A 72,089-nucleotide genomic window follows, 5' to 3' on the forward strand; every position below is an offset into this window, starting at 1 on the left:
ATTTCTGTGCACTTTAACCACAGAAAGCAGAGTTAATGATGTTTTGATTACTGTGCATTCAGAGAGAAATTTTTCTCCCATTTCGTAGGCAAACCAATAATTACACATCCCAAGAGAATAATGAGTTGTTTGCATATAGATGTATACAAACAAAATAGTAAGTAACGGATAGAGAGAACTTAAGAAGATCAATAATTTCTGTGTGTAATGTTAGCTGAGCAGATGGCTCCGGTGAGCCTATAATGTAAAAATTTCCTCCCATTTTCTCTGGATCCTTTGGTGATTTTTCTTCATACTTTACATAATTGCCAAATACTATGCATAGATCTTCTAGAACTTTCAGGACAAGTATAAGGAGAAGGTATTTGGCTAAAAACAAATATGTCTGCACAAGTAAGGATATCTGGAATGATAACAAAAGACTACAAAATACTGTAGTCTTGTTGTCTGTGAATCCTACACAACGATGATTTAGGCGTTTGACAGTGGGATCTAACACACACTACCTGGGTGAAGCTAAGCTGAAAGATGTCTGCAAATGTATACTAGGACATGGTAAAAGGGCTCAGGGCATCCTGAACCCCTGCCCAAAGGCTTTACTTGTTGCATGCTTCAGGAAAGTATCTGCAAGCATGTCAGATCTGCAGTCTAGATATATCTGCTGAGGGTAAGCACTTTCAGCTGTTCTTTGGTAGATTTTGGATCATTGCATTCTAATCTAGTTTAAAAAGAAAGAAAAAGGAAGAGAAAAATCCATAATACCAGTTAGCATAACATTCTGTAAGAGACTCTTTTCTCAGCACTATGGGAAGTGCCTTAAATCTAGAGGAAAAGATACAGCGGAAAATGGTATAGAAGCCGTGCTTCAACAGTACCTAAAGCTGGGACTTCAAGATGCAGTGTGCCAGGAATAACGTGCCATAACATTATGCAGAGACATCTGAAAGGAAGGAGTATTGTTCTTTGCCCTCAGCAGTGTCTCTGCAGATTACATTATGGGTTTATGATCCTGTCTGACAAACCTGATTTCATTCCATGACAACGTGACCTGCTTAGTGGATGAGGGTAAAGCTGTTGGTGTGGTCTATCTGGACTTCAGTAAGGCCTGTGACACTGTCCCCAACATCCTCATGGAGAAGCTGGCTGCCCATGGTTTGGATGGCCATACGCTCTGCTGGGTGAAACACTGGGTGGATGGGCAGGCAAAAAGAGTTGTGGTCAATGGGGTAAAATTCAGTTGGCTGCCAGTCATGAATGGAGTCCGCCAGGGCTCGGTACGGGGACTGCTTCTATTTAACATCTTCATTAATGATCTTGATGAGGGGACTGAGTGCACCCTCAGTAAGTTTGCAGATGACACCAATCTGGGAGGGAGCATCGAGCTGCCTGAGGGGAGAAGGACGCTACAGAGGGACCTGGATAGACTGGGTCAATGGGCCAAAGCAAACTGCATGAGTTTCAATAGGGCCAAGTGTTGGGTCCTGCATTTTGGTCACAGCAACCCCAGGCAACCCTACAGGCTTGGGAAAGAGTGGCTGGAAAGCTGCCTGATGGAAAGGGACCTTGGTGTGCTGATGGACAGTTGGCTGAATATGAGCCAGCAGTGTGCCCAGGTGGCCAAGAAGGCCAATGGCATCCTGGCTTGTATCAGGAATGGAGTGGTGAGCAGGACTATGGAAGTCATCCTGCCCCTGTACTTGGCATTGGTGAGGCCTCACCTTGAGTTCTGAATTCAATTTTGGGCACCTCAGTACAGAAAGGACATGGAGGTGCTGGAGCAGGTCCAAAGAAGGGCAACAAGGCTCATGATGGACTTGGAGAATATGGCCTATGAGGAGAGACTGAAGGAACTGGGGATGGTCAGTCTGGGGAAAAGGAGGCTGAGGGGAGACCTTATTGCTCTCTTTCAATATCTGAAAGGTGCTTACAGAGAGAGTGGGGCTGGTCTTTTCTCACTGGTGACAGGTGACAGGACAAGGGGAAATGGCCTCAAGTTGCACCAGGGTAAGTTTAGGTTGGATTTTAGGAAAAACTTCTTTACAAAAGGGGTTGTTAAGCACTGGAATATGCTCCCCAGGGAGGTAGTTGAGTCACCATCCTCGGATATGTTTAAAATCTGTTTGGATGTGGTGCTCAGGGACATGATTTAATGGAGGGTTGTTAGTTAGGGTAGTATGGTTAAGTCATGGTTGGACTCAGTGGTCTTTGAGGTCTTTTCCAACCTGAGTGATTCCATGATTCTATGATTATACAGCCAGCAGATGAAACATCAAAGCAATTGTTAAGGTTGCAATTCTCCTAGCTTAGTTCCCTGACCACTATGTTACTCCTTCATTGTTTTTCCTGGTTTTGTGAATCATGACTTACCTTTTGCACTGGAACATGCTTCTCTAGAAAGGCACCCAGTCCTCCTTCCAGATCCAGAACAGTCTCAGTGGATGGAAACATTGTTAAGCTTCATTAAAGTTGCTAAAACCTGTATGATGCATCTTTGTGTCAGCTGCAGCTGAAATATTTCCTTTTCAGTGCTTCAGGACGAAATAGACATTTCATTGTATCATCCTCATAGTGCCCTGTTCTGCCCAATGAAATATGTTAGCTGTAGCATTGAAACTTAGTTTGGAAAAAAGTTAAGAGTAGCTGTTGTAGAGTGCATTGAAAGAGAATCCATTTTATTCTCATGGGAATGAGTGGGCTTGTTTGTAGTCACTAATAGGAATAAGCAGCTGTTGGTATACCAATAGTTTCATACCATAGCTCTTGTGTTGTGCAATTTTATGCTAATTTGTATCAGGTGAAAGTCAAGCATAGTGACTGAGAGCAGGGAGAACATTTGTTCAATATAAAGTTGCTATTTTTACATTTTCAGAGTAGAGCTGCACTTCATAATATTAATGTCCCCTCTTCTCTTCCTGTTGCACTTGGAAAGATAATAGAAAACTGCATTTCCAAAGACTAAGGCATGTAAAATGCTCTGGAGTTTTAGTCTCATTCAGTGAGATTGATTTTACCATAACTCTTTTCAAAAATAAGAAGCACTTTCATGATAGCTGAGCACATTGAAGCCTAATGGATTTAATTTATGTGCAGCTGGGCTGTAACAATACTCTGTGAGCCATTACAGCTGTGCCTCTCAACTGAATGGCTTGTACAAGCCTCTAGTTAGTGATTAAGCTCCAAACAGCAGCTTAACCTGGAGAAATTCTCAGTGTTTTATGAACAACTTCTGTGCTAAACAGTTGTAACTTCTCTTTGGGGGTAAATCTATTTGCCCACAAAATGGGTTCATGAGCAGGTTGGTTATTAGTCAGAAAAAAAAAAAACATGCATGATGGACTGTATTTTCATCTGATAGACTGCCATGGTGTTGCAATTGTCATTTCACTAAATTATGGATGTTCTACTTGTCGAATGAATTTTAGCTGTACTAAAAATTTGGCTGATATGGGTTTGTCCCATAGAGTTTGATGGCAGTGCCCAGACCCAAGTAATTTTTCCTTTGAAGGACAACACTACAACAGGTGTGTAGTGGAAATGCTGTCACAGCCTGAAGCAGTGATTGAGCACCTGGTGGGAAGGCAGGGCCAACACAAGGAAGCTCAGATGCATGCAATGCAGCTGAATGACTGGAAGGGGTGAAGCCAGAATCCACCCCTTCCCAGACCTCATTTAAGGGTTGGCAATGGAATTGAGGAGAAGATCTCTGCTTGTCTGAGGCCTTCTGGAGGTGAGCAGCTCTTTTTCCTTTATTTCTTTATCTGTGGCTGCTGTATTTGGGCTTGTTCTCGTTTGCTGTAGCCAAAGACTTTGGAACCCTGCTGTTGTCATCCTATTATAGCATTATATGGTGAAAGATTGAGAAATACATGAAGGTGATATCGGTGGTCTCATTGGTGGTCTCATTTGTTTTGGTAGTCACAGAGGATTCCTGTATTAAAAATAAAGACATTCAAGCTGGATTTATTCTTCAGAAGTCAGGTGGCCTTGCAAGGATATCATATTTTAGGCTACTGTGTGTCTTTCTCAACTGTAATCCTTGTCAGATATCAGATATATGTATTTTTTTCTTCTCTGTTTTAACAATCAGTGTGGTTGTTGCCTGTATGTTTGCTGAAGCTGTGGCTGGAGATGAATTAAGCTCTGCATATGATCACGACTCTTCCAAAGAAAGAAAATATCCCATAATTTAAACATATTTTAAAGCAACATAAGGAATCCATCATGCACTTATTACTGTTATGCCATGTGGACTTTCTAATTTTAAAATTTAATTGGGAAGTTAAGAAGAATGAGGCATAATTTGTTAAAATGCTATCTGAAGTACATACTAGGTGCTGCCCAAACTAATTCTCACTTCTTTCTGTTATTCTGCTTTGTTGTGCTGAAGTGTGCAGTTTATTGCTTCTTCTGTCTGATGCTAGGGAGATATCAGATGATCCTCTAGGGTGTAGCCTAATGACCATGCTAAGGAAAAAATGGGTCTGATGGTGCTGTCTGTCTTAAAAAGGACAGAATAAATCAGTTTTGATTGCCTTTTGTTATTTCCAACTCCTAGTTTTCCAACTTCAACATTCATTCAGCGTAAATAAGCCTTTTTTCCTTGTATCAGAGATGCCCAAAGCAGAGCTTCTTTTTCTTTCCTGTTTTCTTGCCAAGGCAGCATAACACAGTCATGTCCCAAGAAGGTTATGGCACTTTACATGCTTGCCAGACTTAAGCTTGAGGAAATGAAGCACTGCAGGGTAGAGAATCCATGGATCTTGAGCCATGTGTGTTTTGCATGCAGTTCAGTGTGCCTCTCCTGCTAAAAAGATGTGTGATGTGAAGATCAGCAGTGCTCTGGCTCTAGCAGGGATGGATGAGTCCATTCTGCTGTAGCAGCAGAGCCTAGTAGCCTTCATAGCACAGATCTTTTGGGGTAAAAATATTGGTGTCTGTCTGTGCAACACCTTCATACTTGCTCTCTCTAAGGCTTTATTGAACACTTGTCTTGGGACTTCTGGCACTCTGAGCGTTTTGGCCTCAACAAGGCACGGGCTGACATGATGTGATTGGAAATCTTTTCTTCCTGATCTGTTACATTGTTTAGAGAAAGCTGTTTTTTCAGTACTAAAATCTTCTTTTTCTTTTTTGGAGAATTTAAAGAAAGCTTTTTACCTTGTAAACAGATCATATATATAACAGCATATATAAAAAATGTATAGAGATTACAAATACCTGGTAGGTGACCCCAGTATAGGATAAAAGGCTATCTGATGTTGTAGATAATTATAGAATTGTGCTGAGGCCCTTAAGTAGTGATCAGAGATCTCAGTCTTGCTAGAATTAGAATCTAATAAAAAGAATTGTTAGTCTCTGAGAGCTATGTAGTTAAAGGCTTTAGTGTAGTGAAGTGCTATTTTTTTCTGAAACCCACCAGCATCACATAGAAACTGTAAAACGTGGATAAAGATGCTTCAATTTACTCTGCATAAGTCACACGTGACTCAAAATCTGGCGGACTTGTGCTGTTCATTGGTTAAAGAAATTCATTTCCAACTGAACTTTACAAAATCCAGAAGTGTTTCACAAGTTTCTGTGGGTTTCCTCCAAAAAAACTATAGTGAAAGTTTGAAAATGTAGTTGTCTGCCACTTGTAGGCTCAAAAATGGTAAATTGGTATTAGTATATCACAAGTAGGTAAAATGCTATTTATGGCAATATGAGCAAAAAGTCTGTAAATCCGTTTTATAATGCTTATAAATTTTAGAAGCATTGTCCTCTTAAGAGAAAATTGCAGCCTTCCTCCCAATCAAAATGGAACTCTTCAAATAGATTTGCCTTCCCTGCAGTGGGACCAGAGTGGACTCACAGTGTACTTACGTAGTTCTCACAATCCCATCTGACCACGGGAAGATCTTGGAATGTGACTTTCCTGTCTTTGCTGACTGAACTGGGAGATGTTTCATCTAACCACAAGCTGCATCCATTGCTATTGTCTTAATCTGAGAATACACATTTAAGGAAACAAAAGGAAATGGTTCTCCATTGGGACCTAATGTTTTAAATTGTCCCTAAGTGTTTTTAGTACGTCTCTTCGTGGCTTGTTCTCTGTTTCAAGCTATACAAAAGCATCGCTAAAATTCTTAAGAAGAAAAAGGAAGGAGGAAGGAGTGAATACCTGTTTTCACACTTTATACCACTTCAAATAAAAGAAAAATCAGTCATCAATTTCATGATTCACCCTTAGTTGCAAGAGATGAGATTTCCAAACATGAGCTAAAATGTCCTTGAAGATATTCTCCAGAACTAAGTTACATACTTTGTGTGGGAACTGCTGAATAAAGGCCTGAACCTCTGACTGAGCACTGAGTCAGCCATGGGAGCACAGGTGAAGGCAATTCTCCTGTGCTGCTGGAAGGGCTGGAGCCTGGCTGCACTGCTCCTCGACTCACTTAAGAGCCGACCACCAGTGGGGGAGGATCTCTTCTAGAGATCCCTCCTCTGGAGTTTTGCAGCGAGCCCAGGACGCTTTCTATCTATTTTCTTTTTGTTATTATAATCTGCTCTGCCAAACTCTCTTGTTTATTTCATAATTATCACATCTTTATATTCATTTGCTTTGTTACTGAGCTTAAAACTATCGATGGCAGTGAAATTCTATCACTACTTCATTGTTCTAATACTTTCTCTTTTTATCTAACTGGCAAAGTAAAAAACAACTCTATAAGAGCAGTACTATTTTCAAAGCGTGCAGAAACAACCAAGGGCTCAGCATTTTTGTCTTTAAGCTGGCTTTTGGTCCTCCAGCGGTCAGTGCTCTTTTCTGCTCTGTTCTCAGTGCTGTTTATGAGGGATTTGGAGGAATTTATGAGTGTTGTTTTTATAAATCAGATCTTCTGGTAGCCTGTGTATTTTTCAGGACGTTTTACTGATGTGCTGAAACATGGACTGTGAGCTCTCATCATTGCTGCTGTTTTCAAACTTCTGAAATAGAACATGGTAAAGTCTAGAGGAATTCACAACTGTTGATAATAAGGGAATCATGGCAAGTAAGCAACTGCAGAGTGTCAAGAACATCCTAGGAGTTATAACTCTAAACTTAACCGCCGTGTTTTATTTTAAAATGGATGCTGTGAGGAGGGAACTTGGTTGGATTCCAGCTCCATAGTAATAGGTGCAACTGCTTAAATTGTTGCGAAATTACTTTAATCTTTGACATTGTTTTCCATTTCTAAAGTGCTAATGTACAGTGAAGTACAGCAACAACCAGAATTTTGCAGGCAAAATCAGCAGCAGCTAGTGCTCTGGAGAGGTACAAACAGCGCTGTACAACTGCATTGCGCACTTCCACTCTCAGGTATCCAAACATGCGGCTAGCACACGTGTGCGCACAAACGTTTCCCTTGCCCTCCCCCATATTTATACATTCTTTCTATATACATGTGTGTTTGGCTGTTCTACAGCACTACCATGATAGCTGAATAATTGGCTGTGTACTTCCCTGGGTTTATCCAGCTACTTTTCTGCATTCTGTATTTGTTTCAGTAGCATCATTAGGAACATAGCTAGCCTCTAGATTTTGCCATTCTTGTGATGATAATCTGCCTGTTCCTCACTGGCTTCCTTCTGGTACCATACTGAGAACTGTGCAGTGGTCCATGTCTTCCCCTGGGATAAATATCAGAGGTTGGTGTATGAAGAGTGCAGAATCTGTGCAGACTGATTAGAATCCATTCATTCCAGCACGATGCTTGTACTACAGTCAGTTCTACCATTCATTGTGTCACAGATGTCCTCGTGGTCCCCATTGCTGGAGGCTTGGCTGCTAGCAGCAATGTGTCCATTGCGCTCTGTTAGGAGATTGAAGGTGAAGAATTGGCATGGGTCCTTTTGACTGCTGCCTTCTTGTAAGGGGCTCAGGAAAGAGCTGGGGTTTTTCCATTCCTGGAATGTACACATTTCCATATGCGGGTGAGTGATTTTGCTCAGGTAGCCAGGGCTGGGAGATGCTGAAGATAATGTCCTCTGACTGCCACTTAAGAAACTCCCACTGTCTTCCAGAGAGTCCTTCCGAGGGTGTTCAAAGGAGCACCGATTCCAGTTCCTGTAACTGTAGGCCCACCACCCCAACTGCTTTCGACGGTGGCACTGGCATTTTAGAATCTGTATGAAAGCTCTCTTGAACTCTTTGCTTGAGCAAGGGTAGATGATTGGATTCAAGCAGCTGTTAAAGTAGCCAAGCCAAAAAATAACCTTGAAGACTATTTCAGGGGGTTTCAGAGCTGAGAACAGGGATCCTGTTCAGAAGAAACAAGCAGACATTATTTGAGATAATTGATTTACCTGGTAAAAGTACATATCCTGTCAGATCAGTGTTAGAATCTGGTTGCTGAAAATCCTTAACACATGCTGCTTTCAGTGTTGGTCTTCTGACAATAAGGTGTTGTTTATATTATTTTTAAAGCTAATGAGGAACTGCTTTATCCACCACACAAAAGATATGGAAGCACATATTTAGTGTAGAATTAATATGAAGTTGCTATATGTATGTGTGTTGAACAAACTTGCTGTATACCAGTGAAAGATCAAACACCCATTATCAAAACTACTACAAACATGGAATAAGGTCATGCCTTCTTCAAAGAGCTATTAAATGTCACCTGCAGAAAAGGATCTAAATATTTCCGGGCTTTTCAGAAGGAGAGTACTCTGACATGCTTTATTGCTTATATTATATTCTTTTTCAGCCTATAAATATTACTCAGTTTAGCTAGATTATTTTTAGGCTACAAACCTCTTGAAACCAGAAGTAAATTTGGCAGGTGACGTATTCCAGTCATAACAAATGGTGTAAACCAAAGAAAGATTCTTTTATGAATACTTCCTGTTTTGTTCACAACTAAATAATGTCACTTGAGAGGACGCCCAAATGAAAAAATTGTACTGGGAAATAAATTTTGTGTATTTTGTATCATTAAAAAGATGGAATTATCAATTAAATTTAGCAAACTAATCTCCATTTTAAAAAAAAAAAAAAAAAAAAAAAGCATTCTTTTAAAGCAGACATTCAACAGTTTTCCAGCTGGGAAAACACCTTTGTGTCTGGCTAAAGTAATCAAAGAACAGAGGTTCACAGGGCATCCTGATTTCAAGAACTAGAATTAGATTTTTAGTTCTTTCTGTGGGAGATGACACTCAAACTGGAGTGACACATCCCTGAGAAGAGGACCTTTTACACTGAAATGATTTAGATTCCCTGGGCTGTGAAAGCAGCTGAGTCAGTTGTGGCTGTCAGGATGCCTTGGTGGGGAGGGCTGTGATTCTCAGCGTGTTTCCCATCTCATGGCAATGCAGAGGCCATGGCTTGGGCCTCTAAACTATGAAAAGCATTTCTCAGTGACTTGGTTAAAAAGCTCTTATCTGTCACAGCAGATACTGTTTATGTAGAAGACAATTCTGGTGTAGCTGACTGTATGGATTTGGGTCTCCTCAGCTCACAAGGAAGTCAGAAGGAGTTACGTACACATTGTTTATCAGGTGGCTGCTGTCCTCCTCTGTCACTGTGTCCATTGGTACCTGATCTGGCTCAGAAGAGAAAATCAGGTACTAAAATGGCATCAGCTCTCTTTATCCCCTCACCTGGCTAACAGAAACCAGGAGAGATCCTACGAATTCAGAATAACAGTTCTTCATTTTCCCCTTTGCTGTGTACTTGTATGCTGCTCGTTAAAATTAGCTCTGTTTTCTGGAGCTTCCTTAAAAAATGAATTACTTTTTTTTTTTTTTTTTTTAAAGCCCAGTAAATCTCATGAAGTGTCTGAAGAGCTTCCATTTTTCTTCCATGTGTAAATCTTTATTGGACAGTGGTGAGTTTTTCCAGACCAGTTTGCTTGTTGTTATCTTATACTGTAATAACTAAAAATCTGTAGGAAATTGCTCCACCAGATTTTAATAATTTTAGACATAGTAAATGCTGTGGTTTGGCTTTCAAAGTTATAAAATATTATTAAGAAAGTTTGCTGACGAATTCTGTGAAATTCCCTAAGGACGAATAAAATAAGCTACAGAGATGAAAACTCTGAACCAATGCAGATAAATGAGTTGTGATTGTTTAATCTTACACATGAACCAAATAAAACCACGTACTGTAAAGACTAAGAGACCAAGCTGGGGGGGGGGGGGGGGGGACGGAAGGAGTAAAAAGCTGAGTGCTGAAAAATGGCTGATCTTTAAATTGCTGAGAGGAATATGTGTTCCTTAAAGAAAAAAGAAAAGGTAAGGAGCTTACAACTATCTTCTACAACAACCTGTTTTTCAAATGTCATTTGAAAAAAAAAAAAAAAAAATGACAGCAGATTATTTTCAGCAGCTGCAGCAAGCATTTCCAAAGGTCTTTTGTATTAAAGGGCAGCAACACAAAAGAGCAGAGAATTCCTCCATAATAACCCTGACTGACAGAGGCACCTTGTATTCAAGATTCTAGAAAAATTGCTGAGCCCCGATTGATCATTTAGAAGTGATCATGACCCAGGCTGAGTCATTAGCAGATAAAATTTGGGGATACATCAGTTTGGAAAGCTGTGTGGTGGTGTTCTTAAATAAGTATCAGCATTTAGTTAAAATAGTAGGAAAGTTCTGGAGTTAAGAAACTTGGGAACAAATTTCATGAAGCTAACGATCATGAAACACTACTAAATTCTCCACTTTTTCCTAGTTCTGCAAACAGCACAGTGGAAATTTGTTCACTTAAGTCACAAAGAAACCATTAAGTTTTGATAAGCAGGTGAGGAAGAAGTGTGCTCTTCTGAACAAGGGGTATTTGATTAAAAAAAAAAAAACCAAAAACATTGACTTATAGACTGTTTTGTTAATTTATCTTATTTCAATCTGGCGTGTTAAAACTGGTTAGAGTTCTTAACTCTTCTACGCTTCCTTGTGTATGTGTACAAATACAGGTATATGCACTGCTCTGAAGGCAGATGAATTTCACCTATGAATTTTGCCTGTGGTACAATTCACTACTATGTCCTAGTGTTTGGTGGGGATTTTTATCACCAAAATCAGGTAGACAGTGATTTCAGGAAGGCCCAGCAGTAAGAGGTGACTGCAGACCATGTGGGTGTAAGTTCCTGGATGGGAGCATGTTCTACTTGCTGTCGGATGGCACTTCTCATCTGTCAGTCATCCTGACTACAGCATCCTCTTGATTTTACCAATGAACAATCTCAGCTGGAGGAAAGTAAAAGCAGTCAGCTGGTGGATGTGGGCTCAGTAGTTTTCTCTTTGGAAAAATTGTTTGTTCTACCAGGAGTGGAACTGGAACATGCCAGTGAGATCTGCCATGACTCAACCTGTAGAACACACAGTGAATTCAAAAAGTGTTTTTGGTGGGTTCTACTGCCTTTCTACCTTCCCAAAGAAAAATCAGAATTCAAGAATATTTTCTGAGATTAACAGAAATTAATTGATCCATATGATAAAATGCATTACTGGCACTGTGTGGGTTATATTCAATGGCTACATGAACTCAGCGGAACCCCACTCATGAAGTGATCTATGGCTAATGAAGAGGGCCACCAGTGGAACATATAGAGTCATTTGAAGACAATAGTTTTGTAGTACATCATGGAGAACAAAAAGAGCTGAAAGGACGCCCAGCAGTTAGTCTTCAATATTAAAATAATCTGAAAGAGGAAGTAAATGAAATTGGAAGCTTTCCATGTCCACCGTGGCTAATATAGGAAGCACAGTGATTTGAACTGCAGCAAGATAAACTGGGAGGTGCTTTCAGACTATCAATGCAGGAAGATGCTGGAACATCCCACTTGAGAAAGGTATAGAATTTCAATGCTGAAGACTCTTAAAAATGGAGTAGATGTACATCTAGGTATAGCTGATCCAGCCTTTGGGTTGGAGGATTCCCTGTGTGACTTTTTCAGTTACCTTCTAGTCCTACTTTCTCTGATTGACTCTGCAGACTATAACTTTGCTCATCAGGAAAACCTAATGGCTTAAATTTTTGGCAAGCCAGCAAAGTTTTGCATTTGCTGTACTGGAGTCTCACTGACACTGTAATCTATATTCTCAGTAAATATATCCGCTATTTAGGTTGAGGATTAACTGTCAGAAAAATGGAATGTCTGGCTGATATTTCTTTGGGCACTTATTCTCTTCAGGTTTTTAGAAAGTTTCTGAGTTTTTGAATTCAGTTCCTTCTTGCTGGGTTTCCTTTCCTACATAGAGAGAGGATGCACTAAGTCATCCAGAAGGTGGTATAGTTGGAAGTGGCTGTATATGCCATGTACTTGTAAGTAGTTCAGTTTGGTTACTATTATACAAAGCTCCTCTGCCTTTTAATATAATATAATGTAATATAAAGAGATGAAAAATATTTTGATTAACTTGTGTATTTTTAAGATTACTCTTCCTTACATTGTTCTTGTGATTAACAACATCTTTTATTTAACTGCACACATGCTTTTACCTTGTAATTAACCTGTCAGAAGCAAAAAACTGTGGACTATTTTGGTACCTTGATAAAGTGGGAAAGCTAAGTAGACACATTCTATAAACATCAAATTCATATTTCCTCCTCTAATCTCCAACTATTTTCCCATCACAGTCTGATAAACAGATTAAGTATTTCCCTGTACTGTTTTAGATTGCTTTTCAAAATGGTTGGAAAATATTGCGCATGATTATCTCCTCAGTGATGTATTTGTGATGGCAGTAGCCAGAGTGACTCTTCTCTAAGTTACCTCCTTCCTGATGTTTTGTGTTTAACAGCTTCACTCAAAAGGAATGTAAGTTTTCTATCCTCCTGTGCTAAGCACTGTGATTTATTAAACATAGCACCACAATCTTACCTCTGATTGCACCTCTTACACTAATAAAGTTTTTGCAACGCTTTTGCCAGACAGAAATACAGAACAGAAAATATTTTAACTCAATCAATCTGACCAGATTTTATTGTATTTTGGTCATTAATTTAACCAGCTGTGCTCAGCAGACTTGACAGAGCTATTCCGTTTGGGAATATACTGAGCGAAAGCAAACAGCATGGAAAGAAATTAAGTAGTATTTTGTTTAATAAAAGCTAAATTCATTTAGGGACTGACTGGGTCTTTATAATGAATGCTTTACTATGCTGAAAGTAAGTAAAGCACCCTCAATGAGATTAGGGAACATCATGAGAAACAATTTGGTGTATTAGTTGTCTTCACACATTCTGCAGAGCATCGCTGTGCTATTGAAATTCAGACCACTGGAGTCAGTGGGAGTACTTGAAAGTCTTTGTAAGGGTTCATAGAGGATTTAGTGTAGCTTGGAACCGTCTCTAAATTAACAGATTGAAGAGCAGGAAAATCTTCTAGACTGGTTTACTCACAATAGCCTTAATAAAGAAATGCCTTTCACTTAAGCAAGATTTGAAGTAGCCCTGTACAGAGCTGAAACACATACACACATGTAAATACACATACACACTGCTTTCTCATATTCTTTCCTGCTCTGTTATTTTTCTTCCATCTAAGTATCTGCTCTGTTGCTACCTCTCTCCACTGATCTCTATATGTGTACAGAAAGGAGTGTGGGAAAGTTAGGACCTTCTATTTAAGGATCCTTAATGTAACATTTGGCAAGGTTATGTTGCAAGTGTAGTACACAGGACATGTTTTAGTTTCCACATTCATGTTATGGGAGAAAAATTAAACCAGGCAATGCAACCAACCAACCATTCATCCCCTCAAACTACACCCAGGAGAAAGGAGAAAATCTGCTACTCCAGTTGTCAGGTGATCAAGTACTGTAGTAATTATCTAGAGTTTAAGTCTTAAAAAGATTATGTAAGGTAATGTTCATGAGTTAATGAAAACTTTTGAAATTGCCTTTGATCTCTCTGTGCCACTGCACCCTGTGTGCCATTTCCAGCCACCTACAGGAAGTAAACAACTGTGGGTAATGATCAACAGTTGTTTGTGATGCCAGACAGCCATTTGTGAAATATCTGTTGGTTCTATTGTGCAGTTACGTTTGCTCTGTTCATCACTCATGCAAGAAATGTATATACATATATTTATACTTGGGGCCAAAAGCCAAGAAGTTGCTAGAATTACAGAATTATTGCAGTGGGGAGGGATTTCATGTGGTCTCGTTTCCAGTCTTGGTCTCAAAGGAGGTTCAACACTGCATTAGCTTCCCCTGAAACCATCCCTTCTCCAGGCTGGAAAAACCCTATTCCCTCAGGTTCCCCTCACCTAGCCTGCTCAACCCTGTGATATCCTTGGTCACCTCCGCTGGACTCCAGTTTATCACTGCCTTCCCTCTAAGACAGCTTCCTACGTGGTTGCACTGTTCCAGGCGTGGTTTAATGAGTGTTTAATAAAAAGACATTATCACTTCCCTCTATCTACTGGCTCTGTTCCTGTGATACACTCAATATGCTCCCACCTTGCATCTGATAGGGCTGTCTGAATATTTTTACATCCTGCATTAACATCTGAGTGAGTCATCTTTGTGGGGTAGAATATTCTGTGTCTGTTTTCAAGAATGTCGTGCACTTATTTGTACCTAGCGGGAGCAAACTATTTAAGTATTTATATTAGACCAAAATTAATGACATTCTCTACCTATCCACCTTCTCTTTAATATCTCTCATGTTTTCTCTTTCCACTGTGGCATGTTTTCTTTCCTGACATTTCCTTTCTTCTTCATTTTTAAATACTTAATTTTCCTCTCATGTCTCATTTAATTTTAAATTCTAGATGCTACTCTCTTTTCTAATTACTTTTTGTTGTGAAAATTGACTTTCTATTAATTAAGCATTCATTGTTAATTTATCATTATAGATTAAGTCTATGAATTACTCAGAATTATCAACTATGTCCAGAATGAAGTATTTGATACTTAGATTAGATGATGGTTGAACATTTGGTGAAGAGCACTGTGAGGTTTTTAGAGTTAAGGAGAGAAAGTCTCTCTGAATAAGTTTTGGGTTATCAGGTGCTGTGTTTTCTATCAGTTAACAGAAACTCGTATTTCAAGAACTTCTCAATCTGGTTCCACTTAGGGTGGGGGCCAACCTGGGGTGAGTGCATGATCTTGTTTACTGGAATAAATACTGCATTTGTTTTTATTGAAACAGAATGATCTGGAGTTGTTTAGGTCCTGTGTGTCTATTAGTATTCTGTAACAGCAGATGAACTGCAGTAAAATACGTTGTGGAGCAATAATGCAGCAGGAAGAGAGCGTCACTGATCATTATTTTAATCTTACAGAAAAGCCATAAAGTTTGAAACTTCGAAAGTTTTGTTACAGAATTGGTTGAGGGGACCTTGGAAGACAAATGCATCCTTCCTTATTGAGAGGAGAGAACAGCGCGCAGTCGTGTGGCTGGATTTAAATCTGAGTTTTTCAGTGTTTTCTGGAATGCAGAAAATTCCAGTGTCTTAAAAAGCACAGTGGTGGTGTAAAACATTGCAAAATGCAAATGATAACATGAATTCTGAAAATTGAGAAGCGGGAATTGGCTTAGGATATCATACCCTGTCCTTGAGAAGATGACTTTTGCAAAAATGATTATCGCTTCACTGTAAATTTGTTTTATGTTGAAAATCAGCCTTCCTATGAAAACCACCTTTTCCTGATGCAGTAGATGGCTGCAGTAGCCTGGCTGCGAACCACCACTGTTGCCCTGCAGTTCCTGCTGTGATTCCTGCTATGCCAGACCTGCTACTAGCTGTTAGAGGTTGAATTACTGCCACTTCTTAATGAACAGGGAAAGCTGAAGTGCTGCATGTGGATAGCTAGTAAAATTCTCCTCATAAAAACAATAAGCTGTGTTTGACCACAGTTGTTATGAGCTTACAGAATGTGGGAAGGATTTTAGTCTTGTATTTAAGCTTTTTGTGGTCCTTTTTACCACTTGCTTAGCCAAGTCAACATGCCAAGGTTTTAAAGCTAATTGGGTTTCTCAAGCTCCTGATTTCTTTCCTGCCAGCATTCAGTTTGTTTACATTCCCTTGGATTTATTTAATATAGAAAAAAGAACCCCTGTTTACAAACAGCAGAGTACAAAACAGAGAGATATAAAATTAAGAGCTGGTTAAGCTGGGAGAGCCTGCAGGCCTTCTAGGAGAAAGGATTAGGATAACAGCAGGGGGAATAAAAGATCCTGAGAAATAGGAATAGCATCCAAAAACAACAGAATAAAATTTATTAAAGAAAATGAAAGAGAAGAGATTTAAATTACTACCACAAGCCGGTGATGATGGTGAGCATTTGTGTTCATTGAGGACATTGGTGTCTCTTTGAATTGCCTCAGGATGCGTATCAACCAAGTTCCTGAAGTCTTGCCCATCCAAGTCCTGATCCTAAGCAAACAAGTTCTTAAGCAGGTAAATTAAAGTAGCGAACATACGTGACTGCCAAATCTAATTTTAAAAAGTACCTTCCTCTAAGGAAATATGAACAAGAGAAAAGCCTCAGGAAAATATTTTTTTTTGCTATCCTATAGACTGGGAAAGGCTACAGTTTCTATTTTCTTTTCCTGATTCAAATCTGCAATTTCTCACCATCCGCACTGTCCATCTCTGATAAAGGATGGCTCACGTTTCAGGTGAACAAAACATTCCTACAAGACTTGCATTCACAGTGGCTCAAATCTGACATACTGTTAAAGGCTCCAAAAATAGAGTTTTATCTAGAGTGACCAAAATAAAATCAGATCTTTACTTCCCTTGAAGCTTTGTTGGTGGAAATTGTAGTACGTTAGGTAACGTAATCTTACAGTAGGTAAGAATCAGATCTTCTTACTAAAACTCAGAGTTGTTGCATCTTCTTGTTTTACAAGCAACTGCAAAGGGAAGTAACTGTATTTGCATTTTTAAAAGAGCAGTGCGAATGTATTTAAGCACACATTACTAACACTGGCACTCCTGGCATGCCAAGATTGTCACCAGGCATGCAGATTTTATAAAATCATGCCTATGGATCCTGCTCTGGTCTGAAGTCCCCAGCTGCCCTTTGGACAGCCTCTTACAAAAGATGCTGTTGTTGCTCAAATCATGGAGAGCTGAAAAGTATTTTTAAAAACAGACTATTGGCAAGTTGATATTTGTTGAAGGTGTAGAAGAGTGAAGTAGGAACTTTCTCCAATCTAGAAAGAAAAAGGTAAAGGAAATCTGTAGTTTAAAAAAGAATAAATAAATGAACTGGCAGAGTGAAGGTTCTTCGAGCCTTATCTACAGCTGTCCTATTGGCAAAAATTCTGAGTGTCTTAAATAACAGAATATAGGTATTTAAGATATAGAAAATATACAAGATTTGGGGAAAAAAAGCCATAGAGCACACAGGATTTTGACAGAAATTCTGTTTGTGCTTGTTTATAGATCTATTCCTTCTCAATTCACACTACTTGTGATGGCTTACACTGCGGAGAAAATTAACTTTTAAAAATTTAATTAAATTTAACTTCTTTTTACACTGTGTTGCTCATGCATAAACACTGTAAAACCAAGGCCTGATTTAGGAAGAAACTCTTTCAGTACTCTAAAATTGATGGTAAGGACAGAAATAATATATTCTTGTTATTAAAAATTTGTCCAAAACAGATACAGACTTTTGCAGCTGCTAACTAGAAAGAATATGAGCCAAGCTTATGTTTGTTTTGCGATGATTTAGCTGATCAGAGAAGTCTAGAAAAGCCACCCTGCGTCTGCTGACATTTCATATGTTATACTTAACTATGTTCAATTACTGGGCATACTTTAGTGTCTTTTTCTCCCCTTCTCACTTTTCACCTATAACTGAGGCAATCTGTCTTGGGCATCACTAGATAACAAGAGGATTCTAGCAGGGTATTGAATACAGCTACGAAGTTACCGTGTGAACTTCCGTTGTATTTTCTCCTTTGTTATTTAGACGCTGATCGTTACTGCTTTTCAGTTTCTAGATGTCACTTGAAAGTCCATGAAAATAGCTCTAAATCTTGCTATGGGCTGTGGAGCAGAACTTCAGTGAGGATATGAAAGAAACATAAACATGCATTTTTATTCCTGATTACATTTCACAGATAGGTGCACTGAAGGACATACAGCTGGTGTCCTGAGAACTGTGCGCAGAAGCATAGCTTTATTCAGTGCTTTCATAATGACTGCCAACCTGAACAATGGCACGTTTGGGGATTCCTAAGGCATGAGGTCCTTGTGTCTCCTGCTTTGTTGCATGCTGAAAGCTATGTTCCCTCTGGAACTACCAATTCTCTCCTGTTTTGGTTTCAATAATTTTGAGATTTCCTATTGCTGCCCACTGACTCATTCCTGACTTTTTTTTTCTCCTTGGAACTTTCTGATTCAGTGAAGGACTTTCATTGGAAGTAGTTTGTACACCTGGAAACCAGAGTATCTTTTTTCTGCTGCTTCCATAGTGAGTCATTGTTGTTGTAACCACAGCATTTTTTTTCAAGGGGCAGACGTGGTTTTATGGCAAAAGCATCAGGATGTGGTCCATGCTCCTACATCACGGGTTATGATGTAACCTTGTATTTGAGAAGCCTTTCTTTTACACTTGAGGTGGGAGGATGCTGCCGTCCTGAAGCTCAATGGGCTCCATGTGTTTCGGAGTTTTTTCTGCATATGCCTTGCCTGTTTACTTTCCTAAGGCTGTACTTTAAAATTTCTTTGTTTGACCTGCAAATCAAATCTGCAAAAGAAGTGCCCAATCCTTCAGAATTCGTAATTTTGGTTGCATTGATAAAACAGAATTTTTTTCTAAAATGCAGAGTACTTGGCAGTTCTAGATTAATTGTTGAAATTGATGATCTCTGAGCTCATTTCCAACCTAAAGGATTCTATGATTAAATAACTGCTAATTGGGATTCTTTGGATGCAATTTACTTTTGCACAGAAGATTCAAATCAGGGCTTAAGGGAGGATATTCTAGTAGTAAAAAGAATCTAAATTAGTTCTCCATGTGTGGCAAAACATGCTGTAGCTGTACTGGCCAAGAAATGCTCATATTATATATTTAGTCTTACAGAACTTGCCTAAAAAGTAGGAGGAGCAGTTTTCTGCTGTCACCATTATAACTGAATATGTTCCAAAGTTAGAGCTGCAAAGTGGGCAGAGGGACAGATTGCAACATGTACCATTAATTTCTCCTTGTTCTTTATGGCCATAACTCTACAGAGTAAGACTATTTAGAAAGCAGAAGGCATGGCAAGACCAAAATGAGATGGAAGACAAACCAGGCTTGAAGCCTTGCAGAAAGCAGAACCCAGTAGTGGCAGTGGTGGACCTAATGACTTGGAGTGTTTCCCATGGGAAACTTAGAGACCTAATTTGGTATTCTAGTGCAGAGATACAGAGGTTGGCCTGACGTAACATAAATTTATGTACTTTACATGAACAACATTTTATTTTAGGAATCATTTTGTATTGGCTGGCCAATTAGCATGAAGAAGACTTTTATGTTCTTTTTTACTATAGGGAGGTTTAAAGAACTTAATATACAAAGTAGTCAAAACAGCTGTGTCTTTGTTCTGAGGCTCTTGGGATCTTGTACCACTGCCAGCTAAGTTACAAGAAGTTTGCTTCTGAATTTAGTGGCTGGTATCACAGGTTTTGTAGGAGCAGAGGGGTGGGCTCTGAACTTGGGAGTGAAAAATGCTTTGCTGATCACTACTGGAGTCAAGCAATAGGCTGGGGAAGTTGGCATGCTTTGGAACAGTAGTGGAGATGGTAGGTTTGTGTGCAAACATGTGTTGTGTGAGCTCTACAGCTGAGAGAAGACTGGCAAGCCCAGTCTGATGTCTCACTTAACAGAGATGAGACTAAAGTTTTATCTGGTTGCCAAGGGAAAACATGATCTGTCATTTTGGATGCATTTTTAAAATGAAATTATTGGCATAAAATTAGATCTTCCTTTATTTAAAGGAGGAAGTTTTAATGCATATAGCTGCAGGGCTCTGGTCTTTAGATTAATCACTTTTAGTTAACATCGTTCAACAATGCATTTTTAGTGTATCCCTGATCAAGAAAGGATTTATGTGAGGGGGAAGAAAAGAAAGATTTATTCTAAAAGCACAAGATATTTACTCTTCATAGCTGAGTCACTGAATTTATAGTATGAGAAGTTGTCTCAAAGACACATCTTCATTTTATTTTTTATGCGTTACCAGAAATAATTCTGAGTGGCAAGGTGAAAGTTTACAAAGCTGTGAAGCATGTATAAATAAAGACCATAGGGATATTCTGTTGCTCTGTTGCTATCTGGAAGAAATTTCTGGAATAAAAACCAGTTTTATCACATTATTCTCTATGAGAAGTTTTGCTGCATCATCAAGTGCTTCTTTGTGCTAATAGTTTTACAGTACTCAACACCTCATGGTGTCTGTGCTCTAATTTCCCTTTGGGGCTGTATACAGAGCTCTGTCAGAGCTTTCTTTGCAAAGCCTTGTGATTCTTGCTTGAAAATCACCCTTTGTTGTGGAATATTTATTCAAGCAATATCCTTGCTTTCAACACCACATCAGTTCCCAGCATTTATCTGCCATCTGATGCAATAATCCTTTGTCTGGGATATAAAAATGAATAGCTGTATATATTAATGTGCCACAACCCAACAATTATAATTTTGGCCGGGCAACTAGTAGAACATCTGAGAATACTTTTGACATGAGAACTCCTACATATAAGCAGATTTACTAACTCCTAGTTTTGGAGTGTTGCAGAAACAAGGATTACTGACTTTTCAAATGTGTTGCAGCTGAATCATCAGAAGTCCAGAGCTACTCTGCTAACACCACAGTGCAGTTATTGCATTACTGAGTGAAACAAGGCACACGTTTTAAAGATGCAGATGTGAACATATGATTTAGATTGGTGTTTGTAGATATAAGGGCATGAAAAATACAGGCTGAGGAAGAAGCCTTTCACTACAGTGAAGGCAAATATCTAGTCTGGAATCAGAAGTAGAAGAGGAGTTGTAGTTTGCAGTTCTGCAACAGTGGGTGAGTAGATTGTGACTGGAGCAGTGCAGGCACCTGTTGAGTTTTGTAAATCATTGATACAGCTTGGATTTTACATTTGCCTATCACTAAAATGGATTCTGTATCACTGTGTGCTTTTCATAAGGGTTCTTAACTTTTCCTTTATGTTTGTAACTTCAAGACAAAAATGAAAAGATTTCTGTTATGAAAAATGTAGCACATAGCAAAGCTCCTTAGGAAGTTCTCCATTGCTGTACCCAGTATTCCCATTGGGAACGACTGAATTATGCAGATTGGGAAAAGGTCTTTTCCCCACTTGCTTTTGTGAACAATGCTTAGTCATCCCTAGCAGCATTAATATACAGACACAAAGTACATTAATGCACTGCTACAGATGTGAAAAGTACAAGACTCTGGAGTGTCCTGAGTAAATAAAAAAAAGGAGTGGGGCAAGGAATGAGAACTGCACTATTCTTTGTCAGTAAAACAAAGGAAGTACCACCACCAAATGTTTAAATACATTTGGATATTTTGTTGGATACTATGCATATCTTTTTTTACCCTCCTGCAATAGCAGCTCTTTTCCACTGCACTAGCATTGCTGACACGCTTATTTTTTTCACTGTTCTAGTATTAACTGTAACAACAGCAGCTCTGCCTGACCCACAGCTCTGTGAGGCACCAGGAGCTCACAGCTCTGAAGTGAGCGTGCTGAGATTCACTGGCACCCAAGCTGTGCTGGGTCAGAGCCCACAGCAGCAGGTCGCCTTTCAGCCTGCCAGGCACTGCTACCAATAGAGCTTGCTGGAGTGGCTGTCTTCTTCACTGATGGCTTGGGCACAAGTGAGATGAGAGATAAATGAGAAATAAAATAATACTGTGACAAGCTGTGAATTCTCCACTCATTTGTCATAATCAGTCACTCATTAAACCTCCCGGTAAAGACCAGGAATTTTGCAGTAACTTCCCAATGGGAAAACTGACTCCCTTCCAGAAAACTTAGTTGTTTGTCATATTAGTTATCCCCTGTTACCAAAATGGTTTTAATGGACTAGTTTGCATCTGTTTGCTGAGTAGCACCAGTAGCAGTGCTAGTACTGGCTTCTGCTAGCTAAGCATGTGTTCTGTTGCATTCATGCTTGCTTTTTATTTCCAAAGTTCCTCCAATAATTCAGAATCAGAGGAGACATGACCTAGTAGATACGTATCCGGTGCTACTGCTGGTAATATATGGGGAAAATAAATTTCTATCCACTTAAGTATGTACTTCAGCAATGGTTGGAAACTTGTTCTATGTTGTGAACTTTCTTTCTTAAGAGATAGCATAGGACTTAAATTTTAGTAGCCACGGAGAACTTTGCTCTCAATTTTTCTTCTGTTTGGAATTTGTAATAAGCTCAGCATTAGCTTTATGTAGATCATGAATTATGAAGACTTTTCAGTTTTAGACACACTAAGTTAGAGGCAACGGTGACTCTTCAATAGCTGCAGCAGATGTGCTCTGGTTGACATTCAGTGAAGACGCAATGTCACTTAGACTAGAAATTACAATCTCAAAACACTTCACCACCACCAATGCTGTTAAACACAGTTTAATTTTTTACTCTAAAAGTATTCACCACTCAATTAGAAATGTTTTGGTAGGGTCAGTAAGTAAATGTGAACACAGAATGTTGATAAAGGCTTTTCCTCCCTTTTTTTCTCCACCTCTCTGTATTTAGTCTGACAGTTTGTGTCTCAGAAGTGAATGCTGAATAGATATTTTTCAAAGCATAGTAATTCAATATTAACAGGTTTTGAAATGTTCCTCTTTAGAGCTGATGCTGATATTAAAGACAGTGTAAGCAGATTTCATAAGGATTTGAAATGCAGTGCACTGTTAAGGCCGAGTTGAATAATTTAATAATATTTTGAAGTTTAAGGTTGCTGTCACAAATGCACAGGACGATCTCCTGGAATGCCTGAATGGAGACCTACTGAAACCAAAGGGAAGAGTTTGGCAGAGAGAAGTGGGCTTCGAGGATTTATTTTTTGGGATTGGATCAATGAAATTTGAACTGAGAACCAGGACTCTTTCAGCTTCCTAAAGATCAGAAGGGTTTTGCACCTCATCATTTGGTTGGGCCCATTTTCACTTAAGACACTTTGTAATGTTTGAAGACTCTGTTTTATGGTCTGAACCTGCAGCAGTAACTGGAACAGAGAAAGTTTCAATGCTGAAACTAATTTTGTTTCTGTCTACAAAGGTTTTGTTAAAGCTTCCTATACAAGCTAATTCAGTCTAAACAAAACCCATGAGAGAGGATTTTATATGTAAACTGACAGCATTATCCCTTGATTTGACATCACTGAGGAGGGCTCAGATGGGCAGACTTAATGCAGGCTGCACAGTTTGCAAGGCTGCCTCATGAACCTTAGAAAAAGCCAACATTAGAAATAAATTACTTTCACTTCCCACCCTTTTATCTGTTCAATGCAGTTCTCAAAATGGTTATGTACTACTCATTCATCTGATTATTTTCTGTGGGATTTTTATAGTAAACAACTATGCTCTTCCTCTCCCTCCCCACATTCCCTTGATTACCAACTTACCTAGAGGCAGAACAATGAAGAAAGGTAGCCAGCACAAGATAAACATGCCAACCACAATTCCCAGCGTCTTGGCTGCCTTCTTTTCTCTAGAGAATTTTAAAAGTTTGAGAGCTAAGAAATTTCTGGGATTGTGACCCTTGGATTTGTTGCTGCTTAAGGTGTCCTCATGAATGTTCCTGTAGTGGATCCGTAGCGTCAGCTCCTTGGAGTTGGACATTTCTTTCATAACCCCGGCTTCCAGATTTTTTGTAGTCCTTTTGGCCACTATGTAGACCCGACAGTACATGACGAGGATGACGATTAAAGGAATGTAAAATGACCCCAAGGAAGAAAACAAAGCGTAGAATGGTTCTTCAGTGATACGGCACACTTTCTCATCCTTGGGCGCTGGTTCTTTCCAGCCCAAAAGAGGTCCAATAGAAATTACCATGGAAAGGACCCAGACACCTAGGAGAGCTAGAATTGCTCTTCTTCTTGTTACCAAAGTTGGATACTGAAGAGAATAACGTACTCCTATATATCTATCTATGGAGATCGCACATAGACTTAAAATAGAAGCTGTACAGCAGAGCACATCAACTGCTGCCCAGATATCACAAAATATCCTCCCCAAAACCCAGTAGCCAAGGATTTCCAGTGTAGCAGAGAATGGAAGGACAGTAAAACTCAGCAACAAATCTGCTATTGCAAGGTTAATTATGAAATAGTTTGTAGGGATTCTTAAATGTCTATTGCAAGCAACAGAGAGAATTACCAAAATATTACCTATAATAGCAAAGAGTATAAAGGCACCTAGGATGAGCCCCACAGTTATCGCCCTACTGATATCCAAGGTAGGCAAATCCAGGTTGCTTGTTGTCTCATTGGAGCTGTTTGCAGAAAGATTGCTGCTATTTAATGCAGACACTTTCAAATATCCAAGTAATGATGAATTGGATTTCTCAGCAAGGTAGGCACTCATCTTAAAAGTAATTCTCCATAGCAGGTTATGATTGGATCCTGTGCACAACACGCAGATGGTTGAGTTCAGCAGAAAGTTCTCTCTCCACCCAAGAAGTTGCTGCAAAGCCCCCGCCAGGTTTGGATTGAGAACTCATCTCTCCAGCAAGCTGTTAGCTTTCAGCACGTAAAACTTGCACAGCGTGAAGTCCTCCAAAGCCTGTCGGAAATAACAGCCTGTTCAAACTCGCTTAATTTCTCACATCAACTCGTTTAAACAGAAATTAGCAGGCAGAGGTCTTGGCCGGATGTCGAAAGTAGCTGTTTTGATCATGACGGTCCCTGGAATAAAAGACAGGTTTACTGTTTTCCCTCGTGCATTTGTGGTTCGGTTGGAAGGATGCCCCCGTTAGCTGCTCTGACGTGCGTCTCCGAGGGGTTTGTCAGCAGTTCGGGGCTCTGCGGGAGCCGCTGCCTGCGCTCGCGGGCTGCGCTGCTGACATCACGGGGCGGCCCCGGCGCAGCGCTAGAGGGCAATGCGGTTCAAGATAAAGCTTCCACATCGGCGTCTGAGCGCTCATAGAATGGAATGCATCGGTCTTAATTAAAGCATTCGCAACGTAGAAATTTGGATTGAGAACCTTTAAAAAAAAAAATACAGCCAGTTTTGTTATTTGAGGAAAATGCAGTCAGGAGGATATGGTGAACAAATCAATTTCGGTACAGAATGATGTGGCACCCTTTGCCTTTCAATCACCAAAAAAAAAAATGGTCTTCGAGTTTATTTTGTGATCAAAGCAAATCTCATAATATTTCAGAGAACTAATCTTCTCCCGCTTTCTAAAGAGAAATAGGTTCCAAATATAGGTTCTGTTCTATTCCTAGATTCAATATTTAATGATGGCATAGAAATGTACGTGGAATAGTCTGTTTCTCAGGGTAAACTTTGCACTAATATAGACAAAGTAGCACATTATCAAACCTTTAGTAGGATATTTATGTTTATTCTATGTTCCTGTATACCAGGCACAGTAGTGGCTTCATCTCTTTTCTGGCTAGATAAGTTTGGTAAAAACTAATGCATTGAATCCCAGCCTTGAACAGATCTGAACATCCTCAACCGCAGCCAAAGTGAAAGCAGTGAAAAGTATTTAGTCATTTTTCAATGTACTCTTTATGCTAAAGTGTCTTAGAAAGGGCTGTGAGATCACTGAGATGGGGCCTGCTGTTCAGCTGCTACAGCCCTGGGAGTAGCTGCAATAACCTATTAGGAAAAAAGTCAGTAACGAGTGATTTACATTTTACCTCTGCTAATGGCGTTACAATGCTGGAAAACGTGTGTAGCTTTTGGTCACTAGATAGGGAGAAATACAGGTCTTTATAGCCTGGTACTGTTAACAACAAGAAGTGAAAGATTAGCTGAACATATAACTGCCAAAATACTGTTCTTAACTTTCTGCCATCAGATTATATTTTACAGCTGTTGTCTGAAGTGCTCTGGGTTACTGTATATTGATTCTCCTATTGCAAAATGTACTGTGTTTTAAAAAAAAGGTTCATTCTTAATAATGCAGCTATGGCTGAAAGTTGCAGCTGAGTGCTGTTTGTAAAGGATAAATCATGTAAACAAAAATGCTGGCTGAATTATATTTGAAGAATATATGGCAGATGTTTGTATAGCCCTTCTCAACAGCAGTGGCTATAGCAAAGCACTGTCACTGGGAACTTCTCTTTGAAATATTTACACGAGTGACATGATAACATGCCACAGAGTCACTGAAGAGAAGAGGAACAAACACTCAGTTTATGAGCTAACCTCAGCTTTTCTGTCTCTGCAAGACAGTTTTCATTGCTAATGAAAGCGGTTAGCAGCCTTGCTTTTTAGACATGCATCATTTGCAGTTATCCATTCTCACTGGACTCCAGTTGAACTCTGTTTCATTTGTGATTTCTGATTTCATTTCTCTGCCTTGTTTGTTTAAAGTGTAAATTCCTCAGGCTAAGGGGCTCGCTCCCACTGTGAAGGTGTAATCACAGCTGGCTGAGTACTGCTTTCAGTGCAGAGGGCTGCAGGAGCAGCTGCTCGGGTAGCAGAGTCCCAGTGGGATCAGACAGCCTGCAGTCTGACTGCATGTTCCTGCTTTGGGACTTGAGTGAACTTGATTAGAGCTGATTAGATCTGCACAGGTGATAATCCTAGCTAGGGGCTAGACACAGGCCAAGTGTGTAACCAGTAAGAAGGATCTTCATTTCTTCAGGTACAACAATCTTTTGGCACGTAAGAAGGTCCCACCACTGCAAAATGAGGGGAGGTTGGAGAAGAAAAGATCGCTGAGGGTGTAAGCTGGTTTGGTGCAGTTTTTAAGCTGGTGACATGGCATGCCTAGCCTATAAAGTGTAATGGAACAGCTTGTAACTCCTCTTGGGCTTTGGCTGCACCACATTAGAATTTTGTAGCCCTGAGGAACCAGATCCTTTAGTAGTATTTCAATAGTCACTCCCAGGGCCTGGCTGGTTCCAGCTTGCTGGCAGGGACCAGAGCTCTGTGTCAACAGCACTGTCAGGAAAGGGCAGAAAGGAAGGGAGGAGGGATTCTAACTGACTACATTTCTTTGCTCTGTATTTGCTCACAGGAGTACTGGGACAAGTCTTACTAATGCTGCTTTCCTTGTCCTTTAAGGTGAAACAGTACATAGAAAAGTCCTTTTCTAGGGGAAAGAAAGTGTAAGATAAAGCTGTTGCACCTCACCTATGACCCTCTTGTCTTATGAGAAGTTTGATGTGTTTTTGTGTCTCTGTTTACCAATCTGTGAAATAACATAATGGCTGAATAGTCACGAAGCTCAGCTGATTAATGCTTGCAAATTGCTTTGAGGTCTTCAGTTGCAGGTGCTATAATACAACACGTGTATCAAAAGCCAGAAATGAATGTGAACTATTTACATGCCTTTAGGTACATAACAGAATAGGTACTGTGAAGAATGAACTTTTCTTGCGGAGGTCAACGTGGCACTACAAGTCGGTTCATACCCAAACATATGATCAGAAAATTGTGGATCATGTTCATTGCAGAATTGTTTTTATTCAGATGATTTATAATTTTCAGTGAAGAAGTAAATTTAATAGCCTGGAGATCTTGCTCATTATTATTTTAATGATGCACAGCAAGACGAGATGCCCTTTGGCTGTTCAATATTCTTCTGCTGGAAGGCTGCTGTAGCAGTTAAGGAATGGATACAGAATGTGTATTTGAGGAAACAAGTTTTAAATTTGAAGTATGTTTCTAAAATATACATCACTGTATCAGTCAAATGTTGCTATTGCCATACTTCAGTTTTGTGATGAGCTACATTCATTTTATTTTTCTTTTATAAAGTGATGTTAAAAGGATGTATTGGTGCTTTGATCTGAGTTCAGAAGCACAGCAAAAGCATTTCCAGAGCACTTTTGCAACACGGTGCATAATACAGCTTGCTCTTAATTGGACACGGGAGCCATGTGAGCCAACAGAGAGTTTAAATGAGTATATCTACCAAGTGTTTCATACAATTTATCTTAGTTGGTTGATTTATTTGGAAATCTCTGACTGAAGAAAAGCAAGACTATAGTTCCAGAAATTCGTTCTGGATTGAGTAGTATTGTGAATATGCTATCATTTGATGTAAATGATCTTGCAGTATTAGCACAAGCCAGAAAACCTTCCTTCCACGGAAGAGGTATGAAAAACAAGAAGCAATGAGGAGGGCAGTACACGCAGCTGTTGGAGCATCACACTTCCTTGCCACCACCCCGATACTAAGCCTTTCCTGAAAAGTGGAGTGAGGAAGTGGGAGAAAGTTGTTTAATAATTTATTTATAGCTCTGTGTGTGCACGTAGACTTGTGTCATGCATCAGGTGTATCTTTTCTGTTTTGGCACTAGGTTATTTGCTACATAATACATCTTTGTAGGTGGCATCAGTCATTAAAAATATAGTGATAAAAAAGATGATCTTGGCTGTTTTTGCTAGAAATTTCCATGTTCCTTACCTAGACACACTTACTTGATTACTTGCTTTATTAGTTATAGTTTTGCAAAAGCTTCTAGTCTTTCTGAACAAATGCTCTTCCTGAAGTCTTTTTTTTTTTTTCTTTTCTATCACCATCCCTGGATTATATTTAAAATTCTCACTGTGATCCACGGTATTTATTTCTTTGATTTCTAATACAGTTGATTAGCAAATCTTTGTCCTTTATAAACCTTTGTGGCTCAGCCAGAGGAGTGAAAATTCCCATTGACACAGAAAATTCGTAGGGTCCCACTTCATTGCATTTCATAGTTAAACAGAAGCAAGCTTCATCTGAATGTGTGTGCAGGCCTCAGACCTCAGGACAGGATAAATTTCTGTGATAAGGAGAGTAAAAAGTTTATTTAAAGTGCTAACTTTTCAGTTGTCCTGTAATGATATTTTGAAAATTCTGATTTATTGTATTTTCTGAGTTGGAAAAATGTGTCATAGGATTTTTCTTTTTTGAAGTAAAGATAATTAGCTTAATCTCATCAGAAGAAGGTTGCCAACATTTGCAATTTTGAGTGATTTTTTTCTGCTGTGATTCAGTGCGTATCATTTCTATGGAACAAACAAAGCAACAACAACAAAAAAAAAACACAACAAAAGAGCATTTTCTAAGTAAAATGTTAACTGAAATATCATGCTTCTTTTTTTTGTTGTTAATGGCTCTTAAGTCTTTTTTTAGTTTTTGGTTTTGTGGACCCATTTCTGGTATTAAAGCATATTTTTTTCTCACACTCCTTTAGCTGTGCATTTCTGCTAGAGCTGTACTGAAGACCACCAAAATCACTGCTAAGTGGTGTGAGCCCCATCTTAGAAAAGACTTGATGGGAGTGATGTCGATTGAACCTTTGTGTAAAGGGCTACAGGGTTACAGCCAAACACTGCACTAAGCAGATCCACAAGGAGCAGAGATAGAGGGAGGACCTGTTAATCTCACCGAGCTCCAGGATCCCTTTCTGTTTCTCTCTTTGTCACAATGTAGTATCACCATAGCATCCCGTCAGCACAGATGACTGCAAGCTGTTTCATCTTCCCCAAGACAGCAGACAGTTTTAATGAGATGCTCAACTGAGTCTCTTTGGCCTTTTCTTTCGTGATTGATCTGAACTATACTCTCCTTCAGCCCCGTGATTTGATTGTATGGTCCATCACCACTTACTCTTTTAACGCCTGCCTTCTGCTCCCTAGAGTTGGGGACAAAGAGGAGGGCAGAGCGCTGGTGCTCATAACATGGCATCTGTCACCTTCTTGGAGCCCCAGTAGCTGCTCTGACCTGTACAATCTCCAGCTACAAAAGCAGAAACAACACCACTCATCCAGTAGCACCGCTGAGCAGCTGTAAACAGGCTCCTTCCGACTGCTTGAACCAGGTCATTGGGTTGCTGACCTTCAGAAATTTCTCCCTGCTCCATGGTAGTATCTGCATCTTCCCAGGAGAGGACTAAAACAGCTGCAGGAGTAACTACAGACAAATATCACCAGAAGGAGGAAAAAATGAGAACTTGTGAAGTCCAGATTTTTCTTCATGGTCTGCCTGGAAACTGGCATAAAGAATAGAATTTTCTTATTATTTATGACCCTCTTATCAAATCATAAAGACAACTTCTTTTCTGCTTTTTGTTGCAGTGAGACAGCAGTGAGACAAAACAGGGTTCTGTCTTGTTACATCTTCTATTGTAAAACAAAACAAGTTTCTATAGAAACAATCACTCATGGTTTTTCTATAAATTGCAGGTCTTTTCTTAAGCATTTTCAGCTATTGGCATTGAACAACAGCACACTTCTGGGAGCATCAAAATAAATTCTTGTGGAGAAAGAAAATTTCATTTTATGAATCCTCTTTTGACCTTTTGTGTGCTGGCTGTGATCCCATAAACTATGGGCAAATTGCAGAGCTATTGGAAGACAGTATTAGCTGACAAATCGTTCTGACAAACCACAATGTAGTAAAAAGAACAACCAAACAAAAAAACAAACCTTATTAAATTACTCATATAAAGCATAAGATATCTTTACTATAAGAAGAAAAAGCTGCAAAGCTGTATTTGATGATGTGCAGGTTTATGGTGTTATACTCATTTAAAAAAAAAATGCAAAAGAGTGAAAAACTGTCATAGGTCATTAATGTGAAGGTGCTTGCAAAAACATCCTGTGCTCAGTGAGGTGATGTGACGGAACAGCCCCTGCCCCATATGCTTTGCTACTGTAGTACAGTGTGTAGTCTTGATGGGATTCTTCTGTTCTTCTCTTATCTAGAAATTATGCTGTTAGACTGCAGCATGTCTAACCAGAACAACAGAAATTAAAGCCATAAGTGTAGAAAGGGAAATAGGTACTTTTCAAAGGATTTTCTTCTGTCCCTTAATTGATGCTTTCCATATGTGTGTGTGCTTTGCAGGAAAATGAATATATAGTTACATGTATAGATGATAGCCATTGCTGACTACACCTTGAAATTAGAAGGAAAATGTGTGTTAGGTTTGGAAATCTATCTCTAATTCCACGAGACCTTATTATTTAGGAGCTTATTCTTCAACCTGAGACAATCTAAGAATATTCAGCTGGCAGTGGTGAGAGTTATCTTCATTGTCAGAAGCCGCTTTCACAGGAATGAAATTTTACATAAAGTGAACAGCACTGATCAGAAGTCCTATTTCACAGAATCACAGAATCACCTGGGTTGGAAGGGACCTCAAGGATCATGTAGTTCCAACCCCCCTGCCTAGCAGGGCCACCAAACATACACATTCAGATCAGGTTGCCCAGGACCCCTTCCAACCTGTCCTTGAACACGTCCAAGGACGGGGCATCCACAACCTCCCTGGGCAGCCCGTTCCAGGGCCTAACCACTCTCCTTGTAAAGAACTTCCCCCTAACATCCAGTCTAAATCTTCCCTCCCTCAATCCCTTCAGGTATTGATAGGCTGCAATGAGGTCACCCCGCAGCCTTCTCTTCTCCAGGCTGAACAAGCCCAACTCCCTCAGCCTGTCCTCATAGGGGAGGTGCTCCAGCCCCCTGATCATCTTAGTCGCCCTCCTCTGGATCCTTTCCAAAATCTCAATGTCTTTCTTGTACTGAGGGCTCCACACCTGGACGCAGTACTCCAGATGGGGCCTCACAAGAGCCGAGTAGAGAGGGACAATCACCTCCCTGCCCCTGCTGACCACCCCTCTCCTGATGGAGCCCAGGATCCCATTTGCCTTTCGAGCTGCCAGAGCGCACTGCTGGCTCATGTTCAGTCTCTCGTCCATCAGGACCCCCAGGTCCTTCTCTGCCGAGCTGCTCTCAAGGACCACTCCTCCCAGCCTGTACGGGTGCCTGGGGTTCTTCCGGCCCAAATGCAAAGCCTTGCACTTTGCCGTGTTGAACCTCATTAGGTTCACCCGAGCCCAGCCCTCCAGCCTGTCGAGGCCCCTCTGAATGGCATCCCTTCCTTCCACCGTATCAACTGCACCACTCAGCTTGGTGTCATCAGCAAACTTGCTGAGGGTGCACTCAATTCCCTCATCGATGTCATTAATAAAGATGTTAAAGAGCACCGGTCCCAAGACAGACCCTTGGGGGACACCACTTGTTACCGGCCTCCACCTGGACATAGAGCCATTGACCACCACCCTCTGTCTGCGGCCAAAAACAAAAAAAAAAAAAGGAAATTTCATTTCCTTTTCATCTTTCATTCTTCCTTAATGGTCACATTTTCCCTCAGTCCTGGCTGTGACCTTTAAAACTACGTTTAGATTCTTCTATGAACATATTGACTTGTTAGCAAAGAATTGATCTAAGCTCCAGCAGTCTGAAAATTATATACCACAGTTTGACATGGCTCAGATGTCTAGAAGATGCTCAGCTGGTAAGTCAATGCCAGCTCATGACAAGCATCACATGGCATGCAGGTGACCGGATGGCTTAGGCCATCTGAAGGACTCATACTTGAAATGAAACTTGACAGCGAGTACAAAATGAATGATTCTGTCTTTGGTGGGTGTTAGGAAACAGACCAGTAGCGAAAGTGTGATGATTGGTCATGGCTGGCTTGTGTGTCTCTACTTAATGATAACCTGCAAAGAGACCATCCAGGACAAACGCACATCCCTTAAAACGTTGTGCTGAGCATATATGGGGAAACCCAACTAGAGATGAGTGCTAAGCCCTTGTGAGATCTAACATGTGCAATCTTTGAGAATTTTGATCCAATTAGAAGATGCTTATGGGAACCAGATGAGTTTCCTTGTTATGCATGGGCTGTTAGTGTGTTGAACCCAGCAGTGCTGCAGCCCTGGTAGCTGCACAAGGTCATTGTTTCTCCTAGAAAAGCATTTTAGCCTGAACACTAACCTGTGGGAGAAGGCAGATGCCAGGCTCTCCTGAAGGAATCCATTCCTACCCATCTGTCTCATAACTTGAATCTTTTAAAGTAGAACTAGAGTGGAAAACTTTTGGGCTCAAACACTATATTGTAGTCTGTCGTATAACATAAAAATTAAAATTAATAAAGACTGCATCATTCTTTTTTTAATTAAAAAAGGCACACTGCTGAACGTATTCCTTTACAATAAATAAACCAGTCTGCATCGAAAACATTTAATGTGACATTAAAAGGACAGAAATTAAATGCCGAAAGAGGAAAATGTTTTTAACATAACACATAACTCATGTTACTCACTGTCATAAAATAATATTGTGCCAAGAGCTGAGCAAGATTAGAAGCAGATTAGACATTCATGTGGCTAATGAAACAATCACTGATTAACTAGCTAGGATGACAGCTGAGTTATAAATCTCCATTCCTCAGGAGATAAACTTGAAGGTAAATTCAGGCTGGGTAGAACCATCTCATACTGGCAGGTTATGTCATAAGTAATTAGTCTCATTTCTGTGACATATTCAGAAACATTCATTAATTCTAAAACTGAGGGTGATGAGTGTTGAGTAACATCTGTAACAGAGCAGAAATTTGAGTAGGGAAGAGATTTTTCAAAGATATTGAGCTGCTTTCATGCAGTTGCACTGAGTGGGAATTTGTGCTGGCTTGGTGATTTTGACCTTCACAGTTTAGCACTAAAACACCTTATTGACTGATCGGTGCTTCTGAAAAACTCCTCTTGGAACTGTACACCAGAGCCAGGACTGCTTCTGAGCCTGCTGATAGCCATTCCTTTGTCTTTAAATATTCAGGTGGTTTATTCTGCCTCTAGCAGGTCGTAGCAATTTAGGTCCCAAGGTACTTGAATGTCAACTTGGGACATTTTTATGGAAGGTCTATATTTCCTTTAAAAAAAAAAGTAGCATAAGCTTATTTCTCATCTCTTTCCATTTCATTAAGTTCTGATCATGGTGTGCACACAGTGGTACTTCGTGACATCTTTATTGCATTTAGAGTTTGCAATTGCAGCATAAATATCTTATTGCTGGTAAGTGGATGGGGACTCACTGCTGTTAAACTCTGAAATTCATCTTGCTGTGGTGATACACCAACCTGCTATGATGTTTTTTCCACGATCAGAATGCCTGGAGAGGGCAGTGGATGTGTTTTATGTGTGCAGTGATATGGATCTTAATACACAGACTCTAGAACTTTATTCAAATAACTTGATGTGAATTTTTAATCTAATTTTTGTTTCTCATATATGTGTGCTTAGATATCTTTAGGAATATCTTTATTGGAATCAATACATTTATTTATTCTTGAAGAAGCTTTTTGTGCATCTACTTCTGTTAAAATATGGATATCTGATAAAAAGAAGCAATTCTAGGTTTCCTGTTGCAGCTAAAAATCTTAGAGAAGCTAGGAACTTGTATTTCTTCTCCATGTCTCAACAGTCACCCAGTCTTTCCTTTGCTGAACTCATTGCTGAGGAAACTATACTAAGAAATGGCAGAATTGTTTAGATACTGATTACTGACAGATAAAAAGCTTTTTTGGTCCAATATTGAAAACATAAACTCAATAAAGACCTCTTTGTTGTATAAGGAGGGAATGAAAGAAAGAGAAAGAAGTTTGCTATGTTGGCAAACATAGCAAAAATAATTGATACAGTGACTTCTATTAGACCTACAAATGTGCTGCTCCTAGGTGTCTATTAGTCTAAGCAAGAAATCAGAGTAAAATCTGGAACTTGGAAGAACCTCAATCTCTTTTGTCTCTTTTCTTAGAAGGATAATTAGAGAATTTTATTTAATTAGTGAATCAAGATATTCCTTCCTTGATAGTACTTTGTTAAGGCTCAGCATGAAAGTCAGGTACAGAATTCAAGTATTACATATTCTCTTGCTTCACAAAATTATTTTGAATGCATATAAACATCTCATAATGCTTACAAATATGCAGCAGTGACTTCACACAACTCAGTAAATGAAAGAAGTGTATGCTACTCCTCTTGGAGATGAGTGGGAGGGTAAATATAAATTAATTCTTCAGTGCATTGGCGACAATTGAGTACTCAAGAGCTAGAGTACATGTTTGTATATGGGAAAGTCAGATCTTCAAAGTAAGGAATTAGACAGAATTTAGCTTGTAATTTTGGTTAAAACAAGCAATAGATTCTTCTTTGAATTTGTGTTAAATCTGTGTGAATCTGCTACATTTCCCACATCTTGTTCTTGTGAGGGGCCATAAAAATCTTCAAGGACTCTTTATTTCTTCAGAGAAAAATTAGGTGGAAGGAAACATCTTTCTCTTGTCTTTATCCTATCAAGATTTGAAATGATCACATTTGCTATTAAAGCCGATATGAAAGACCTATTTAATTCTAATTAAGCGTGCATTAGTGAACTGCAATTTTTATTGTCTCATGGTTGACTGTAGGAGGACAATGAGAACAGCTTTGTTTTGTAGAATTGAAACAATCCCTGTTGCTTTCATATTCCTGCAGTTTAACAGAGGGATATGTCATATCTGGCTGTTCCTTATCCACACATTTCTTGTGGCAGTGCGAATCAGGAGAGGGCAGATAGTGGGAATCACTGCATAACTGGCTCAAGCCATGGAAATCGCCTGATTCCTCTGTATCGTGAAGAAGAGGGAAAGCAATACAAAACTCATTTTCAGGTCTAACATTTTTTTCTTATTTAAATACTTTCACAATGCCTAAGAAGTCTAGATGTATTTAATGGATTGCATGGGGATGTAGTACTGATGAAGTGTTCCAGTTTGTTATACATAATTTGGAGCCAAAGGCATTCAGCATTACTTGAAGTTTATGTTCTATAATCCTTTTAAGCACCAGTAAACAGAAGCAGGCAGGAATAAGAAATACCCTCAAGTGAGAGAAAAACAGTAAGATTAAAAAATCTGATCATGGTATAGTTCAATAGCTCTCTGCCTTAGATTCATCACAGAGCTGTTTATTAAGCGTGAACACAACTATTAATTTGTCATTGTCTTACACAAACAATAAGAGCTGTAGCACCAGGCATACAATACAAGCTCCTTTTCCAGAAAAGGGCTATAACCACATGAATATCTCCTCTTGGATTCATTCACCAAAGGCAAAGTAACATGATGCTGCAGAATGTGGCTGCTTCAAGCTATTGCTCAAATGAGAATCATCTGGATTTCGTTGAAATTCAAATTTTTCACACGCTCATTGCAAGTGATATTCCTGAAGACATCAGAAATCACTGTGAGTCAGAAAGAAAAGTCAGCTGAGGGCAACAGTTTTGATGGATGAGGAATAGTTTCACTTTCAAAGAGTTTTCACTTGATTATCCTACAAGTTGTTCTCTACCGGCATTGGGCAATGCGTGCCTCTCATAACTACTTGTCCAGAAGAACACCTCGTGGTATTGCCAATGTTTTGTATGAAGAACTAAATGATGAAGGAGGTAAAGATCAGAGAAATACGTGAGAAACTGCACGAATATGTCAGATGTATCAGAAGTATGTGGAGGGACATGTAATGGGAATATTTTGGCAAGGCTGAATGTACCAGTGGCTACTGTGCGTTGAAATGTATGAAAAAAGACTAGGCGTATAATAACATCCTCAGAAATTAATTCTTTGGGATATTGCCAGTGATGTCTGGCCCCAGACTTGTTCAGTTATACAAAATGCATTTCAAATGAATAGGAAATTATCCCTCAGAAACAATCTGTTGATGAACTCCTATGCAGGGGTGCACGCTGGATAATATGTGTCCCCACCAGGCACTGCTGCTGTAGACTTTGTCCTTTTCCAGGTCTATTACTCAGATTAATATTTGTAGTAATTAAGAATGACAGTTCTTGACGCCAGAAACAAACGTATCCGTTAGAAAAAACAGTTCAGTAAGGCGTCGACTAGCTTACAAGTTGGAGATGCCAAATGAAGTCATTAGACTTGTCAGTCAGAATGGCACCAGTCTTCTGATTAGCAACTTTCCTTTTTTGGACAGGAATCGTCCTACAACTCCGTGGCTTAAGGAGACTTAGTTGTAACGAGAAGCTACTCCAGCAGTCTCTGGTTCAAATATAACTCACCTTTGTTTAAGGACATCTAAGGAAAGAGCATTCTGACCTACTTCTGACAGGAAGCTAGTCACAGCTTCTTCTCTCCTGACCTTTTGGAATGAGCATGAACATTTGCATGTGATGAAGATAATGGAAGAAAATATGTTTGAGAATGAGTCACAGAAATTTCTGTTCAGAAAGCAAGATCTAAAACCCCAGGAGATCTTATTTATAGCCTGACCAAACTTAATAGAGAGTTTCAGGAGGACAAATGAAACTCTAGGAGAAGCTAAAGTAATGAATAATGATAACTCAAATATTCTATTTCCATTACAAATTAAATGAGCACATTATGGCAGTGAAACTACAAAAGAGCTAAAACAATGTTAATTCTGCAGGGCCCTGCAAGAGGTTTTAGAATATACACTGGGTAATGCATTTCACTTGTTGCACTGCAGCAGAATAGAAACAGCTATGAATCTGGAAAATATTTAGAATAATACTGCAGTCTGCATTTCATCCTCGTGACTGTCTTTTTTTCAGTTCTACCACCTCAGAGTGTGATAATACTATAAACGTATTGAAATATATTCAGGGACAAAGGGCCTTTACAAGGCTAAAATCAGGCTGCTTCGATGTAACATTCCTGTCACTCTCATCTTGGATGAAATCATAAAGTAGCTGCAGTGAGAGTATAGGTCCTGGACTTCTCCAGAGCTAGCACAGGAGAAAAATGTTCCTGATAAATGTGTTACTTAATGGAACCAAAGACTTGCCTGTTTATATATGATTGATTTGCCTGTGTGTATATGCAACAGCAAAGCACTATCAAGTTAACAGAAGTGTAACATACATGAAGAATGTCATACATTTTATAACAGTTCCACAGCCTTTGGGCGGTGGCCTTGTCTGGCCGCACCAACGCTCTGGACCAACACCCCACTGCGGTGCAGAGAAGCAGCCTTGCTGCTAGGCAGGACTCTGGCTGGAGAGTGAGGAGATGGTAACTGTGGTCTGTGCCCTTCTAATGGCGTGCTGCCTAAATTTAGACAAGTCATGCTCTCTTCCAGTGGCTCAGTTTCTCAACATTTCACGTGGAAATGATGGAGCCTATTATTTCGGTAAAATGCTTTCAGATATTGGGTTGAAAAGTAATAAACACCTAGCTAACATGACTTACTAGGGATGAAATATAATTCTGTGAACAGCCAGGCTTTCCCCCCTTCCCACATACACATACATATACTCAGACCCACCTTACTACAACTGTGATTTTCTTCTGTTTATACTTACAATCATGATTCCTATGCCTTCGCTTCTGCTAGAGTGAATCTTTCACAGAGCCTGTGCAGCCTTTTACGCATACTAACAGGGTGAGTGCCTGCTCATCTGTTGTGTGACTCTGAGGCTATTACAGAGAAAAACAACATCAATGCTTAAAAATAAATGAGCAACCGAGAACTTTCGTGGTGTACCTGTCGTTGTGACGTCCTTCAGTCTTGGAAAAATGGAGCAGTTGGAGATGCACTGGGTCTGTTTGTAGGTGGATGCATCGGGTGCTGCGTGTGCTCTCGCTGGCTGTAACAGGAGTATTTTTGGAATGCATGAAGGGGTGATTCTCTTGCCTCGCTTTGCACGTCACTGTGATCTCAGCACTGCTGAATATACGATGTGTCTCCAACTGCAAATCTTGCTCACAGCAGCTGCACGATGAATGCAGACTGCTACTAAAAGAAGTGAAGGTAGATCACAAGAAGGAGATAATAGCTATTTTTTCTCTGCTTGTTACTGGGCTGTAGCATAACAGGTTTCCATAATCTAAAACTTAATTTATCTCTGGTAAGCAAACATTTTACAGAGATGCTCATCAGAATTTTCCAATGAATGAGATTTCCCCAGAAATTCTTTGAAATCTTTCCAAATTGCTTTCAATACTTTGTAATCCAAACTTCCTATAGGAACACGCAGATTCTCCTAAACTTTTACTTACTGTTAAGTGGCAGGGTGGAAGTTCTGATTAGTATCAGAATGATGAAGGTCCATCATGAGGTAAGTGTGACAAAGTTATTTGTTTGAACTATGGGAAAGCCAGTGTTAAATTTATCTTCTGCTTGTCTCAAGTGGGACATCCAACAGCTCACCGATATGGCTCTCACATTTCACTTTTTTCCCATGCTTGTCAAGAGATTGAAGATTTTCTTTTTTTCTATCAGTTTCATCCTTTTTACCTATTCCTAATTACCTAATGGCTGGCACCATTATTTGAATGCTTTCTGTTGGGCAGCTGTACTTGCACTTGCCAGCATGCTTACAGATGCAGCAGCTAGGTGTTGGAGAAGGAAGTAAATAAGGGGTGGCTCAGCATTTGACATTCATCTAGTTGGGTGTGAAAACTGGGGCTTTTTTTTCCCCTTTTAGCCTGAAGAAACCACAGAGTTTGGTCAATAGTACATATACATATCCCTTGTATCCCCAGGGATATGTGGTAGTGTGTACTGAAGGGATCTGGTGGATGCTGCTGTGCAGAGATCATGGCAAGGGTCACTGGTAGTGCTCAGATAGGTTCGCCTTAAGGTTGCTAGCTCTATTCTGATGTTCCTATTGCCTCTTAAGGAGTCACTCCTGCCTTCAGCATGGCTTTCTCCCACCTGTGGTGGAGTAAGCTGTATCCAAAGTTGGACAGTTTATCTCTACTGAGCTTATGCTGTGTTGGTTTTGTTGGTTTTTTTTTCCTTTATATTCTTGATTTGCAGATAAGGAAACCAAGGTAGAGCAGCCAAGTTAGTGAGCAATGCAGCCTGCTGAGATGTTTCTGAACAAGGGAGGGTAGCAAACCGCTTTCTCAGAGTAGGACTGTAAGGTGCTGTGCAGAGGCAGCAAAGTGCTTCCCTGGTTCCCCTGCAGCTGGGGCAGGCTCTTCCCTTCCACCTGGCATGAGACCCTCTACTCTGTGCCATGAAACTTGTCATTTCTTGGTTATACTGCTTCCACCAGGCATAACCAGTGAGCATAGTTTTGAGAATTCTCTTGCACCAGAGCACTCCTTCTCCCCAGGGCAGGTGGAAGAAACTCCAAGTCCTTATGCACAACTAAGTCCTTGTTCTACATGAGAGGCAAACAGCAGAAACACTATAATTTGCAGGTCCGTGAGCTGACACTAAAAAAATAACAATACTACAGCAAAATTCTCCTTTTTGGCATTTATTGTAATTGAACTGGTTGAACTGCTGAGTGCTGGAGTTGTCAGCCTACTTGCAAGTTGTTGCTCTTCCCTGCTTGGTAAGTGAGTGAAAGTTCAGCTGAAAGGCTGCAGCTGTTTGCTTTATTGCTGTCCATGTGGATATGCAGATCTGCAGCTGTGGCAGTGGTGATTTACAGCAGTTCAACCTCATCTTCTGAAAATGACAAGATATGGATTCAAGTCCTGGCATTCCAACAAACAGCAGTACAATACCACACTGGTAATTTTTCTTTAAGATGTAGAACTGAATTTAGAATAACTTATGCCAAGGTGGCCTATTCCTTAATCCTGGGTTATAGAATCTCATCAGAAAACGTATTCTTTGTCTTAGAACTTTCCTAACTGCATATTCTAACTTCTATGTTCCAAATTGTGTGTTGGTTCTGGAGGTAAATGGAAATTCAATGGAATTAATGGTTGAAGCTATTGAACAAAAATAATGGATGGGGTCAGGAATAAAATGTTTCATAGCAGAACGTTTTTTTTTTTTTTTTTTTTTTTTACCAGCTATTTCAGCTTTTCTGTGATGTTCTCATTACACTCATCTGAGTGTTTTTTGTCTTTTGATATATTCCTGTATCTTCCACTAATCAATCAACCTTCATTTCAGAAGACTCAAAGCCGTCTTAAGCATCTTTGATCTTTTGTGTGTTAGCTGAAAGGGCTTTCATAGGAGAAATGAATCTTGCTAGTTTATGTGTCTCAAAAAGAAAATAGCTTTCTACAATGAATGTGTTTTGCCTATTTATTGAAGATTATGTTTTCACTCCTGTATATATGAAGTCAGTTAGGCACATTACCTTCAAATCCAAAATTGGCCTGCATTTGTTCCTTACTGTGCTATACTTAGGAATGTTCTATTTTGACACATTGAAAATACATTACTGTTACGTGGAAACTACATTTTAAGGAGAAAAATGTGGTTACTGTTAGCTGCTTTTCTTATTGTGTTACGCAGAAAAAAAACAAGTTTATATAGTAGAATGATGGCTAGCCTTACAAAATTAATAATCCTAAATGGCATGGTCTTTTATCAGTTGGTAGCCAATGACAACGCTATTTACTTAGGGCTGTTGTTCATGTCATACCAAAGTCTGCTGCTTTTCTTCATTGATTGCCACCTATGGGAGTGCTGTTGGCTTGCTGGCTTAGTGTTAAATATAGCAGGTACACGTCCTATCAAAAAAAGCCTTAAAAAAATATTTTAGAAAATGAAAGAACACAGTGATACAATTTTTGTTACATGCAGACCTTGCATTCTGATTGGCCATCTTTTCTACAGCTTCATAAATGGGAAATATCTGTCATCAGAGGGTGGCTTTGTTTGCTGGGTTGTTCATCTCTCTGTGCCAGTCTGTATGCAGATGCAGTGTTTCATTCGTATATGATGATTTCAGTATGGCTTCTGAATGCTGCATAGGTGGAATACAGGAAAAAGAGAATCTATATGAATAAAATATCATTGCTCCATAGTGCTCCTGTTTTTATAGGCGTCGAGGAAATGGAATTACTCTATGTGAAAATAGATCTGTTAACAAGTGTATAGAATTGCTAGTAACCTTCCAATGTAACATTAACATTACGCTGTGTATACGATATCTATGTCTTAGAGCACTTTCCAAAAGTCAGTTACAGCTTGCAGTGTAGCATTTAATGAATATTGAAAGTTCACTCTCTGTGCTGTCACTATTCCATCATCCCTGCTAAATTTTCTACTCAGTTTATCCTTTCATCCTCTAAGAGACATGCATACATATTTCCTGACTCCCTAGACTTGGATAAATATGTGCAAAGCATTATTAATGTTCTTAGATAAGGAGCAACGTTAGCATTTCGTGTCCTAATATTTATTTTTATTGAGCATTATGCCAGCTGTCCCATGTTTTATAGAGGTTTAAGCAAGGATAACTTGCTCTGTCATCTGTAGGCATGCTGTCAACCTACTAGATTTGACAGAAAGGGAATTTATAGTAGACTGGATATCTCCAAATGGTCTGTTTCATTTGCATTCATCCAAAGGACACAATACAGAGTGCTTTTTTTTTTAACAGTTTGTGAACCTTCCCACATTTCAGGGGGTTTTGCTAAACGTACTCCTTCAATCCAGTTGAGCATTTCAGCTGGTTGACCCTCAGGGCTGCTAAGAAAGGCCAGCCAAAAAAAAAGAAATATTTACAAGAACTGTGCCAGTGCTGCTGGGAGAGGTGTCCTGCAAAGGCTTTGGTTTTCTGATACACAGCCTTGTGTTATTTAAATGTAGCACTTCTGGTACAGAACATCTAGGCAGAGAGGAGCCTGCATCTCAGTGCCCTGTCAGTGCCCTGAAGGACTCGATCTTCTGAAAGTGTCTCTCACCTCTCTCATCTGGAGTAGCCCCTATTCCTATTACCTGCCCACGTACATCTAGGCCAGGTCAGGGCGTGTGAAACTCTGCAGCTGCTGAGGAAAAATCTGAGTCCTGGCTTCTCAGGCAGAGTCTGTGGGAAACAGACTTTGGGGCAGACAGCAAAATCAGATGCAGTTTGAGTGAAACCAACAGAGAGGCTCAGCGTACGGAGCAAGAAGTAGAAATGCTGCTATGAGAACTTGGAGCTGTGAGGCAATGACATCTTTCTGAGCTCACATGGAAAGGCTGGCAGAAACACAGCTTACTTAAGTGGTGCCAGAAAAAAATGACCATGCCATTTCAACACTCTGTTCGTGTAACTAATAAAATGTCTCTTGCTTCCTTTCCTAAAACTTCAAGCTCTTTTAAATGAAATTATTTCAAGTTTATAACCCCCCTGAGGTTGAACATTTCCAGACATTGTTTCATTCGTGTGTTTTACCCATTCTGTACTGTAATGACAACTGTTTTCTTTCCTATTATTTCGGTCAAATCACAATTACAAGCTGGTTTAACACAGCAGTGATTTACACTGGATGAGGAGATGGCTGGTGCAACTCACAGCTTGTGTGCTGCTATTTCTGCAGATTTTCATTTCTGATTCATGTTTCTCCTCCACTCCTTAATCAGAATAATGAGTATCATAGGTTGATATTTAGCTGACTTTTCACCAGACGTAAGGCAAATTGTTTGACAGAAGTACAGATGTTCTGGTTTATATCTAGTGGGAATTTAATGAACATTTTACTAAAATAAACGTAGTTAATGTTTTGTGGTTGCATGGAGCAGTAACTGTCTACAGATTTGTGGTCAGGATAGCTTACAGTTCATTGCAAATTTCCTCTCCCCAGAATAGGATCTTCTTTCCCAGCACTGTGACATAAGGCCAGAAGGGCAGAAATGCAGTTAGAGATTGTTTTACAGCTAAGAATACAGTGCAGAATTTTAGGCAATTGTGAGGAATAACATTTGGTATCCACTGTTGATCAGTTCAGAATGATAAATGAAATTTCAGTGTGCTAAAATCCTCAGCTGATGCCAAGATAGTACCTGTGAAAAATGGAGAAGATTCCAAGATTTTGGGACTCTCAGAAAATGACACAAGTGTCTGTATTACAGGAAGATTGGGAGAAGAGGTACATTTTTCTTTTTCTCTACCCAGAAGTGCCCTAAGTATATTCAATCCTTTCTAGTGTCCAAGCCAGGGTGAGTCTATCACCCAAGTAATAGCCGTGCTGCTGGCTGCCCTTTCTCTTGGGGACTCAAGGTTATGCACTGTGGGAAGCCTGTTGAGGGAAGTGATCCCTGGAAATACCTTGGTATCCTACGAGTTTTCAGTATCACCTGGGGTAACAGGTGATGGAGATGATGGTTGGGGCTAATATAATACTGACTGCTGGCTCTCCTAAGTGTGTAGGCCAGGTTAGCTGCTGGAAGTTTGCTGTTTGCAGAGATAACCTATCAAGGAATCCAAGTAGTACAATTCTTAACTCTATTCTTGCTTGTAGCTAGGAGTTACTGGATGTTTCTTCTTTATCTAGCAGAGCTATCTCCCTTCAGGCTGACTTTATTTGAATGAATGAAATCCTTAGAGATTAAAATACTATAAAAATGCACTATGAAATTCAGAGGCTATGTGGGAGAAAGGATACAACCAGAGATAGATTAACAGTACAGTAAATAGCTCCAGGCAACACATGTCAGTCATTTCCTTTGGGATCTGCTCGACCTTTGTTGAATAGGAAGAGAAGCTGCCTTTGGCCTGTAAACCCACAGATATCTCATGACCTTTGTGAAAGTTCATTCCTAAATGCTATTTCTTGGACCCAGTGGCATCAAGGGACCTACAGAAGAGTTGCTGATTTTGTGTTTTTACTGATTGCTGCCTCCAAGCCATCACCTCTTGGCAGAGAGAGGGCTCACTGCTTACGATAGGGCACATCATATTATTTTCTCATCATTGTCTGTTAGAGCTGAAAAGGAAGACCATTTAATTGCAGGGGAATAGCTAGTCTTATTATTTGCTGCACCCAAACCTGAATAAGTTACCAGAAGGTTAGATGCCAGAAACAATTCAGGAAGTCACCTGAAGAGTCAAGTGGGTTTTTTAACCTACCATACCCTTAGGTGTTTCCCTACTAATATTATCTTCTGCTACAGTTGACTTAAGATAGAAGTTTGCATTTGTACTTTCAGCAGCTGAAAATAGCTAGAGTATCTTTACCTTGTTCAAGTAATTAGGGCAAACTTCTATTGGAACATGTCTCTAAAATGAGATATAGTCGTTGAATGGTTTCAACTTGCATTTCTGGAAATATATTTATTTTTGTACCCCCTGACCTGTGGGAAAATATTTTTTTTTTGAATATCAGGATGAGATCATGGGTCTGGATGGGGGAAAACAAGACAGAATTAGTTTGGTTTTCAAACTTACGAAGATACATTATTTGGTATTCTGAGTCAGCTATATAATGACTGTGCTAGATTTTCAAAATACGCTATTTACAGAAACACACAGCGTACTAGAAAAAATTTATTGGCAGAGTACCAGGTGAACATGTACTTCCTTCTGTCTTCTTTGTAGAAACTAGCTTGTCTTCTCCAAAGAATGAGGCCATTTAAGCCAACAGGAACAGTGCTGGTTAACAGGCTCACAGTATGCCATTTTTACATCAACTTTAAAGTAGCACATCTACTGAGTCTTGGTAAAAGCAGGGATACTTCTACAGCTGTACCACCGAGTTTCCCTGAAGATCCTTTCCATAATCTAATTGAGTTACACATAATTTTTTGAAAGAGGAGAAATAAAAATAATCGGTAACGTAGCTAATATATTCTCTCTTCTCCCAGGAAAGAAGGGATGCTAATGAAATGTTTGTAGTAGTGCTTGAAATCATTTGATTGCTGTAGCTAAACTGTTTTCAGTATCAGACTACAGGAAATCTATCTTTAATAATGATGAAATGGTAATGTCATCTACCACTGAAAGAATGCTTGGCTGAGTTAAACCAAAAACAGTGGTGATGCAGCATATGCAATTCACAGCAGATTTTCTGAAGTATGCTATCATTAACATCATTTGTTCTTCACAGCCCCACGCTTAGCAGAGTACATAATGAAGCAGTGAGATTTCATTTTTAGTAAAGCAGTACGAAAGTGATCTATTTTTCTTCTAAAATGATGACAGCTTCCAGAGGACTTGGATTAGCATGCAGAAACTAAGAAACCTCCTCACCATGTTTTTTTCCTTTAGTTGATATTCCACAGAAAGATAAGAAATAGATCCTTAAAGTGTTTGAATGCCTTTTTGCTGTCTGAAGGGTGATACCAATAACTGTGAGGAGGGGACATGCTTTCAGACGTCATTTCAAGCTTATGTCAGACTCATTTTCTGGTGAGGAACTGTGAACATAGGTGTTAACGTAGGTAGGTATAGAGGTCTTGCCTGGATAACCAGTAGAGATTTCTGGTTTCAAGAGGAGCAATTTCTTTCTGCTTCCTACATAAAATGCCACGTGTAATCTGTCTGGCATAATGGCAGACAGTCTTCATATTCTTTCTGATATTAAAGCATTGCTAGGAAGTTGTTCGTTTTGGGAATATATATTGTAATGTAGCAGAAGTAAGAATGTTTAAAAGACAGAGCTACTAAGGAAATCCCAACAAAACAGCACTGGGCCTCTCTTCAGAGGCCATAAACCTTAAGCAAGTTACTTCTGGTTACAGTTAACCTGGGCATTTTTTTCCAGTCTTTCAGGAGCCTTTAATCTGCTAGTTAAGTATAACTGCATAAATAATGGGTGTGTGACAGAATCCTTCCCAGTGCATCTATATAATAATGTTGCAGTATGAGTTGGACTCTTCCCTGTGAGCATTCTCATGCACAGGTTGGTTGTGATGATTCCTCCAAGGCATTGGAGCTCTCCTTTGCTTCCGGCTTGCTGCAGTTAAAGGGATACTGGAGCACAGGACAGTACTGCTTTATCTGGGAGCAAGCCCTAGGTGACAAAGACCTGCACATATACTTCTGTGAGAGGCTGATAGGAAGATAGGAGTGAGAAAACTAAAGCTCAAACGAGGTGTTAAGTTGAAGATAAGGAAGCAGAGAAGAATGTGAGCACAGAATAGATAAACCTGTTCTGCAGATTTTGCTGTAGCTGGGAGCTGCTGCCAGATTTCCTCACAGCAGAACTGCCTGCCTGCCTTCACGTTCATGTGGAAAGGCTCTCAGTCCACTGCTGCCACTCGAGCTGGTGTGTGTTACAGGACAATTATGTGCTGAACCAGAAGGAGATTGGCAAAGATAGCCTATTGCTGTGAGTGTTTACTGGGGCTGTGGGGGAATAAAACCAGATCCCTGCTCCAGTAAAATCTGACAAATTGGAGATAAGGAAGGATATTAGTCATTACCACTTGCATTTGAAAAGCAGAGTAGTTCACTGAGGAATAGCTTTCCTTTCAGTATTAATTCTGCCACTGAGTTGCTAATTCTGCAGCCAAAGGTAAAACCAAGGAATTCTGTGAGACCTATTTGTGCAATAAAAGGAAGACTTTAGGTTGGGTGTTCAAACACTGGAACAGGTTTCCCAGAGAGGTGGTTGATGTCACATGCCTGTCCGTGTTCAGGAGGCTTTTGGACAATGCCATCAGTGCTGCACGTTAACTTTTGATTAGTCCTGAAGTGGTCAGGTGATTGGACCTTGTGATCTTTGTAGGCCCCTTCCAACGGAACTATTCCATTCTGTGCTTTATAGACTAAAACCAGCAGGATAAATATCTTAGAAACATCTTGTTGGGTACAGAATTTTGTCCAAATATTGCTGTTGAAGAGAAAGTCTTACCTTAAAAATTACCTTAGCTTTTGAATGGTTATAAGTAAGAAAACTTGCCAATGTTCTTGTTTCTGGAGGAACTATATGTATTGTTCAATTTCAGAGCACTTTTATATTCCAGCAACTGTGATTTAATTACTATCTCCTTTTCTAATTCATTTTAATAACTTTAATTATAATTTCCTTCAATGGCCAATGCTTTGGAGGCTTCAAATAATTGTAAGGAATTGCTATGTGATTTTATATTAATGACTATTCCTTGATTATAGGGATCTCAATATCTTCTATTATTAAAATGTTCTAACCAGAATGAAATTCAAAGATAGCTTAAAAACAGAGTGCAAGACCATCATTTTGTAGATGATCAAATAAATGAGATGATCATACTGTTTTTCAGCTTATATCTGTCTCTGAAGATGGACAGATCAGCACTCTGTTTTGCTCAGTGAAATGGAAAACATGAAAATAGTAAAACAGATATTAATTAGAAATGGGCTGAGGGACAAGAATGATATTGAATTTGTACATATCAAATTAAAGGGAAATTGATATTTTTTATTCACCCAGATTTAAATGAAGAGGGGAAGGATAAAAGAGGAAGTGAATTCAAGTTTGAGTATGGAAGTGGAGGTTGGCAATGGGAGCTTGGGTCAGCCCTCCTTTGTTTCTGAATGGAAGTAATCATCTTTCTCCAATTGCACAACTGTTCTGCAGCACTATGCTGTACAAATCTGCATAGCGTAACACAGTTATAGGTACTGAAGTGTACACTCGATAATTCTTCAAGGCACCTCAATTGCTGCTTTTCCTTTTGATGCTAAGAAGTTGTCTAAAGCTGCATTTCAGGAGAACTTTGAAGTGGCAAAGCGTGTCTTCATTAACTTCTATGGAAGTTTTGGGGGGTTTGCTTTTTGTTAAATGCATGAGGAATCAAGAATGATATATTGTTTAGATTTGCTTATGTAAATCACCATCCTCAATGATATCTCTTGGGTATTGCATATCGTGTGGGTGAAGTTTCATTTGTTTAAAATCCATAAATAAGTAAAATGAATGTAAATTCATTGTTAAACTGGAAAAAGAAGAATCTACAACACTGGGAAAAAATGGTAAAAAATGTGAGGTTTTCAGAGATTTCTTCTCAGCCTTTGGTCTGGGGAGTGTTGAAAATAGTGCTCTTTGTATTTATAGAATGCAGGGTGCAAAGCTGAAGTTTTCGTTTTGGAAACCCTTCTTCATTCCCTTCTCTGCCAAAGGTCCCAAACCTCTTATTATTGATGGTTCCATGAAAGAACAGCTGTTCTAATTTGCCCCGGTTGTGAATACAAAAATATCTCTTCTAAGCTACAAGCATGACTTTACCTGGTTGATGCGTTTTATAAGATTAAATGCCTGCACTGTGGGAAAATGTTTGTAAGCCTGAGGTTGTTTTCCTGTCAAAACATTGAAGATTTTCAGATAACAGTAAATCTGAGTTGTGTTTGTGTTAGAATTTCATCAGTGGTTGTTGTTCAAATGGTCAGAAGCTCAGCTAACTTTGTAACAGATTGTACAGATAACTTGTTGGCAGTGTGATCATCTTAGGACCAAGTTTATGGCTCCTGCATGTCATTCAGTAACTACTTTTTCCAAGTTGTAGTGGAATACCAACAAAAAGACACATGTCAGAAGCAAAGTTTGACATGCACTGTGAAAGGGTGTGAGAACAAACTTATGTTTTCATGAGAACAAGTGTTCTGTTGTGAAATAAAGATAAATAATGAGAACAAACATTGCATTTAAAAAATGAGGATTTAATGAGCTGGAATTGTGCTCAGTTCCAAGGAAAGCATTTTTTTTTTTTTCAGTTTTTTTTTTTTTTTTTCTATTTATTGCTTGTGACTACTTGAGAGCATTACTCAAATTTTTATCTAGCTGTCTGAAAACATTTACCAAATTTATGTTCATTAGATCAAATAGTCTCCTACACTTAATGTAGATTTCAGGTTTGCATGGAAATGTATAGTTAATTTCCAGCCAGAATGATTGTTCTTCTTTATAAGGTATTATGATTGTAATTACAGACATGCATTTATAAAGTCATGATCCACATTCCTTCTGATGAGTAAAGAGGTTAACATTCTATTAATGGAAGCTCAATTATATCAACTTTTCCCATTCTGGTCTCAAGCGTATATCAGTTTGCCCAGAAGAGCTTTCAGGGAGGAGATCACCATCCCTGGCTGGACTCTCCTTTCTGGAGGAGAGGTTATGTTGTGAGGAATGCTCATTTGTCTTGGAAACAGGGGATGCTGAGAAGGCAGAGATTCTGAATGCATTCTTTGCTTCTGTCTTTAGTCCTAAGACTAGCCCTCAGGAATCCCAGACCTTGGAGATAAGAGAGAGAGAGTCTGGGTAAAGAAAGGCTTTCCATTTGTGAGGTAGATCTGGTCAGAGAGCATGTATCCAAAATTGATGCACACGAATTCATGGGGTGCACTCGTGTGTGCTGAGAGAAATGTCAGAGGAGATAGTTGAACTGCTCTCTATCATCTTTGAAAAGTCCTGTCAACTGGAGGAAATCCTGAAAACTGGAGGATACCAGTGTCTTCAAAAAGGGCAAGATGGAGGATCCAGGAAACTACAGACCAGTCAGCCTCACCTCTGCCCCTGGAAAGATGATGGAACAACTTGTTCTGGATTCCATCTCCAAGCAATTGACAGAGAAGAATGTTATCAAGGATAGTCAACATGGATTCCCCAAAGGGAAATCATGCTTGACCAACTGAATAGCCTTCTGTGATGTCATAATTGGCTGGGTAGATAAGGGAAGAGTAGTGGATGTTCTGTACCTTGACTTCAGCAAGGCATTTGACACCATTTCCTACAACATCCTTGTTATGAAACCTATTGAGATCTAACAAAAGCAAGTGTAGAGTATTGCACCTAGGGATGAATAACCACATGTACCAGTACAGACTGGGGGATGACCTACTGGAGAGTCTCTCTGCAGAGAGACAACTGGGGATCCTGGTGGACAACAGGTTGGCCATGAGCCAGCAGTGTGTCCTGGTGGCCGAGAAGGACAGTGGCCTGGGTTGCATTAAAAGAGCGTGGCCAGCAGTCCAAGACAGATGTTGTCCTCCCCACTCTGTTCTGCCCTGGTGAGGCCACATTTAGAATACTGTGTTCAGTTCTGGGCTCCCCGGTTCAAAAAAAGGCAGGCATTTCCTAGAGGGAGTCCAGTGGAGGGCCACAGTGGTGATCAAAGGTCTGTAGCATCTCCTGTATGAGGGAAGATTGAATAACCTGGGTCTGTTCAGTGTGGGGAAAAGAAGGCTGAGAGGGGATCTGATAAATGTGTATCTAAAATATCTAAAGGGCGGTGGGAGCCAGATGGGTGAGGCCAGGCTCTTCTTGGTGGTGTGCAGCAATAGGACAAGGAGTTAATGGCCTACAACTTGAATATAGGAAGTTCTGTACTAACATGCAGAAGAACTTCTTTACAGTAATGGTGGCAGAGCACTGGAACAGGTTGTTCAGAGAGGTTGCGGAGTCTCCTTCTATGGAGACATTGAAGACCTGGCTGGATGCCTAACTGTGTGACCTACTGTAGGTACCTGCTTTAGCAGGGTTGGACTCAGTGATCTCTTGAGGTTCCTTACAGCTCCTGCGGTTCTGTGATTCCGTGATTCTGCAATTTTGTAGTGCTTCTAGGTCCGTGCTAACCTAAGAGACTGCCCTACTGAAATGACTGCTGAACCTTCTTGCAATTTGTTTTTTTTTATTATTGGTAAGCATTTAAAACAAAAATAGGGAAAACCAGGGTCCAGTCTTGGCCTCTGAAATGAGAAGGAGATCAGCTTCAAAGATCAACTCAAGACTCTTTTTTGCCTAGAGAGATTTTTGAGATGTAGCATAAAAGGTGGTCTTTTGTTCCTTGTTTGCTTTATTTTTTCAGAGGAGAGCACTTAGCAGCCTCTCCCAAATGGCAGCCTGTTCTCTTTCTTTGAAAAACATCTTGTGTTCCATAGTTGTAGTTTTAGTGAGCAGGTGGACAATTGAATCACTGAGTTCAGCCTCATGCTGGCTGCAGAAATTCATCCGGTTTCAGATCACCAGTCCTAAACAACCACAAACCATATTGTGTGGTTTAGAGAAAGCATCTGCTTGACTGGTTTATTTATGCGAGCAGTTTATGGAGCTATTCATGTTTATCATCGTCTCCTACACACAACCTGGCTCATACTGCTATAGAGAGGCATAAATTTAGCATAAATTAATTTGGCATAAATAAATTTGGCATCCTGGACCACTGAAAAGCCACCACTTTGAGCACGGAGCTTTTTTGTTTTTTCTCAGCTTGTGGGAGTGTGGCTGTTACATGAAAAACTGTCCGTAAGGTGTTTCAGCTTTGGTCCATCAACTGGAACAGCAGAAGTGAGCGACAAGGCCAGCTGTACAAGCAGATCTCTGCTTTCCCCTGCTCAGGCACAGAAGCCACAGGCAGGCTGGCAAACACCATGCTATTAGCACTCAGCTCTCACTGCAGGAGGATGTTAGTTGTTCACAAGTTGACACAACAGAAAGCATGTGCACAAAGCCTGTACATTTAACTCTAGAAGAAAAATTTGAGACTGCTACAGAAGAAAATCTGCTTCAGTCAAACTAAAATCTTTGCACTAATAAACACTGCCTGTCTCTGTAGCACAAGGAGAGAGTGCATCATATAAATACATGCTGCAAGTCACTGAAAGACCATCTCTGCCTTGGAGCAAGCTGATAACTTTTTTTTCTGATAAATATAAGTATTTCTTCCAAAGTAAGACTTTACTCATTATTCTTGAATTTACAGTATCTTAGCAGAGGGACGGAATGTACTGCAGTAACTAACAAGCAAATAGTTTCATAAATAACCCTCTTGACATGTGTAAGATGCTAACATGTTTTGAGGTTTATGCACAACTTGGGGCAGAAGGGAATTTTTTTGCTTGTTTTGCTTTTGAGGCAACTGTATCTTTTATTGTACTTCTTGCCAGTGGGTAGAAATGTTACTTTGCTCTTCCCTCTTTCCAAGCAGCCATTCCACAATGGCTGATACTTGGCTGTAGATGAGAGTTTCCAGAAGTATACATTATTGAGTTTCAGCTAGACATATATGATTTGATTGATAATGTGATGTGATTAGGAATCAGAAAATATACCACAACTTGTAATTATAATCTTTAGTTGTTCAGTTGTTTTTGTGCTATAAGTCTCTCTATAAAATACATAAATTGAAATCTAAACTGCATGAAGCAGAATAAGAAACTTCTTCAACAGAAGAAAGTGAGTCAGTCCCTGCTCTAAGTGTTCGCTATCTAAGAGGCGTGGAGAGAATTTTTACTGGTAGGCGACCTGGTGTGAGCTGTCACTGAAATGCCCTTCAGCAAAGATGAATAGAACAAGGTGTAAGGGACTGGAGAAGTCAACAGAAATATTTCTACCTGTTGGTGAGAGGTAAAAGCCCCACTGCCTTAAAACTGAAACAAGCAAATTCTCTTGGAAAACAAAGGTCATTCCAAGGGCTTTATTTTTAAAAAAGTAGGCAAGTGGGAAGAGATGAAAGGACGGGATAACAATGTGATGAGCAAAAATAGACAAGGAGGACCTTAAGATCTCTCAAATATGGTGCTCACATGGTGCAAAAGGTAGATGACAAATAGCCTTTGAGTCATTGGCTTTATGGAAGTCTTTATGCTTAGTGACCCTGCTGGCAGCAGGCAGGGTGGAAACTGGAATTTCCCCAGTTCCTTTGGGCAGCCAAAAGTGCAGCCCCTTCCTGTGGAGTGCATGTGGGGTCCTGCAGCAGGGCATGCAGTGGGATGGCTGCCTGGCACATGGGAGGGGAGCCTGGGAGTATTATGGGGGAGCATTCTGCAGCTGAAGCGTCAGTGTGATGCTGGTGATGAACCTGATTGAAAATTACTGGCTTTTTTTTTTTTTTTTTTTTGACTAAACTCATTTCCTTTGGAAAATTTTGCTTTTTGGCAGTTTTTTTCTAGTGACAATACAATTCACATTTTTCATACAGAATAGACAGTTTAGGATGAGAATATTTTGTTTTGTGATTATCCAAGAATATCTCTTCCCTTGAGAAAAAATTTTTAACTTGTTTGTGCTAAATCTTGAACTGACTTTCAAGAGTTACCTCTCTCCTTTTTCATCTGACAGTCAGGAAAGAAACAGAGCTTATTCTAATCCTTAGTCATTATAGAGAAGTGCCTATCAATGAACTCTATCTTTTCCTTCCAGCTCATACCTATTTATTCCATTGAAGAAATGTATAATGAACACAATTCCAAGAAACAGTAGTGATATGTCTGGCAATGCCAGGAAAAATCACCTATCTCATAGCCTTCAAAGAAAGATCCTGAACATTAATTGCAAATCTGATGCCTACAAGTACATGAACTGCAGCAAGTAAATTGAGGGCGCTGGCTTTAAATGGTGTCTCTGCACCCATCTGTGCATAAGGATACTTGGTCTCCCCAGCCAGATCTTCCTTTCCCCTCAGCCACCCCACAGCTGGCTGAGGATGTTGTTCTGTCAGTGTTATTGCGTGTTTTTACTTCACCAGCCCTCAGAACTGTCTCCAGTGACACTCTGTAACTCTTTTTCCTTTGTGTAGGTTTTTTGTTGTTAGGGGAGTTTATTTGTTGGATTTGCTTTTTTTTTTCTTGGCGTGTGTTGTTCTCACTCCTCCTCTTGTTTAATCTACTGTTTACTATACTTTTTTGGCTTTTAAGACGCTGTTGTTTTTTCTCAGCTATTTTTAGGATGTCTGTTGTAGTCTGATAAAAAGACATAATTCATGTCTCTGTGTTAGAAGCTTTCTCAGGTCCTTTTAATGACAAAATAGTGCATATCAACAATTTTTGGATGATCACGTCACCATCCCAGGAGAACTGGAAAAGAACAAAATGTCTTAATGAAATGAATTTTCTGGAATTTAATCGCCAGCTGCATAGTGTAGGTCTGCAAGGGTGCATGTTCTTTTAAGCTACAGAAGTTAATTGCACTAATAAAAGCAACTCTGCTTCCAACTGCAGGATTCAGAGCAGTTGACAGTGGCTGCTTGGCCTGTTGTACTGATGTTTTTACCAGAGGTAATTTTAATCAAAAGGAAAAGCCTAGATCAGGAATGGGAAATGAAATTACAACTTCAAAAATATAAGACCACAGACAGGAATTAGGGAGACAAATCAATTACAATTTTATTTTGCCCGTGTACATTGTATCTATTGTCTAAAAGCAGCCTCTATTTTTGTTCTTGTTGTTGTTTTGTTTTTTGAGGGAACATTATATTCATGAGACATGCAGTATTGCTCCTGTGACTGGGAAGAGTCTCCACATGTCCATCCTGCTGACAGTCCTTTCCTAAGCATCCATTGCTGAGATGCCAAGTGCAAGGGACCTTTGGTCTCACCGTGCATGGCATTCCTTCTGCAGAAGCCAGCTGTGCCCCTAGTGCAGACCTCTTTTGTAGGCCTGGACAACATCTAAGTGAGTGAGTGAGAAGGCTTAGGAAGAGCAGGTGGGGAAAGATGGGCGTAGAAACTGCGAATGGAAGTTGCGGAATGCTGTCAGAGCTGCCCTGAGGTAGGGCTGGACAGCATGAGGGGCTGGGACAGGGCTCTGCTCCCTTGAGAACTGCCCAGCATTGTCAACTTCCAATAAGCAAATTCTAAGAAAAAAAAAACCAAACAAATAAGCAATATTCTTGAATGACACTAAATAAGCACGAATAACAAAATGTGCATGATATCGTACTATTCCTTCAGAAAAATTCTTAAGTTTCGGTGTTTATATTTAAAGTTATGAAGTCACCAATTATAGGCAGTTCCAAGAACACATAACATATTTTCCAATTCTAATACCTTTTTTGGTATTGCCCTTCTAAAACCTTGACAACTAGAATAACAGCAATGTCATTTGAACTGAGTGACAGCTGGACATAGGGAGGATGGGAGGGAGAGTAGAGTAGAGGACGCTTAGAAGTGAGTGGAATGTTTTACTGGCACTGACATACAGCAGAGAGACAAGTACTTCTGCAAATGAGAAAAGAATTGAAGAACCTGTCTTGAGTATGTCTATTAGTTTGTCCCACCTCTTGTAATGCAGAAAAAAGCTCTGTTTAACAACAACATAAATTGACTTCTTGAAGTCAGTTACTTTGAAACTGCTGAGTGCTGTGATGCCACACTGTGCAGAAGACCCTTCCTATCATTTTACTTTTTGGCAATCATATCTTGTCTTAGAATTAACTAGTGCCTTGTAAATAGAGTTAATATAGAAAGAGTCACATTTTTCTTTTGATTTAGTGTTACAATTTAAAAACAACAACAACAACCAGGACAGATAATAGTGTGCTTTTTTAACATTTAGATGAGTGCACATTTTGCTTTTTATAAATTCAGGGGAGCAAGAGAATAAATTGCTGACAGTGAAGATCAAGAGCTGAAGCCCTACTGTTCATTTACATACATAGTACAAATAATAATAGTATAGTGTAGTATACTATACTATAATAGAATAATATAATAGTATATAATATAATGTAGTATAATATAATGATACGTAAGTGCCTTGAAATAATAAAATAAAGAATCTTCCTCTTGGGAAGCTGCCTACTCACATTTAAGTTAAATACACCTGTGTAAACTTAATTCTCTGTCTATGCCTTTATTCTGAAATGGTCCTAAATCTTACCTCTATTGTATGAGTGCATCTATATGAGCATGTTGCAGTGCTGTCCAAGAGATATTAGTGCCCAGATCTGAAACAGCTTGTCCTGCCTTCTCATCTTCATGCCAAGACCTCCATTGGGACCGTGCTGGCTGGAACCTTAATGAAAGACACTTGAAGGAGGGGAATGTCTGGGATACAGAAGGATTAAGCATTATTGCTCTTGTGAATAAGAAGGAACCTTTTTAGCAGTTTTCAGTTGCAGCCCATAATTCAAATCTGTGGAAGTGCAGTGATTTCAATTACAGTATGAAGTGCTGTTGTCTCAGATGCAATGGATAGGATTCATATTTCTAATATTTAAAATATCTGTTTTTTGTTTTGGTGTGTGTAAGAACTTAACATTGCTATAAAAACAATCCTTTGTTTTGAAGTAATGAGCGAAGAGTCAAACTGAAGTCAGAATGAGCTCTCAATGTGGCTGGCATAACCCACATGGAATCCATGGGCTTTATCTTGGATCCCCTGCAGTCACACTTGGAGATGAGGCCCCAGGGTGAGAGTCACTCCCTCCACACCTGGAGCAGTTGAGATTCCTTTATGGTGTGTCCCCCCCATTTCTTGTGGAGGGTGCCCAGACAATGAACTGATTGTATAGTTTGGGAGAAGCAACATTAGTTTGATAAATCTGAGTCAGTACATTTTTAACCATGCTTGTTTTCTGTTGTCAGTCAGTCATGTTGCAGGAGCCACCCTTACATTTCTAAACTATAATTGCTCTTATAGGAAGGCCTGTATTACAGACGTATTTATTTATATATTAAGGAGAAATAGTAAATACTCAGTAATTAGTAAAGACAGTCTAATTAAGGCAGTAGATAAAAAAGTCTGTCATTCTAATGTGCAAAGTCACGAACAAGTCCTGGGTATGCGTAGGATGCACAGCAAGGTGATATATGTCCTAGATGCTGTGTGGAACTTGCTAGGAACAAATGCATTTAGCCAAGCGTCTTCAAGCGTGCTCCTTTATGTTGCATTAGGCTGCTTGGATGTTGTAACTTGAACTGTGGCTAGTTTGACTTTTGTGTAGACTTCTGTGATATCACAAGCATATAACTAGCATGGAAGCAGGCTGGAGCAGTAATTTTTCATGTCGTTCAGGTGCGTCCTAATAGCTTCTCAGTTACCATTAGGGTGTATGGTTCAGAGTCCCTGAGTGGGAGGGCTCAGTGTACTGACAAGTGCTCGATGTACTTCCATCTCTGGCTGTTTAAGCACAAAGTTCAGTGATACAGGAATGGTGGTCATGTGCCACGGAACTGATGATCAAATGCAACAGAACAGATTCAATTTTGGAAACTGCTAGATTCCCAGTCTGTGCAGCATTCACAAACCAGAGAGATGGTAATGTGAATTGCAATTTCTCTCCTTATTAATGCATTATAACATGCAAAGTATAAAACAAGCGGCAATACATCAGTATTTAAAGTTGAAGGAATCAGAAAAGACTTAGCCATGCTGGATCTTTAGGCTTTTTTCAACTTAAGTTTGTTATTGCAATATAGTGGCTCAACCTAAAAACATGCAAAGATTGATCTTGTTATCTGAGAGCCTACAGTACTGATAGAATATCTAGTGAGTGATATAATACATGAAGGTTCTTTTCACACTGGAAATACCTCTTGTAGCTGAATGACCATGTGGACCCCAAGATAAAGGGAAACTTGTGCTACTTACTGAGTATTTACATTAGCAGTGCCAACTCATGCACTGCAAAAGTGAGTTCAGAGTCTTAAAAAAAAAAAAATAATCATGTAGTGAATTTAAAAGCAGAGAAGAAAAAAGAAAACTGTGGATTTGTTTGTTTGGTTGTTTTCCTTGCCTTTTTTGGAGACATAGGTTGTAAGGCTCCTTGTATTTTCAAACTTTTCACCGCAAACATGTAGCCTAGAAACTTTATTTTCACACAACTACACAACAGGGGCCTTGAGCACGTAGCATGCAACCTGCAATAAAATAACCAGATTTGGCACCATAGTCAAGGCAGAAACATACATCATTATTCCAAGGGAGCAGAGAACTGGTTGTGTCAATAACATCCAAAATCCAGCTGTATTATTTTTAGTTGCCTTTTAAACATCACAGGATGGAGCAGAAAGGAGGTGGAATAAGGAGACAGGACAGCTGTTAAGCCAGCTTTCTAAGAGAGAGCCTGCTGCCAAGCTGGGGGACTCCCAGCATTCACTGTCTGAGTCTGGCTGTGGGGTGCTGGGCAGGGTGGGAGAACAAACAGAAGGAGGCTGAAAAACACCCATGAAGCATTCAGGCACTTTGAAGAAATGAAATCAAAGTTCATCTTCAAAATATGTCTGGTAACGAATGATATTTTCATACGCTTACAAAAGCTATCAAGTGTAACTGTTATTTCCTATATATGTTATTTCCTATATATGGTTTCTACAGTGCAGCTGAAATACATGTCCTTAATAACATGAATTCTGCTTTGCTGCCCAATGGGTTTTGATTCTGTCATCACTTACACTTCCTTATTTTTAACTTGTTAAATACATTTCCTATGTCTGTTGAATCTGCCCATTTCCCCCAGGGAGCATCTCAGTGCTTCAAAGCCCCTTCTCTGCAGCCAGATCGTGTTCCCATGGGTTCTTGTGGCAATCCTTTATGCTCTGTCTGATGCTGAGCAAACACAGGGTAGGATTCTGTCCAGAGGAGGTTTTGTTTGGATTCCTGGAGCAAACATGACTTCCTTAATCTTCAGTCTTCTAAAGAGAAAAGGAGGATCCAATTCCCCATGCAATTCTGCAACAGCCTTCATGTTGTGTTTACCTTAAGGCCCTTCCACTGGAAAGGCACAGAAAACGCACTCCTCTATCCTGATGTAAAAGCTGAATATCTACAGCTTAGATAAAGAAAATAAAGTTTATACCTAATTTTGCTGTGGGATTGCTCCTGGAGAAAAAGAGTGAGAAAAGTAACCGATGTTGACAATTGATGCTGTCTTTATTTGATTTTCTCCCAGGAGATTTTCAATTAAATCTCAAGTCATGCAAACTTCTACTATCTGCAGTATCCAATGGTAAGGAATTCCAGCTCAAAGTATGAGGAAGTACAATTATTTTGAATTTTTTCTCTGCTAATTTTTCTAGACACTTCCCCATTCTTGTTTTGGAGGATCCAGTACGTGATCACTCCGTGCTCCATCCATGCCACTCATGGTGACCAACTCCATGTAGCACAGTCCTTGAGCTTTGCCAGGCTGAGGGCTCCTGATCTTTGTAAGCTTTCTTTCTGCAGAAGTGAATGCACAACTTTCATCATTAACTTTGCCAAAGGGGCAGGAGGGGGATTGCATAAGATTTAGTCCATAACAAAATTCCAGCCAAGAGAACAGTTTTGCAAAAATCTTTACTCTTGATCCTTCAATCTATACTCATAAAAACTTCAGTATAAAGCTGTGCTAGCTCAGTCATTGTTCTTATTTTGTTTTCCTTGTTGAGAAATAACAAGTGAAAATGACAAAACCTATCAGAACTAAAAGTCTGCTAAAGTGTGCAAGCCTCAAAATGGTTTAAAAGTCAATTTTGGTGGAATATTTGCAGAAAAAAAATCAATCCAAATGTAATGATTTCATAAGATTAAACACCCTGAGGATTTCATATGTGAGTGTCATCTGAGCCTTAGCTATGCTATGCTCTGGTGCTGTTAACAGCAATTACTGAGGAGAAAAATATTGCTGTAGCTTGTTAATTTTAATAACACATTAATATTTCAAACTATATTATTAATATATATGCATATAATATAATATTAATGGATAATATTGATATCAATATAGTGATTGTATTAATATTAGTGTATTCTAGAAAATATACAATAATATTATTAATAAATAATTATTAATAAATTAATATTATTCACCTCAAGTGCTGTGTCCAGTTTTGGCCCCTCACTTCAAAAAAGACACTGAAGCCCTGGTGCAGGTTCAAAGAAGGGCAACAAAACTGGTGAGGGGTCTGGAGCACAGCCAGCCTTATGAGGAGCGGCTGAAGGAGCTGGGATTGTTCAGTCTGGAGAAGAGGAGGCTCAGGGGAGACCTCACTGCTCTCTATAACTGCCTGAAGGGAGGCTGTACAGAGCTGGGGGTCGGCCTCTTCTCTCAAGTAACTGATGATAGGACCAGAGGGAATGGCTTCAAACTGTGCCAGAGGAGGTTTAGGCTGGACATTAGGAAATTCCACTTTTCTGAAAGAGTGGTCAGGCGCTGCAATGGGCTGCCCAGGGAGGTGGCGGAGTCACCGACCCTGGAGGCGTTCAAGGAACGGTTGGATTTTGTGTTGAGGGACGTGGTTTGGTGAGAACTGTTGGTGATGGGCGGATGGTTGGACGGGATGATCTTGTAGGTCTTTTCCAACCTCGGTGATTCTAAGATTCCATGATTCTATGATTCTAAATCTTCTACGAAACTTGAGCATAATTTAAAAATACATCCAGATTTGCAAAGCAAAGCTGCACTTTGTAAGGTTAGAATTTTTTTTTGTTTTCATTATATTTATTGCCAGTTGTCATTTCACTATAGAGGTGTCTTTGGAAATTTCAGATATCTTTTTCCAATAATAAATTAGTAATAATATCCAGCTGAAAAATGCTTAAAGCCTTGAGACTAGCTGCACTGATATAAATAAGCTGTAGTAAAGGAAGATGCAAAAGAAACCAGATAAAGAAATATCACCAATGACAAACATCAAACTTATAGATTTCACAGCAAATTAATAGCCCTTCTAATTCCTATTTTTTAAATAATGATGAGTGCTTTTTCCACTCTGAGTCTAGCGCACTGTTATTTACATTTGTAGTGTTCATAAATGATTTTTAAATAGTATTTCTTTGCTTTACTTCCATTCTGCCTTGGCAAAATCCCAACACCTTATCTAGTGCTAGAACACTTACTGATGTGGGTTCTTTCCTCCTAACACTAGATCATTTGCAATTAAAATAAATCAGAGAGTTAAGGCAAGAAAGAGTTAAATATTTTAGGATCATACTGGTTTCTCTTTTTTTTATTCGCTGCTTTCAGAGAAATCAGAGCTGGAGCTGTAAGGCCAGGAACTTGCAGGGCTGTGTGCTGCAGAACAGCTGGGGCCATATGCTGCCCTGTGCCTTGGGTAAGCCTTTCCTTGATGATCCAGCAGCTCATTGACAACCTGTGAACATGCAGTACCAAATACTACTCTCGGTTCATTAATTGGTTTCTTTCAACACTTCTTCCGTCAGTTTTGTATCTCTAGAAAACAGTTTCCTTGGCATGTCATGTTTTTCAGTGCTTCAAGCCTAAGTCAGTGATTTATGAAACCATCCTCTATTTAAAGTTGAGTAAGTGACCAAAATATAAAGCAGGAAGCATCTCAGTTAACATGGAAACTTGCTCAGGCTAGAAACTAGTATTTTCCACATATCTTTCAAAAATCATAAATATCCAATGTCACGAGCAGTAAATACTCAAATGCTGCTCTTGAGAAAGCATCTGGCATTTTTCTTCCTAATGAAGAGTTTTCTGAATGTTTGGAGCTCAGTCCTCCATTGGTGGCTGGGAAGGGATTTTCTGCTGTCAGAATCAACTTATCTTTAAGGAGCCCTAGCACTGCTTTGGCTGTAGTCATGGAAATGCATAAAAATTGCAAATTGCAGTTACAGTATGTTTTCTAAGGAAAACCAGAACTAGCAATTCTTATTGGATTTATGATAAGCTAAAAGTCGTTTATGAACTTTAATTAAAAAGCAAGAACAGAAAACTAGTACTGCAAAGATAGGCAGTATTTATGCATCTGTTTTCACTGTAAATTTTATAACAAGTCAGGAATATGGACCATAATCTGACATTTAAGAGCTGCTTGTGCTAAACATGCTTTGGAATGCAGATGAAAACCTTGCTGTTTACTGGCTCTTTACAAAAGTACTAATAAATGTAGTTTTCCCAATTACATGCTCAAGGCACCACCAGTAATCTTTCCTACATCATCAAAGTGGTGACTTCCAACATGCCTTTTACCGCATTTCTAGGCCATTTTTCAGCGCGATTTCCTCATGTCGGATGAAGTATAGAAGATTCCATGACTTTGAATGGTCTGTGTGATGCACCGAGCTGCGCCTTCTGTTCAGTGGAAGTGTGAAGGGGCAAAAGAGTGGACTCCTGCTCCTTCTGTTTTAGAAGTGGTCTCCTCTACCTTGCTTAGAGTCACAAACCTGTTTCTTTTAGACCTCAAGGGGACACAAGACAAGAGTAATGTTGTGAAGTACTAGCTCACTTGAGCTCAGGTGCTGAATCTAAAAGAAACATTCTTTATTTAAATACTGGATGCTGGCAAAAATCAAATCCAAGTCTAATTCTACACATTTCCACTTCTCTAATTTCCTAACCCATATACAGTAACATCGACCAAACCCCCTCTTTAAATGTGCTGACTGCCTTTGCATGATTGGCTGTGTGCAGGGTCCATGCTGGCCTAGTTTCATTGTCCCCCTGCGCCTTTCAGGATCAAACAAGCAGTTTTCCTATCAGGAGCACAGAACACAGGAAAATGATCTACAGAAGCAGAGCAAAGGTAGAAGAATAAATCAACTTTAACTAAAGCCTGTGCTTCCTGGCAAAGAATAACAATGAGAATGTTCCAGAGTACTGCCCTAAAACAGTCAATGAGAGAGAGAACACATTTTGAAGGCAAAAAGTTGCTGTGTGAGCATGAACTGAATTACACATCAACTTAATCTGGCTGTACCCTGAACTGTTGACAAAATTGCAGGGGAAAATGCTTAACTATGATCACTTTCCATGAAAATACCTTGTAAATTAAACATTATGAAATATTTAGAGTGGTCCTTATCAGTTTGCACACATCCCAAAGAAACTTCTGTTACCTCATTATGGCCATTTGTAATAAAAAACATTTCAGAGAGAAGCTTCACCTCTTCTACCTCCTGCGCTCCCCCAGAGTGGAAGAGATCTTTTTTGTGTCACTGGCTGGCTTTGCTTTTTGGAAGGTGTCACACAGAATGTGTTGTCAGCCATGGGGTAGGAGAAATAAGTGTGTGCAGTTGCTGAAAGGTAGAGATTCCGAGTGTCTTTCTGACATTTTATATAGATAGCTTCATAGGTTGCTCATTCAAGAGTTATATTCAAGATAAATTTGAACATCAGGGAATATTAACTCTTCTTAATTTAAACAGAAGTTCACTGAATATGAATTAGGAGAGCCTGTGAAGGGGTACTGCTCTGTTTTTGAGATAATAAAATAACAACTGCATGTGAGGAATTTCAGGATATCTGATGATGTTTGTATCATTATCTCTGGAATTTCAGCATTCAGCTAAATACTCGTGAAAGGAAACATAAAGAGTTTTCCATATTCTTCTTTACTATGTGCTCCCATCTGGATCAGCACTGAATTGAAAACAAGGTCGTCATGTTATGGTTTTTGACAAAGAAAGCAAATGTGCACATACTGTTCTGGTTATCTAATGGAAAAAGTTTGGAGTTGATGGGCTGTTTTATTCCCCACAGCCCTTACAGCTGTCTCAGAACTTCAGTGCTATCAGATACCACACCCCAAGTTTTGACTTATTAATGAAGTTGATATGAATAATGATAGCATCATACTAAAAACAAATTAATACCAGTTTGAGAAATCCTCATGCTTCATGATATAAATTATGTCTTGGGAAGAGCAGAGTATTGGATCACTCTGTCAGACGGTAGGTGTTATCTTGAAAGTAAAAGCTAATAGGAGGCTTACAGTCTATGATTCACCCTCTGCAGTGTGCAGAAAATTTAGATAGAATTTTGCCAATGATTTCAGAATCATTTGTGTAACCATTGGCTCAAATAAAATGTTTCTCCCCCTTCCTCAATTGCATAATAAGCAAAAGATCAAGAAGTGAAGAAATGCAGATAATATTATTGCTGAGAGTAACGAGTCCCTGAAACAGCTTCTGAGAGACATGATGTTTTCTTCATCTTAAAAGGCAATTAATTAGACAGTGATATCTGCCTGTAGTACGGTCTTAGTCTTAAATGCAGCACCAGTTCTGTTGAGGTCTGTGCAGTAGTTGCTGGATAGATTGTAATGACCTTGGCTGGACTGGAATTTGAGTGTATAATCTGAACAGCTTTTCCTATTTTTAACATTTCTGAAGCAATATGTACCCACAGGAGGTTTACATATTAACAACATTACACAGGAGATGTTTCTCAACTAGTGACATGTAACCCTTAAATGGAGGAATAAAAGGTGATTGACAGTGGAACAGGGAGGAACTATAAATTGTTTCATTCTAAAGCAGAAAAATCTCATCCTCCTCCATCCTCCCACCGCCTCTCTCAAGGTTAAATATTTTCTGTAACCCTCTAAAATCAAGCACAAAAATAAACGTTGCCACTTTATCACTTTTATTGGTTGTTCATGAGCTGATTATTTCTTTTATAGCAAAGATTAGGGGACAGAGTCACCAGAAAACTTTACTTTGGAAAAATCCAGCCAATGGAAGAGACGCACAAATATTGCATTAGAGGAAAGCCCCTAAGAAAATCACTAGGACAGAAGTCAGAATTTTTGCATTCTTCCTGGCATATTTGTTCACAGTCTTAATTTAATTAAATGTAATGGTATTCATGAATGATTCTAGTGCTTTCATCTCTGCTATCTCAATCAGATAAGCTTTCCCCTTATCTATAGGCCCATTTGAAAGCAATATTCTAAATAATTTTCCGACATAAATGTCCTTAATTTACACATTGTTCGCTAATGAAGTAAAAAATATAATTTGAGTTGAAATAATCTTGCCTCTTGTTGTATTTCTTTTCCTACTCTTCTAAGGAAGGTTTTTATTTGCCTTGTCTTTATAAATCTTCCCATTTGCTCTTCAGATTAACCTTGCTGGTTTTCAGCTCAGGAGGTCGTAAAATAGCTAGTCTGTTGTACCCATAGCAGGAAGTGCCTGCCAGTTTAGAGGTACTGCAGAGAATTGTCCCTTTGTTTAACAACAGCGTTCTGTATAATATGAAATAATTTGTATGCTCAAACTGAATAAGCTTTATTTGGAATTTCTTCTGTTAAGCAGTTTGCTAATTTGCATATCAGCATTACTTTAATTAAAAGAAGATTTCTGTCCATTGAGTTAACTTGGGTCATCTGATAGACATTTACTTTTCCCAGGTCTCCTAGCAGAAGACACATCTGGAACATGCAGCATGGTTTGGAAAGACTGGATAAACCTCGAGACATTGATTGCCAAGGTAAGGCACAGCTGTCAGTTCAGCTTCCTACAGCTGCTTGCCAGGATGTCCCAGTACCTGAGCTTCTCTCTGTCTGTAGTTACAACTACAGCACTGTTCCACTCCAACAAAAGCATGGCATTTTCTCTGTTATTGAGCTGTGCACACACATGCAACTCAAGATAATTGTAGTTTACATTAGAACTGTTTGCCTTGTGAGAGAGGGGAATCTACATCCTTGGAAACATTCACACCCTGAGCAGGCATGGCCCTGAACATGTTCTCTCACCTTGAAGCCAGATCTAATGTTGAGGCTAGTCCTGCTTTGAGCTGGGATGAGCTGGTGATATTGGGGATGGCAAGGTTGAACCAGAAATGTACAGAATAGTGATTCTCTAGTGATGGCACTCCATCACTCTAGTGAAGGTATTTGTTCTGAGCACAATATTCACAATTGCTTGTATTTACCAAATATCAGATGAACTGTTTCTGAACTGTATCTGAATACCAAAGAGTTCTTCCGCTCTTTCCAACTTTGCACTTTCTGTGTTAATGGTTATAAGTAGATATCACTTGTTTATGGATTCTGACTTCTAGGAAATGTGCAACAACGAACAGCCCACTGCTCTCTCCTGCCCTTGTCCTCGGATGCCTTTGTTCATATTAGGAATATTTCCTTTTCCCTTTAGCACAGAAGTTTTTCATCCATCACCATACTGCTACTGGAAGAATTTCCCCCTCCTACTTTAGGAGTGATTTTGAGCATTGACATATGACTTATAAAATGTTTTGGATAAGAGTAAAATATGTCCTGCTATTCTTCAAATGCTTCAAATGTTTCCACAGAAATTATGTATTAATTTGCATACAGAGAAAGGCCAGAAATAATTTTCATGTTGGAATTAGTGTGCTTGTGTGCATGCCATTTAATTCAAAACATTATATTAAGCAAAACAGAAGCACTTTAAAGTTGATTGTGGTAATATGTGACAATTAAGGAAGGAAATTTTTTATCTTTCATTGCTTCTGACAAGTGATTTAATGACAAATTATTTGCATAACTTCTTCTTAGATATTGCATTTTTCTTAATCTATGTTGTTAAAACTGCCATGCTCTAAAATAACTTTGTTTCTTCACTTAATGTAATTATTAAAAATTACCAATTGATCTGATTGCTTATGATGGCTTTTAAGCATAGACAAATACATTGTCTACATCTGCAAATATTTCCTAGCTATTTTCAGGGATGTCTGCTGGTTAAATATTTAAAAATTGTTTTAAAGGACTAAGAAATGGACAGGGACATAGTTCATAAAACTGAAGTGTCATTTGGAGTATGGCACTGTACTTTGCTGATGTTACTTCTCTGTGTCAACAAGAGTTGCTATGAATAATGATTTGGCTGGAATCCTATCCACAATAGGATGAACATTATAAATAGATACAGTGGTTTTTAAAGTATCACTGTCTTTTTTTCTGCTTTATTTATTTATTTTTTTTTCTGTTGAAATATAAGTAATATTCTGTATTGAGGCTCACATCTCAAATTTTTCTATTCTGTAATTTTGTGATGGACAGTGCTCTAGACTCCATTGGGTAAAGAGTGTCACCACTCAAAGATGTGTTATCAGAAATATTAGTTTCATCTTCCAACCAGTGAGATGGAATAAAGTGTAATTAAACTAGGTCCTTTCTTGTACAACAGTGTGGAAACTCTCATCTTCTTAGTCTTCATAGTTTAGCTCTCCATTTGCAGTCCCTTGGAGTGCGACCACTGCAGCAACCAGAGGGAGCTCTGCAGCCCACTGGGGAAATCTCTGTTCTTCAGAAATGTGCTACCTCTGCTGTATGGAGATCTATGCTCAGCACAGAGAAAATTACAGCTTCGGCTTTTGGCTTTTCTTCTACCATCTATCACAAGCTCTTGGGTGGTCCAGTTCAGTAAGTGCATCCATCTACCAAATAGCCATTCTGGTAGAAACCAACTGCAATGCTTGAAAAGAATTTTCTCTTCCAATGCAGATTGTTTAAAAATCAGCAGCTTTAGTGTTTCCTCTGTTGCTTTTCTTCTGCTGGAAGAGTGTGTTGCAATAATAAAAGCTACAACAGAGGATTTACACTATACTCATCTCTTGTACCTTAGCTGAGTTTTAGGAAGATCCAGGGTCTTCGATTGTGTTCACAGGCATGGCTTTATTGGGGAGAGATTAAGGAGATGCCATCACTCTATGAGAACTTCCTAGAGCAGCTCAACATCCCTCATCACTGTGCAGAGAACTGCAGGGGTACAAAATTCAGTGCTGCCTGCCTCTATCCCATGGTTGCTCACAATGAATGCGCTGGCTGATCCCTGCTGGCTGAAGCTATATGAGGCAAAGTTGAGGCTGTGATGCAGTATGTCCCTTTTCTCCAGCCTGATTTGTCTGTCACCCTTATTCTAAATTTAACCTACACATTTATGAAATGCGAAGGGAAGAATCTGAAATGCTGGTTAGTTAAATTAAGCAATGGAATATCTTGTGTTTATTTTTTATTTGAAAAAGTGGATTTTATTTTCCATACACTGAAGGTCTGCTTTTGGAACCCTGCTGGTAATGTGCGTGTTTTTGAAAACTTTGTGAACAAGTAAATGTTATCCATGCATAGATTGACCTTTGGCTTAGCTTCTGACCCTTTCGTGGTTATTTTTGGCAAGAAAGTTCTGTAGAATAATAAGCAATGGGACTGACAAGTAGTCTGTGGGCTGACGGGATAGAGGAGAGCCATGCTCTGGGCTGATAAGGCTCTCTCAGAAGGCTTTCCCCAAGGGAGGCCTTTCTCATCTCCAGGCTGCACTTTGCTGTCTGTCACCTCCTGTGAGCTGAACCCAAGAGGCAGCTCTGAAGCACCTTTGAACCTCTGCCTGTCAAAGGCAGCAGGCTCTCCGTTTTTCTTGTAGTTTCTTCCAAGAGTGACACCTGCCAGATTCAGAAGGCAATGACGTGCTGCTTTTCAACATCCCAGCACTTGGTCTGGTGCGTCTGAGCCAAAACATATATTTACTTAGAATCACAGATGCCTCCTATCTTTATTTAACAGCTAAATCAGCCTATAATGAAGTCTGTAGTCCCAGAAGACCTGGAAAGAAGTTTTGTGAGATGTTTGTTAGGAATAGCACAGTATGGAGAAGTATCTGATGAACTCAGCTAATCTTTGGCCTGTGTAATTTTCTGTCTCTTCGAGAATAACATCAGTACATAAACGCTTTACATTGGACTCCTTGCCTGCTGCAAACGCCCTCTTTAAGAAGAATTTATCTTGAGCTTCCTGTACTAAAGGGATGTTGGAAGCAGATGTTTATGGTAGAATTCATCTCCTCTAATTTGAGGTACTTTCGCTCTGAACTCCTTGTCCAGATTAGCCCTACTGAGAAGGTAGCAGCCTTATGGGATAATTCCTCTCCTCCTAAAGTAGAAGTCTAAGATATTGAATTGCCCTATAGGAGTGCCAGTTTCTTCCTGCTGTTACTGACAGTGGTCTAGACAGCTAGCCCAGATGCTGATATTTGTTGGCTTTATGTACAGATCAGATGAAGGCACTTTCCCTGCAGAGATATCCCCACTGTTACTGGTGGAACAAAGCACCTGAGAATTCAACCTCTTTAAGCTCAGAAGTCAGCCCTGTAGGAATTTTTCCTCCAAATCCCTGAAATATAGGAATTTTTTCAATTTTCAAAAAAGCAGCTCTTCCATTAAGCTACTATTTAATACTATATCTAAAACTGACAACCCACAATTAAGTAAATTTCTTTGAAAACTGTATTTGTGAAAGTACTTCTTAGTATAATGACAGTGCATTTTTCCATCGTATTATTTTAATTAGAATTTTTATTCAGTCCAACTTTTGATGTTAAAACCATAACTTTTCTGACAAAATAATTCCTTATCTACAGGTATTTTTTAGTTCTTTACTGTGTTTTTAGTGAGTAAAGCTGCCTACTTTCACTCTTTTAATACAAGAAACATTTTGCAGATTGGCTAAGAAGGCCTGTCAGCTGTACAGAAATAGCCTTGCAGTTGCTTAGAATGTGATTAAAGGAAATTAATTCTGGATAAAATGCTGGTTTAAATCCTGAGATCTTAAGTCCTTGCCACCTTACCTGGCACAGCATTCTGCAGATATCACCCTTCAATGACGTATCTTTGGGCTTCTGCACTATTTCCATCATTCTTTGTCTTGGGACTTACACATTTTTACTTTTATTTTATTAGAAAAAATATGATGTCCAGAGCTTGTTGAAAGAATGAAGGTGATAAATATTCCTCCTTGCCTCATAACACTGATGTCCCTGCTTCTGATGGATTTATAGGAGAGGTGAGAGAAAGGGAAAGTATAACGCTATCCAAATGAGTTCTTAGAATAGTTTTATGATTCTGCATTAGCAACTATATAACGAGACTTGTGAAATAGTCTGTCACAATTCCAGTGTGTAACTCCTGAAAGCCACACGTTTCTGCTGCTTTGAAAGTTAAAAGATCGAGGTTAAATCATCATACTCATTAACCAGTATCCAAACCTGCAAACAGTTCTGCGGATTTCGAAAGAGTAATGTCTTTTGTGGAGTGCTATTGAAATGATCGAGAAAAGTTTTATGCAGCCACGTGCTCAAAATGATTTCACTAGAAAAGAAAAAGAAAAGAAGAAGGAGGTGAACTTTTCTAGGTAATTTCTACTTGTTGTCCATACAATACTACAAACATTTCCTGATAATAGCAATTCTAGTGACAGATTCTGAAATCAAAATGATGAAATTCAGTCTCTGCTGAAAGGAAATCCCATCCCTTTTGCAAGTTTCACTACCTATGTGAAGGACAGATATTTTGGGATTTGTGGAGTGGGGCCATACAGATTCAAGTGAACTTCACTTTGCCACTGTGAGAGCTTTCCATGGAGAGCATTTGTTTGTGTCCTTCCCATCCCACACATTCTACATCCATCATCACCAATCCTAACCCATAGCACACCACAGAGCACAGCGTTTTTCTCTGTCAGCCTCAGTTTCAAATGTATTTCCTGTGAGCAAGTCTGGAAGACCTGCCAGGACACTCTGCAAACTCTGTCAGTGTTTACTGCCTGTAGTGGTCTGAAGGCAGCTCAGCACACTTGGGAATGGTGAGCAATGGGTTGCGTGCAGTGGACCTCTGGCCAGAAACACTCATGTGTCTCAAGGGTAATGCTTGAGGGGATGTGGTTTTATCATATGCCTTGCAGCTGTTGATTTATTCCTGTAACTTGGGATTTATAGTGAATAATCCTCTTTATTAACCTCATATCAATAGTGAGAGTGGTGTGAAAGAGAAGGAAGAAGAAAGAAGGAAACAAGAAAAATCCTGGGCCCTTCTTAAATGATATTTCTGCTCTTGCCTGCTTTTCATCATTTTTCATTGGTTTCCAAGCAATTAAAAAAATAAGCCAGTATTACAACTCCCATCTCCACATCTTCCACTGGCAAAAGGGAAGTTTGTGTAGATGCAAGCAAAATGGAGTCTCTTGAGTCCCAGGCAGCTACAAGATCTGGTACAGCTGACAGCACTGTAAAAAGGTTTTATTAATGAACATCTCATCTGTTTTTTCAGTATTTGGTAGTACATGCAGATTCTTTTTTGCTTGCTTATTTTAGACACAGATGTCACTTTAAATTAAAGTAAGAGTAAATAAGAGCAAAGCAGTAGAGTTCCCATATATATTTAAAAAAAAAAAAAAAAAAAAAAAACAACAAAAAAACCAACAAATCAGGGCATTGTTTTATCTTTTAAAATGTTTCCTTCAACTATCCTGAACTTAAAATATCCAGCTATAATTAAATATCCTTCTTTTAAATTAGGGAACTTTATCCACAGAACTGTAGAGGGCAAGAGGCAAAGACAGGATGGGAGAGGGCAGTTTTCACCGAGCTGTGCAGTGGGAACCACAGTACTGCCTCCCCTCCAGTCTCTCTAGACAATTTCCCACCAGGATACTGAGCTGTTTGGACAGACCCTGCTGCGAAACTAGGCTATATGCTAAAATCATTTTACTTACAATTTATATTTATCCTGTATTGTAATTAAAAACACGTAAAGGCAATTAAATCTTCATTATTTTTGACCTTTTTTAATACTCCATATTCATTCTATCTTGGTTTTCCTTAAATTCCCTGCTCTTTTTTGTAGTTTTTAAGCTGTAAGAGGGTGCATTTATGTTAGATGTTAGGTGGAAATTCTTTACTCAGAGGGTGGTGAGGCACATGGTGCCCAGAGAAGCTGTGGATGCCCTATCCCTGGAGGTGTTCAAGGCTAGGTTTGATGGGGCCCTGGGCTGGTACTAGTGACTGGCAACCCTGCCTGTGGCAGGGATGTTGGAACTATATGATCTTGAAGGGCCATACCAACTCAAGCTATTCTATGATTCTGTGATTCCCTGTGCAAGAAGAATAAGTGGATGGGAGTAAGTGAATGTTAGAGCAGCCCTGCTCTCCACCAGACTCCAGTCTTCCTGTAGGCTTTCTGAACGGCAAGAAACAAAGCAATACCAACAAGTATATGGTGGTATGGTTCAGCAATCCCTCTGATTTGCCAGAAGAAACAGCAACTGCCTTCACCTCTCCTTGCTCCCTTTACAAGGGCAAAAAAAGAGGTCTG

General features: G+C 39.4%; 1 protein-coding gene across 1 annotated transcript; it reads right to left on the minus strand.

The window, feature by feature from the left end:
• Positions 1-7,166: 7,166 nt before the first annotated feature.
• Positions 7,167-24,989, minus strand: ADRA1B (adrenoceptor alpha 1B). The gene is made up of 2 exons (XM_042826172.1): positions 23,561-24,989; positions 7,167-8,279 (listed from the first exon to the last, which is right to left on the minus strand). Exons 1-2 carry the CDS (start codon positions 24,519-24,521, stop codon positions 7,717-7,719), a joined length of 1,524 nt encoding a protein of 507 aa, XP_042682106.1. The 5' UTR covers positions 24,522-24,989; the 3' UTR covers positions 7,167-7,716.
• Positions 24,990-72,089: the final 47,100 nt, after the last annotated feature.

The sequence above is a fragment of the Centrocercus urophasianus genome, unplaced genomic scaffold (assembly GCF_019232065.1).
Source record: "Centrocercus urophasianus isolate 14NV4802_14NV808 unplaced genomic scaffold, USGS_Curo_1.0 seq_26, whole genome shotgun sequence".
In the NCBI taxonomy this organism is placed as follows: Eukaryota; Metazoa; Chordata; class Aves; order Galliformes; family Phasianidae; genus Centrocercus; species Centrocercus urophasianus.

Excerpts from the sequence above, each read along its gene's own strand:
- ADRA1B (XM_042826172.1), bottom strand. The coding sequence starts at position 24,521 with ATGAGTGCCTACCTTGCTGAGAAATCCAATTCATCATTACTTGGATAT. Across the intron at positions 8,280-23,560 it reads CTTCATTGTTCTGCCTCTAG|GATCCCTGTTCTCAGCTCTG; the intron begins GTAAGTTGGTAA and ends TCTTCTGAACAG.